Source organism: Watersipora subatra, chromosome 2 (genome assembly GCF_963576615.1).
Source record: "Watersipora subatra chromosome 2, tzWatSuba1.1, whole genome shotgun sequence".
NCBI lineage: Eukaryota > Metazoa > Bryozoa > Gymnolaemata > Cheilostomatida > Watersiporidae > Watersipora > Watersipora subatra.
The window spans coordinates 45,272,859-45,344,947 of record NC_088709.1 but is presented as its reverse complement, the minus strand read 5'-3'; the positions used below and the strand labels follow the sequence as shown (position 1 = coordinate 45,344,947).

At 37.3% G+C, this 72,089-nt stretch overlaps 1 long non-coding RNA gene across 1 annotated transcript; it reads right to left on the bottom strand.

Annotated features, from left to right (window-relative positions):
- Positions 1-17,531: 17,531 nt before the first annotated feature.
- On the bottom strand, positions 17,532-31,306 carry LOC137388812 (uncharacterized). Its single transcript, XR_010978032.1, has 5 exons — positions 31,172-31,306; positions 29,476-29,592; positions 26,970-27,064; positions 21,509-22,103; positions 17,532-17,778 (listed from the first exon to the last, which is right to left on the bottom strand). It is a non-coding gene; the product is annotated as an uncharacterized lncRNA (long non-coding RNA).
- Positions 31,307-72,089: the final 40,783 nt, after the last annotated feature.

The following is a 72,089-nucleotide window of genomic DNA, read 5'->3' as shown; positions in this document are numbered from 1 at the left end:
AGTATAGTCTACTTTGTGGAGTCGCTTCCCAATGGACCTTGTCAGGACCATCACTCATTTTACAGAGTTTGTAAGCTAGAATTTCTTTCTCAATTTTAAGGTTCACTACAATAGGAATCGATATAGACAGCTTCTTTTGTACAGTTCTGCATGACAACCACCCAGCAATAAAGTATCAAACACATATTTTACATAATGGTTTCTAGCATAATAATTGATGATTACAGAGTGCAAGACAAGTAACTAAGATAATAACGTTTTACCACTTAATGAAATCAGTTAAGATAGTGAGCTAGATTGGTTTACCAAAAGCAAAGAAATAATATCGTGATCGTACTTGCAACCCTTGAGTGTGTGTGTGTGTTTTATTTCTTCAACTAGTAAAAATAAAACATTTAGTAAATATATATGCCGTACTTTTCGGACTATAAACCGCACCTTTATATAAGCCGCATCTGCTTTATTTTCCAAAAAACGATAATAACGCAGAACCCATGACTGTGCTTCTTAACACGGCAGCAATTTTGCTATTTAAAACGGAACAGTGCAGAACGGCACAGTTTCGTATTATCCGACGCTTTTTAACTTAGTGCCTAACGGGACAGTATCGTGAGGCATTGTTTCGTATTTTCTTTCACCGCTAAAAGTGCACTAATTGGAGATTCCCGTTAGTGCGCCCTAGCGGTGAAAGAAAAAGTCACAGATTAGCCGCACCCTTATATAAGCCGCGTGGCTCAAATCATCAGAAAAAGGTAGCGGCTAACAGTCCAAAAAGTACGGTAGTTACAATATTGATTAAAAGAAAAAAATAAATGAAAGCGTGATTCGTACATATTAAGATATGATGAGGTCTACATGCCCAGTAGCAGGTGTTACATCATAATTCCAAAATAACACACAATTAGTTTAATTACATGCAGCTACAACAGTAAAAAACTATGCTGCGCGTTCGGGTTCTTCTTACACTACCTAGACCATAAGTCAACCATTTATAGGCTATGTATAGCAAATAGCCTACATTCTAACTGGGTCGGAAAATAGCTAATGGTTGCTAACAGAACTTTAACTTGTAATGACACACTGATTGACATTTTTGATAAGGAAGCATCTAAATTTGACAAAGCTAAAAAGCTTCTTATTCTCAGCAACAAGATCTTTAAACTGTTTGTTTTTCTTGTTGTAACAAGTTTATACACAATCCTACAAATTCCGTGTACTGCAATCATTATGTTTCTTTAGTTACCTCTATAACATCTCTTCTTTGAGACAGTCTAAAACATTTTACTCTTGATTTCTGTTTTTTCATTGAGTTGTGCGTGCTTAGAGTTTCAGTATGATATACAGTTCAAAAGGAATTGTGCTGTTTTAAACACTGCCACAGTCAATGGAAAGCTGTTAATATGGTCCAGGGTCATTTAACTCGCTTGTATATGCAAGGTTAAAAGGGTTGTCTCTATGAATGTGAACTCTTGTCGCTGGTTGCATGTCAGCTGATAGCAGTTGAATAGATTCACTGCTTCTGATGCCAACAGTTTATTGTTGTTACGAGGGTAAATTAGTACCATAAAGTCACATGTTTTTGTTTGGCGAACAGTTTTCAAGTCATTAAAAATAGAGAATGGTAAAGTTGGTAGAGGAAATAACTCATAGCACACCGTCAGTCAGTTGGGTATAAGCTGGTTTTATCCTTTTGCACTTCCAGTGACCTGCGTGAGATTCCAGATAATCAGGAAGTGTTTGCTCATACATGCACTGACCAGGGTGTCATTATTGAAGTGATGGAATATGAGGAATCGGAAGATGATAATCAGGCACTCAGGTTGGAGTCGTCTTTCCTCTTTTCTAAGTCGCTTTTTAATCCTCTCTCCCCACTCTCTTTCCCCCATGCCTCACCTCATTGTTTTTCCTCACCCTTTTATCTCTTTCTTCATCTTCTTTCTCTTTTTTCTCTCCTTGCCTTCTCTCTTCATTCTCTTTTTTTGATCTCTCTTTCTCCTCACTCTCTCATACCTTGCTCTCTGTCCTCGCTCTCTCCCTTCACTCCAGTCTCCCATCATTTCGTTTCCTTTTGTTCTATTTTCTCAATCTCTCCATTTTCAGTCTCTCCTATCTTTTTAAACATTCACGTATTTCTATCTCTTTTTTTTCTACATGGGTTTTCTTTTTAGTTAGTAGATATGCGCCCCTCATATTTGTAACGTTTTTTGTTGCACGTATCTTGCATCATAAATGGTCAATCCGAATTGATGTTGGCATTAGCCGAAATGATATTGATGTTTTGATTGTGTTTTTCCATACACCTTTTCAATTAACTAATTTTGAAATGCTAGCACGAACATACTATATTTAGGTTGCTATGACTCCAGCGACCCATTTCAAACATGTCCTTTAGTGTGTTTGTTAGACACTAATTTACTGGCTGAGAATTTACATTACTTACTATTTCTTTCACACTCCTTTAGGATATACTTCAAAGATTTAGTCGACACAAATAATGCAGATGTGGATGTCAATAGTCTCTGTAACCAGCCCCTGGAGTTGTCTTCTCTGTCTGCCTCTCAGTATGTAATGCAATTTATGCCTCCGCTTAACAAAGCTCTTTTTTTCTTCAAATGTCACAATGTTTAAAATCATTTGAAGTTGTTTGGCGTATCCAGCATCCTCAAGCTATTTATAACTGAACTTTGATATATTTACTGTTGGTGCACGAAGATGCTGTGGTCACCAATTAAAGATTGGAACCACATTAACCTTCAAAGACACGACAATTAGATAGGCTAATAATTTCCATGATAGGCTTGTTTATGTATAGCAAGAAGGGTGTTTTCGATCCATCTATGTATAATTAGGTGCATTAAAAATGGAAACCTCTGACAATATTTATTTAGTAAGCTCAAATCAGTAATCTGGGAAAAAGCAATGGAGATCAATTTTCGCAAGGTAATTTTTTAATTAGTTTAGTTGTTCGTCATCCACAATGTATATAATTAAAACAACTATCATTAGCACTTGTCAATTATCTAGGCTACTGCTTGCGCGCAACTGTGCCAAATAATTAAAAATTTGTCAAGGAACTTGTTTCCAATTAAAATTAAGCTATTTTTCCCTAACCATTTTCCCAAAATCTGTAAACTGCTACTATCATGTTTCCACCGTCAGTTCAAACCGCCGAAGAAGCCAAAATTCAGCATCTTCCATGATGTATATCCCATATTTTCTGTCCAAAACAATTGATAGACTGCTGATTAGGCTATGACTTCAGTGAGCATTCGGGATTGCTCTATGATTAACTCCATGTTGGGTAATAACATACTAATATACTATATTATGAAAATTTCTTAAGTATTTATATTTTATTTATTATCATAATATATAGTATATTATTTTATCGTAGTATTTTATATTTTGTTATCATTGTAAATTATAGTATATTATATTACCCTAGTATATTATTAGTATGTTATATTACGACATTACATTTGGAAAAGTTATCCAAATAAGGGTAGGTAGCCCATTCTTTCTGAAAAGCTTCTAATACGAGCTTGTCCATCTATTTGATGAAGTGCCTGGACTGAGCGCAAAGGAGTTACCGATCTTGTAGTTGTAAGAGTTGTCGGCTCATGAAAGGCATACAGTCAGTGGGCAAGTTCAAGGACACTGCCAGAAACACAGTAGAAGTTCATATGGCCCTTCTAAAGGGGTGGTCACACGAGCGCCGAACCGAACTAAATGACGCAAAACGACGTCGTTTTCAGCTCTAAAAAGTTCGGCTGAGGACATTTCTGGCCGAAACGAACTATTCCGGTACTGCTCGAAATTTCGTGCCGAACCCTTGCTCTTATTGGCTGGTTAAAATTCTAGAATTCCAGCGAGCACGCGTCACATTTCTTCTTATGTGCGTGTGAGTAAAGTTAAAAAAGAAATGGGACGATACTTTTATTTCATTAATTAAACAACATGAAGCAATTTACGACAAGGTTCGCCCGGACTTGTGATTGGATTGCATAAATGTAAGATGTTGCACTTAAGTTTTGCATAAATGTAAGGCAATGGTTGTGATTTTCTTTCGTGTAGAATATAAGTAATGTGTCATATTCATCCTGATGAACTATCGTTGACTGATTTATTTATGTAAAACCACAGTACTATGATAAAGACTGTTTTTGTTTGTTATGTACTCAGCATAGAAAAACATTCATATGCTAATAAAAAATATAATTATGTTGATGGTGTACTGGTTTTTGTATTGGTCTACCAGTGTACCTATGTGGTGACCTGACAGGTCGGCTTACATTAAGGTTGCCGTGCCTATAACTGTATGTGATTATAGAAGACCACGTCAACCCTAAGGTCCGTCATCTGATTAGCTTAGGTCGACCTCTCATCTATAATTAGGTCGACCCAGTCAGGGCAGCTTTAGCTGCTGACCCGTAGTCAACAAGCTGACCGATGATGCCTATACTGGTCGTCTATCCGGCATTAACTCTTTGGCTGACTGCTCAAGCAAGAAATGAAGAGAGAGCGTATGTGTGTATAATTGTATTGACTATATTACAAACAACTGCCCCCACTCCAGGCTGTGCATTCCTTTATATAGGTTGTGATGTCAAGCGTGCAGCTCGCCCGTGTAAGGGCATAATGACTATATACGGTAATAATGACCATATAAGGATTAATGACGCGTGGGTTGACTAAGAATATGAGTAAGCATGCACTGTAACCGAACTGTATAATATGGGTAGTAACAAATCTGCCACAATGGGAAGGGTTAGCAAAATATTTGTATCGAGTGATTTATTTTGAGCAGCCGAACGATCTTCTGATAAATCTGCTGTTTAATTATAATTTATAATTGTTCCTCAAAGTTTTTTTGTTTACAATAAAAATATTTAACTCAAATACATAACAACTACTAATGAAACCGTGTCCTGTCTCTATACGTATGGTACCTTGGAAGCAAAGTTACTTCGGTGGCCGTGTGACATGTGCCAAGAACCGAACCAGCCTCCGAACCGAACCGATCCTACGTCGGTTCGGTGCTCGTGTGACCACGCCTTTAGGCTCCCCCAGTTTACATCTGATATTCTCCTTACCTTCAATAATCCTCATCATATCAGGTATGTCTAGTTAGCCTTTGTTCTTAAATCTAGCCGTGCTCTTTAGGCCAAAACATGTAGAAGCCCTAGTCCCACCCCCAATCTAATTATCATGTCTTATATATGTTGTACACAATTAAATAGAATCACAAAGAGCAATTATTGAATCTGATCAATATGAAATTAGCTATGAAGCTTACATCAGACCTATTCGGCTAATTAAATTGTTCTCATTTGTAATCATATATTGCTGTCAGAAAACACCCAACTATTAACGGATTGCTACTACACTAAAACTACACTAATTGCTGTTCGCATATTCTTAAAACTGATATAAATTGTGGTTTTATTAGACAATGAAGCATTTGTCTCCATAGAGGCAGTCAGTATATCATTTATCTGTAAGTTTAACAATAATAAATTAATAATGATGATTCATATTATATAAATAAAGGGAATATATTAATAATTAATATTAATATACAATATATTATGTTGAATAAAGATGAATGTAAATGGACTGTTATGTGGTATAAATGTAATTTTTAAAATAGTATTTCAATGGTGTTACTTGCTAGTTGATTTTCATGTACTCATCGTATATATCTATCACCTTTGCAATCCATCTGTCTGTGTGTCTCCTGCTGTTTACAGTGCAGAGAGCAGCAGCAGCGGTGCCAATACTTCTACTAGTGAGTCTGACTGGACAGAGGATCACTTTCTACAGACTGTCAAATCCCTCACTATTGTAAATAATGGCTTGTTTGGTTGATTTTCATATACTGGATCTTTATTCTCTCTATTTAATTATTCTATCGGTGTTGTAAATAATACTTATGAAAATGCATGCGTATGAAAATGGATGTATGTATCTATGCTTATGTAATACCACACTGTTGCATTAATACACTAATGTAATAGCACACAAGTGCATCAATACACTAATGTATTAGCACACAAGTGCATTAATACACTAATGTATTAGCACACAAGTGCATTAACACACTGATGCAATAGCACACAGTCTATTAATACACTAATGTGCTAGCATACTGGTGCATTAATACACTAATGTAATAGCACACTGGTGCATCAATCCACTAATGTGATAGCATAGGAGTGCATTAATACAATAATGAAATAGCACATGGTTGCATTAACACACTAATGCAATAACACACAGTGCATTATTACACTAATGTAACAGCACACTGGTGCATTAATACACTAATGTAATAGCACACTGGTGCATTAATCCACTAATGTGATAGCACACAGTGCATTAATACAATAATGTAATAGCACATGGTTGCATTAACACACTAATGCAATAACACACAGTGCATTATTACACTAATGTAACAGCACACTGGTGCATTAATACACTAATGTAATAGCACACTGGTGCATTAATCCACTAATGTGATAGCACACAGTGCATTAATACAATAATGTAATAGCACATGGTTGCATTAACACACTAATGCAATAACACACAGTGCATTATTACACTAATGTAACAGCACACTGGTGCATTAATACACTAATGTAATAGCACACTGGTGCATTAATCCACTAATGTGATAGCACACAGTGCATTAATACAATAATGTAATAGCACATGGTTGCATTAACACACTAATGCAATAACACACAGTGCATTATTACACTAATGTAATAGCACTCTGTTGCCTTAATACACTAATGTAATAGCACACTGATGCATTAATCCACTAACAAAATAACACAAAAGTGTATTAATACACTAATAAAATAGCACAAAAGTGTATTAATATAACAATGCATTGCCTAATTAATGCATTAAAAACTGGAGAATAAATGCATTCGTACATTAGTATTTAGCTCACTAATGTAATAGCCATGTAATGCATCAGTTCAATAAAGCATTAATGCACTAACACACTAATATATTAGTGCATTAATTAGTTAGTTCACTAGCATGCTATACTTATCCAGTAAATGATAACCTAATAGCTGCAATATGTAGAACATAAACAGCGGTATTAGCCATATTAAGAACACAGCAATAAACTGTGTTGACTATTATTCATCATTTGCACAGTGATGTTCATGAAATACCCAGGCAGTTGTTCAGTCATTTAGAATATTAATTACTAAGGAATAAAGTATCAAGTAAACAGAAATAACACTCACTTTAAAATGAGAGTATCTGGTGAGGAAAAGAAATAGGGTTAGTATGTATCTACAACTTTTTATTACCATTCCTAATCGTCAACATAATGACTTGTCCCACGAACAAACGAGCTGATGCGAAGTTAGAGAGTTTTTATGATAAATGCATGTTCACACAACTTACGAAAATTATTCATCAACAATGAGACGAACCCTTGTTTGAAAATTTCATCAACTTATTTAACCATCGTTTTGTAGATTAGTTAAAGTATAATAACGATACAAAACACATATAGGCCTATTTAAATATATTACCAAGTCTTTTGGAATTATCGAAATTCTCTGAAAACTTACCCATCTGATCAGATTATACACAAATAGACAGATTTACTAGGACGAAAATCGTCACAAAACGCTTGAAAGGCTTGGTTTAATAAAAGTTGAGACCGGAAATTGAAACGGCGGTCGGCAGAGGATAGAACGATCAAGTTGGGGTATATCGCGAAAAAATAACGTGCACATTTCACCAGTCTATGGCATTGTTTACTTGTAATCGAATTTATTCGGAGGTTTCTGTAATAAACGTAGACCCTTTGAGGCGTTGACTGATTTATAAATACGAAATTGTGGTACACAGTTTATCAGCTTATGTTTTTTGTCTAATCACCGAAGGCTTTACCTCTTTACCTCCAAAATAAATTGTTAGTTGCACTTTTTAGAGTCGTGATCCCTCAAATTTATTTTATATCATCTCAAACAAGTCTCATTTACACTATACTCTGTCAATTCCTGCTGAGAACTACTTTTTCAAATACCAACAGTACCCTTTCTTTTTTCCATTATCACTTTAGTCGTGGGCTGTATGACAGTGGAATTTTTAGTTTTATTATATGCCAAAAATATAGTTAAATATTCATAATAATAAATATTAACTATTTAAAACATTAGCATTAAAGTTAATAAATGTTGTGTAAAATATTCAAATGTAAGTTAATGCAATTATCTGTAGTCATGGTACCACACAACAAAGTCAGTATAGCGGGAATTCCAACTGCGTAATGAGCTGCCATGGAGGCTATTTTACATGATAGGTGAAATGTAACATCCTCTGTTGTGCACTGCGTATCAACTCTTCTCACAGTCATGACCATAGATATAGTAAACCCTAGATTGGCCAATAGCTATCATTACAATTAGTTTACAATTACGTTACGTCGCAGTGATGTGCATAACAGCATCATAGCCTTCTATTGAGCAATGAGTTTAGTAGTAAAAGCATGCTTGTCATACTAGTTTTTAAGTCATAAACGTAACAGTAAGACCAAATTCTTAGTGAAATGTACCAGAAGGGACTACAACACCCCAGGTATATCCTGAATTGTCCATAACAAGACAGAACTTCAACTCAAAACAAGAAGTTCTCAACAACATCATAAGCTATCTATGCCAATTAAAGACACCAAGCGGAAAGCTGCTTGTGGAAAATGATAGGATTGGTTTTGAGTCAGCAGCCAAATATGTACATGACATTGATCAATATCTTTTTGGCAACCACCCTTACATCAACTACTTCCTAACCTTTAAGATCAACCAAGATCACATCGAGACTCTCTTTTCCACTATATGATCTATCGTGGAAAAGGTAGGGTGGCTATAACAATAACCTGGATGTGCAGTGCTTTAGATCTGCACTTCGAGCACTGCTCATAAAAACAGATATCACACCAATTCCCAATGCTAACTGTATTAATCTGGATGGGAGCAGGCCTGATAAAACTGGCCAACTCATGCTATATTCTCTGGCTAGAAAGAAGAAGGAAGACACAAAAGCTGAAGAAGGTGAAGATAAGGAGTTTGGCGATGAGGAATTTTTTAAAACTCAAATGTGATGACTGTATCAAGTTCTTGACCGATGTAGAAGTAGTAGGAAGTAGAAGTAGTGATGACGTAACCCTAACCACAGTTAAAAACAGAGGAGGATTTGTGACACCATTGATAGGCCAAATATGTATTGCTCCAGAAAAGTGCTTACGTTCACACATGGAGAGCTATGGTATCACACAGAGAGCTTTTAAACAAGTAACATCACTGACAATAACATTTATGTCTTATTACATAGCCTCAACTAGGGTTTTACATGCACAGTGCATGCCACCAATCTACTCAAAACTATAGAAAATTGTTATATTAAAATCAGAATACACTTTGCCGCTTCAAAGCAGGAACCTAGTTCAACCAACATTAGACAAAAGCTATCTCGTCCAGTTATTATCAGTCATGTCTAATGGGTGTTTAATACAGTGGTCCAGCTTAACTGATTCTAAATCTCATTTGATTCATTAGTTTGTTATTAGTTTAATTTCTATTTGGTCACTCTTTGTATTATCAATGATATAGAAGCTTCTAAATTATTGGTATTATTCATTACCACGTGTGTAAGATTCTTGCCTTTCTCATCCAAAGTCATATCCGTAAGTCCTCATGCTCAGGTCGCGTGGCTTGTGCTCAAAAACAGATGACTCACAAAAGAAAAAATATTCCTCCAACAAGCCGCACATGCCCAGAGACAGCGGCTAATGACGGAGGTTTTGTCGTTTTTGCCCCCTTCGGGAGCAAAAGTGTTGAGACGGGTTTCGCTATGCCCCCGTCCTTTTGAATAAAAAAACAGGCTACATCAGTACACATGAAAATAATTTTCTTTTACTTCTAAGTTCGACTTAAAATTCCTAAACCCTTGCATCAAGAACTTACTTGCCACGTAAGTTTTAAAAAGTTGGCTTTTGCCACGGCCTATGACCTTGAACCAGAAGCCGCGCCCAACGACAAGCCGCGCGGCTTGAGCATTAGGACTTAGGTATATAAGCTTTAATTATTCTCAATAAAATATGCAGTCTCACATGCACAAACTATGGAATAATTGTGCAGGTTTTAGTGCTAAGTCAATAGGGTTTCATAGATCAGTTGATTAACTCTACACATCACCACGACGTTGCATCATGCTAATTATAGGCCTCACTTATTTTGATTATTCGCATATCTAGGGTTTAATATATCTATGGTCATAATCTTCTTTTTAGACATGCAGAGGTTTGAATATCCGGGGAGACCAATCATATTCCTCAGCAGGTGTTACCTCATGGTCTTCATCAGTTATATAATTCCTCTTATTATTGTACACGAGGCTGTACCATAGGATCCAGCCTACCATAGCTACTAACAACATCGATGACCGACATGTCACAGGGAGGTCACGTTGGAAACCAACACATGACTAATCTATGAGGATTCGTTTTATGGCCACTTGACTGTATCTTCTGCTTGGTACTTCCTAATTTAGTTGCAGGCTTCATCAATATTTTCCAAATAATATATGCGATCCGGCAGAATGGTCATCCATGGACAGAAAAGTTAGAAAAGCTCAAGATGGGAATCAATATTTTTTCTGTATTGTTTTCTGTTCCTGCAATGACTATGATAGCGTGTCATTTATATGAGCAACACAACAGAGCCGAATGGGACAGAAACATTGCCCGTGTGACAGTTCAGGTACCAAACCAGGGTACTAATTTTATATGCTCAAATACTTCATTTGTTTATTTGTTGGTATTACTTTGGGCTTTTATGTATGGTCTAGAGAAACTTGCCTCTTGAAAAATCATTTGCCGAAATGTGCTTGCTGTCGATCAGCAGCTTACAAAGTAAGTACACGGCAGTTACTACTTACATGACAACAGCAATGCTAGCCCCTCCTTCTCTACCTACTAGCAACAAAGATAGTAGTTAAACTGTTCTGAGTCATACCCCTAGCAATGTATGACCAACACCCATTGTGGGAGTTACCTTTTCTTTGATAAAACAAACTGAAAACTCTTCCATTAACAACACTAATTTTTTATAGCAATTTTATTGTATTTCAAGCATTACTCAACTGTTTTCTTCAAGCTCCTATAAAAGAAATGTATTTTGAGGTTTAAATTTTAAAATATTCTTAACATATGACTTGCCAGTGTTTTTCACAATATATTTAATTTTATTCTTAGACTATTTTATATACGGTAGTAAGTTGAAACTTGCTCTTTACTGAAGAGCTGCCTAATCAACTGTTAATATATGTCAACAACTCAGGTATTCAATGCCACAACAATTGTGCAACAGAGTAGCAATAGTGGTTAAAGGTAGAAGTCATTTTTAATTAATTTTTAACATAACAATTTCTAAACTGTCAGGTCGACATCAACTTGGAACCCATTGATTTATGAAATAGACTTCAATTGTCTATTACAAAAACAAACATTTAAGGATCTAAGGTTACCTTCTACATTTCATGGTGTATTTGATAAGAAACCAACATTTTTGAATTGATGTAAGTACCAGAAACTCCAAGTCACCAAAAACAACAGTTTTTGGTGACTCTTGACTCAACAGACTTTTGGTTTGATCTCTTCTTTATTAGCGCATTTTATAAGGCAACATAACAACAAAGTAAAAAATAATTAGCAATCTATATTATTATCTAGATTTCAGTGTTTATTGCTTGTTTAGTGTTTGTTCTTAGCCTGTCATTTATCGTGTTCAGCTACAGCGATAGTTTTCGGAATAAAAAATCTGCTTTGCCCTGGATTTGAACTCAGAATCTTCATGTCTACAGCCACACGTGTTAAACTACTAGGCCAAGTGACTAAATTGCTATACAACAGCGTAATTGTGGCCATAATCATTAAATCGAGTAAAATATGCACTCTTGAAGCACTGGCGAAAATATTAATGACACACTAACTGTACTACTAGAGTTTGTTACATGTTAGACGCCCGACCGATACAAACACATGTTCTGGGTTAATTAATTATGCTTCAACAAATGTACTGTCGTTGATAAAGGTGGCTTTCGGACTAAATGTCATTCGCACTTTTGCAAGATCATGCAATGCTTGAAATTAATTAGTCTCAGTCGTCACCCTCAACATCACATTAAAAGTAAAGAGCTATTGCGTAATATCATCGGGAAAACATAGTATGGTTCTTGGAGTCTGAGGTACTTATCATTGAAATAATATGTACATGGAGAACTAATGACACTGATTCATTTGTCAACTTCATTCGTTCTCCTGAGTTGTCCTACCTTCGCCTGCCACTAGTGTCATTATCGTCGTTGATAAATAAGCGGTAAGAGCACACAACAACGAATATGAGAAATGTGATGTCACAATTTTCGAGACTATGCCAGTATACTTTTTTGCGGTAGAGCTTTGGGGAAATCCTATAAACACCAACCAATGTCTGTCTCACGATGGCAAACAATAGCTCATTTGAAAGCCAAGACTCTGATGTATGGAGTCTTCTCAATACATACGCTTTCTTCAGACATGGCTGTTGTTATAATAACTATTTAGACAAGCTTAAGTTACTGGCTCAAGTTACTTAAACCCACTGGATAATTATTTTATCACCTAATCATGGGGAATACAGCTTGTCTAACATTGCAAAATCTGTTTCTTGCAAAGTGAATTAGCACCTGTTGTAAATTAAAAGAACAAATGTATTTTGAGTAAACTAAGAATCTTCAGGTCAAACAAATCTCAGTTGACAGAATCTCCAACTAATGGATTGCTAAAAATTTAAATGAAAGCGGAGATAAAAATTTTAAGCTAAAAACACCTGCTAAAACTATCAAACACTTGCCAGGGGTGTTGAACACTTGCCACCGGGGTCGAACACCTGACAAAACTGTCAAGAACATGCCTATGCTGTCAGAACAATCCAGTTGAACAAGTATCTCAAACGCATTAGCGAATGCCTATAAATTGCTTCAGTCAATAACAACTGGGGCTATTTAGTATTTTGATTTTCAGTGTTTGGTAGTTCTCCAAAAAAAGGCTCTTGTTATTTCCATATTGAAATGACTGAGTATTTCCATAGTAGAAGGCTCTTGGTATTTTTATAGTGGAAGGTTTTTAGTACATGTATTTCCATTGTAAAATGCCACCTTGAATTTTGTTTCTCCACAAAAATATGAGAAACTAAACCGGTTTGAGACAAAAATAGAGAAAATCAAGAGCATAACTAAGGTGTTCCAAAAGGAGTTAGTGGTAATAGCATAGACATAGAGAACATGTAGAAATAAGCATCTAGCCCATTTCTATAGACACTCATGTCAAGAGCTTCTCTACCAATTGAAATATAGTTGTTTTAATACAGCTATACAGTAATAGAGTTATATTGGCTGTAGCAGTAAACCATGAAATTATATTGGCTGTGAATGGAGGGAAAAAAAATGCTCATAAAATGTTAGAGAACGTAGCTAGCTGTGACAAGCTGCTGCGATACAAAGAAAAAAACATTTAAGGATCCCGTCAGGTTGGTAAATTTTGTCCTCAACAATCTGTCTCTGTGACATTGCGTCGACATTCTCCAGATACAAATACTTCTTCTCTCTCAGTATACAAACGTTTTCTAAAAAGTACAAGTCTGCATGAGTTAGCTCTGACTCGAGAAAGCAAAAATAAATAAAGCATTAGAAATGTACATGTACATAAAAGCCCTTTTAGGTATATATATATATATATATATATATATAAATATATATACACATTTATACATGTATCTATATATATCCAAAAATATCTATAATATTATATTGAAATCTCCAAGTCTGTAGTTCAGTTTGTCCAGCTACAGTTACTAAAATATTGGAATGAGGAATCCATAATGCGCAAGATTTGATTTCAGAATCTCCCCTTCCCAAGGCAAATGCCTTGCATATTTAGCTACGTGAGAATGATGGATTCTTTAGACGATATATGTTGCTATGTTGGTGAAAACACGCTACCACTTTCCGTTGTTATATTATACGAGGTCTGATCCAAAAGTTCCCGGAATGGAGTGGTATACGCTAGAATGTTTGCACGATGGAAATTCTCACTGCGGCGTTTGCTGGGCAGCATCTCCGGAGTGTTGTCAAAAAATTTCAGGTTGCTATGACAACGTGTTCGCATGTTCGTGTATATATATATATATATATACGAGGTCTGATCCAAAAGTTCTCGGAATGGAGTTGTATACACTTGCATATTCACACCATGGAAAACCCCACTGCAGCGTTTGCTGGAAAACACCTCCGAAGTGTTGTCACGAAATTTCAGGTCCTATGGTTATATATATAGCTATATTTATATCCCTTTTATATGTATATACAAATATATCTATATATCTACTATATAAACGGCAATCGTTGTCTATCTATCTGTGTATCTGTCTGTCCGCCTTATAGAGTGGTCTTTTCTTTTATCATCGTACGAATTTTGGTCGTACGAAGCAAACTGAATTAATATATGTAGTAACGGTAAATAAATTATAGAGCGGTCTTTCTTTTTCCATTCGGTCGAACGAAGCCAACCGAATTAATATGAGTACTAATTATCGTAATTTCGTAATATGGACTATTAGCCGCTACTTTTCTCTGACGATTTGAGCCAAGCGGCTTATATAAAGGTGTGGCGATTCTGTTGTTTTTCTTTCACCGCTCGAGCGCAGTAACCGAAATCCCCGGTTAGCACCCTTTTTAAACGGCAAATTTTCTGTCGTGTTAAAAACATCTTTTCTGAGTTCTGCGGCCTATACAAAGGTGTCTATACAGCTATACAAATGTACTATTCATTAAATAAAATAAATTAACGAGTAGTTATTTACATGCAATTAATATTTACTGCCAACGTGTGCCGAGAAGGTCACGTAAACGTTTGTTTCTTGGAGCCACTGGAAAAACAAATTTTTCACCTACTGAATTTCCACATCAAAAAGGTAAGCGTTTCTTATACGACGCTGTATTGTCTATGAATTGCCACATCTCCACTACTTAATAACGTTGGATTTGCCGCTGTTCGTGATAGTGGGTCACGTTCATTTCCTTCAGCAGCCGAGTTACTAATTTTTTTCCAGCTACGAGTAGGCCTACTGTAACTTACTATTACAGAACTTTCACGAGTACTCCGAGGATTGCGATACGCTATTGTGAAAAGCAATAGAGCAGCTGCTATCGACTTACTGTCACCCTGCATCAGCCATGACCAGCTATACGTCGCCTGCTCAAAAGTAGGCACACGCCGAAAACTGTTTCTTCATACGCCCGACAGAAAAACCAAAAATGTTGTCTATCCGCATATGTTGCGCTGAACTAAGGGAGAGAGAGAGGGAGAGAAAGGGAGAGAGAGAGAGCGAGGAGGAGAGGGGGGAGAGAGAGAGGGAGAGAAGGGGGGAGAGAGAGGGAGAGGGGGGAGAGAGGGAGGGAGAGAGGGAGAAGAGGGAGGGAGGGGAAAGAGGGAGAGCGAGGAGGAGAGGGGGGGAGAGAGAGAGGGATAGAAAGGGAGAGAAAGAGGGAGAAGAGGGAGGGAGAGAAAGAGGGAGAAGAGGAAGGGAGAGAGAGAGGGGAGAGAGGGAGAGAGAGGAAAGAGGTAGAGATGAAGAGAGGGAGATGTAACTGCATATTTGGAGTTGTTTTACAGTATGAAAGCCAACTCTCAATAAACCTTATGCTGCCCGTGAATCTGCTCCTGTAGACGGGTAATGCAGCTAGTTTCTTATACATGTGGAGATATTTATATATAATATATATACATGTATGTATATATATATATATAAAACTATGTGTACTAAAAAAAACTACAAGTTTAATTAAAACATTTTATTACTTAAAGTTTCGTGCGGTAGGCTTGCACTCTTCAGATAAAATGTCAAAGAAAATATTCTACTAGCTACTAGCTATTAGCTAGTAATATTCTATAATACTTCTCCCATATACAGAGCTCTGTATATGGGAGAAGTATTATATAATATGCAAGCCTCAATTAGCCACCTTGAATAAGCGCAACGAAATTTTATCCAGTTGCCGTCATGCCAATAAGTTTCTGCTAAGAAACAGTGTCACTTAAGACTCTAGCTTTTAGCGCTTATACAGCTTTACTGCTAGTAGAATATTTTCTTTGACATTTTATCTGAAGAGTGCAAGCCTACCGCACGAAACTTTAAGTAATAAAATGTTTTAATTAAACTTGTAGTTTTTTTTAGTACACATAGTTTTATACCAGCTCTGTTTTTACTCTAAACATTGAGCACTCTTTTTACTAATGTGTATCAATATAACTTTTATATATATATATATATAAATATATATATATATATATATATATAGATAGGATATTCATCTATATATCCAATACCTATCTACTATAATTCAAATAAAATTCCCAGAACAAATTATTTATGTTGTGTAAGCCTCTACCATATATGCAACTTGACCATGAAATTATTTTATAAAGTGAATAAACACTCAAAGATCTTCAAATCAGGTTAAACTAAGAATAATGGAAGTTGTACAAAGACAGTTTTATGTGCTTCCTTCATTGTATGAGCTACTATAGCCTTAGCTCACAGATAAACTCACTAGGAACATGCCAGGTACAGCATTATGTCTGATTAGAAGTAATAGCTGGGTGTGGTTAGAGTCAAAGTAAGCCATCATCATATCATATCTAAAGAGACGGTAAGGGTCTGAACGTGACTGCATACATGTGTGAGTTCGGTTGGCATTGCGATCATTATGCAGTTTGTCTAGCATTTCATCTCCGATATTCTTGTCAGGAAACCTGTCAATAAAGATATCCAGCAAAACTTGAAATAGTTTCTGGCTCGTTACACCAATAAAATTGTCACCACTAAAGAATGTAAAATGTACGACATAAAGGATAAAATGGGAAAAAGAAGAGAAGAGATGTAAATGACAGAAATATAAGTGTTAGTAAAGAACAAGAATACAAGGTTTTTGCAGTTATAAATAAGTTTTAAATAGAAGCTGTTGTTTACTATGATCATCTAACTACAAAACCTATAGATGGGAGACAGGAGGCAAGATAAAAAGTGAAATCATAATATGGAAAACACTTTGAGAGACAACAACTTACGGAGAGGAGATAAGTTATGGGGAGATGACAATTTTTAAGGAGACAATTTTTAAAGAACAGGCATTTTATAACAAGAAAATAACATACAAAAGAAAGACAACTTATAGCAACAAGGCAACTTAGGGAGTGGATGTAGCATAAGAGAGAAGGCAGCTTTAGGTAGGAGACGCAGTACAAAATGAAAGCAAATCACAGTGAGGAGACAACTTACAGCGATAAAACAACTTGCAGTGATGAGACAGCTCACAGTGAGGAAACAATTTACAGCGGAAAAACAACTTGCATAGAGGAGACGACTTACAATGAGAAGATAATTGAAAGAATCATCAGCTGTTTTCTTGCCACTAATTTTGAATTGAATATTTCAATGTCAATGTCAAAGATCCTGAGCAATCCAGGAGCTGCTGTTGCAGAACAACCAGGCATCAATAGTGGTTAGCGACGGTCACTCTGACATGAGACCTTGAAGTTTGGGTCATCTGTAGAAAATGTTCTTGGCTCTTTTTGCAAAGTAAGATTGCAAAAGAAAATCTTTAGAAAGAGGCACTAAAATTGCCTCCATTATAGACCGGCACCTGTCAACATAACAATAAGACATTTTACTTTACACTGACTAGCTGTGACACTTGGAATTTCAAAGGGTGCCTCATATACCCTTTCTATAAAACTGAAAAGCGGAAAAGTGGCTAAATAGAGCACTATTATAAAAGGAGGTAGAGTCATAGTCTTCTACATGGCTTCATGTGGTCTCTATATGACATCCTTACTGCTGTAGATAGCTTATAATAGCCTGAGTTATCTAAGCTTCTATTATTCCTTTTTGTCAGAGAACTATGGCTAGTTTCTCTAACAGGACTTAATAACTACATGTAGTCGTTCAAACCCGTTCCCTTTTGTTAAACCATTATCAGTCCTTTATTCATTGTAGCCGTATTCAAGTTGGAGCCAGCAGTTCAACCTATTTTTATTTACAGTCAAACATGGATAGCTTGCCCTCGGATAGCTCGAACACATGGTTAACTCAAAGACTTTCTTTGGTTCATTCCCACGAAATGATAAATTGCTTTAGGTAACTCAACCTCAACTCTGTTAAATCGAACAGTTTTTTGCCCAATGGCTACTAAGACGGTTGTTATCGCTTTAGAAAATAACTTTATCACAAGTCATAGAGGTAAACCTCAACTTTTCATAATTCATAGGCATCGTTATTACCACCATCGGCAAAAAATTTTTGTCAACGACTTTTCTAAAAGTTTGGTGAAATTTGATTTTTACTAAACATCCGTTTACTGATCGCCTTTCGAAAGCATGGAAAAGTGAGGTGACCTTCGCATGAACTTCAAGAAAAATCGGCAAAATTGATCTTGGTTAAAACGCTAAAAAAAAAGATGTCGTTTCTTCTGAGCATTTCAACAACGATCAAGCTTTGCCAATTTTAATCTAACAAACGTCCTGGCAATAACATCACCTCAAGCAACAAACCAATCTCAAGTGATAGAAAAATCTCCTATACTATTTGATAAAAACGTTTTTAACTATACATTTCAAGCATTTAATTTGAAACAAGCCATTTATGCTTTTGATTTATATTATAGTTTGTGTATGTACATGTACATGGATGTTAGGAGCAGACATGTTTAGATGTTAGCAACTGACACGCATGAATATTAGCCACAGACATGCCTGAGTGTTAGCAGCAGACATGTTTGGATGTTAGCAACTGACATGCCTGGATTACCATACATACTTGAAAAGCACCTTTTATTGCCTGTTCATCATCAAAAGCTTTCTCAAGAATTATAATTACAATATATATATATATATATATACTATATATATTTATATATATCATATATATAACATCTCCTTCAACTAATCTCACATAGAAAATAATAAAAGAGATGCGTCATTCAGAAAATTATAACTATTTTTCTATTCTTGGTTCGATAACCTGATGTGGTACTGCAATACTATTCATAGGATAACCAGCATACAGTGCACCCTCGAGATACGATTACCTTGATATACGATTTTTTCACCTTACGAAGTCAAACATTGCGATACCTTCACCTCACTATACAAATATTATCTCACCATACTTATTTGAGAAAATAAATAAGTCGAAATAAAAAAGACACCGAAATATAGTTTGCCGAAAACATTCTTAGAACGTTTAGAGCAGACACGATGATCGACTTCTCTCATGTCCGCGTGAAAAATTTCGTGTAAAATACACAAGCGAGAGCAAATATTCATTCGTAGCGTTATTATAACTTTTACTATAAACTTTTAGGCCAGCACACGTATATAACTACAACTATCTACATTTAATTCGTTATCTATAGAATCTAAGACCGATACAAACGTTACAAAACGAAGGAAAAATGATTTCTATGTCAACAAAGTTGGATGTCGTAAGTAAGAAGAAGGGACCCGTATTATTAACATTGTCAAGGAATATGATCGCAACCAATCAGCATTTGCAATTATTATTAAAACAAGAACTCCATTAAAGCAAGCACAAGAAAGAGCTTCCGACTGAAGATTTGAATGAGCTAGGTCACGCACGCGATCAGCATTCAAAAGGAGCAACCATTTAGTAAAGGCGAGGATGTAGAAGATACTGAAAATCCCACATTCGCAGAAATATTTCAAGTGTTTAATTTACAGATGTGGACTGGTACATTAAAACAATGCATGTATAATATACATTATTTATCTCTTGTGTGGCATGTTTTTCATATTTTATTCATTTTATTTGTTTCTTTTTGATTTTATGTTATATTTTCTTGTTTAACCATGTCTTTGCATATAGGCTTGTTATCTTCTATGTGAATACAATTCATCGTATGTATGTATGCAACTCATATAACTAGCTACTCAAGATAGTTGACGCATCCACATTACTTTCAGAAACTGGGTAAAGCCCTGTCCCCCCATAGGGTATAAATACGTACAAACTTTGTATGTATGGTTACATTGATTCTTGTGCACAATTCATACACAACAAACTACTGTACCACATTCTCTGGATCCTTTTACAAGCGCTAGCTAGCAATTTTCTGCGTTGCACCATCAATGTTTTTGTAGAAAAAGTAGAAAAATTGAACAGGAAAGGACAACTTCTTTTTGCCTGTTAAAAAATTCCAATTCATTACGTTTTAAATATATTTTCAAATGTACATCACCATAATTAGCATGATACGTTTTTGCCTCCTCTCTGCTTTACCCACTACATGTACCAGCTAAAGCTACGTTACTCCAAAGGTATGTACGTCTAGTATAGAAAATATAATTTTATTTTTCTTTTCGGTAGCCATTAAATGGTCAAGTGCGCGAGAGGCCGCTTTCAATAACTGCATCGCTCGGCATTATTGATTTAGGTTAAAAAAGGTTTCAACCAGAGAGGCTAAAGTTTATAGTGAAAGTGAAGATAGGAACTGCAGAAGGATAAAATTTCGTAATAAAAAGTTGAAATTCAGTAAAATAGTTCAAAATACATACTAAAACTTAGTTTTAAGAGTAGGCTTAGCAAGCTAAACTTACTTGAAGTGAATTCAAAGTTTATGTTATGCGTACTTTTTGACGGCAAGAACTCCTTATCGTACGTAGTAAATTTACTACACACATCATAATTTTGCGTTTTATTGCAGATCATAACCATTAAAATACACTAAATACAATACAGTTACTGTAGGTAACTATAATTACTAAAGTTAACATACTATTTTGTTGCTAATTGTCAATATGTAACAATTTTTATAAAAAAAATTGACGATTCTGACCAAGGGATGTTTGCATTGTATAATTACAATGGTCTCTATTCCCCGATATACGATTTTTTCACCATACGATGCCAACCCTGGAACGAATTAACATCGTATCTCGAGGGTGCACTGTAAACTGTTATTCTTGCAAAAATCCGTGACAACAATTATTAAAAAGACCAGAGATGGCTTGTCAAATGCCACGCCTTCCACCCTTCATTGATTTATAAGTTTTGGGTTGTCAAAAGTCATTAAAAAGTCATCATATCATATGTCAGCAAATCATGCTTCCAAATCTTTGCATCTTCTTACCTTTGCTATGTGCAATGGGACAAATATTGAGCTGGCTTCTGACATGGTTATTATTATTAATTGTTAGGTAGTTATTTTATTACTAGTGCAACGCCAGACATTAATCGAGTGAAAACTAAATATCATCAAATATCAGCAAACTTTAAACTGTCAGTACTCAATCGCCATGGCTTGTCAAGAATCCTCTAACAAAGTTACATCTATCATAATGAAAATCTATACTCACTTCAACATTGGCTGAGGTATAGTGTTGTGGTGGTTGGTGGTGTTGTGGTGGATAGTGGATTACGAGAGGTAGGCTTTATTTGAGTGACAGTGGGTTGGAGGTTGAGTGGCAGCGGGTGGCGGGCTGGGCGGTAGCGAGTGGTGAGTTGACAAGTGTAATGTTGGTGAATGTTATTGGTGAGGAAATAATGTTGGTGGTAGAGGGGCGATTATGATGGAGAGGATGGGTTGATTGTGGTAGATATGAAGTTGTGGTGAAGATGAGTTGGTGATTGTGGCGGTGTTTGTGGTAGTTGCGGAAGTGGTAGTGTTAGAGGTGGTGAAGCGGAAGATGATGGTGATTGGGATAGTAGAGAGGTGGTGGTTGTGACAATTTATGTAGCTATAGTAATGAAGCGAACGATATGGCATTGATGATGGCGGTGATAGCGAAGATGATTTCAGTGGTGAGGCTCAGTATGATTGTGGTGATTGGATGGTGGTGTTGGTGGTGTTGGTGGTGTAAGAAACAGTAAGTGTAATTGATGGATGGAAAGGAGTGGCAATGACAGCATCCTCTGGTGGCAATGAAGTGGTGGTTTCATTGGCACCAGTGCCTACAAGTAATAAAATTATATTTGGTAACATGTAGATATTACTTAAATTCTCTAGTCAGCAATAGAACATGTACTATAATGATATAGGTTGCTTAGCGTTAGAACTTACTTGTATAGCTTGAAGGCTGCCACTGCCACTCCTACAGCGGCACAGCCAATTAAAATTCTTTTAGCAGTTACTGTTCGGGCTGGAGATGATGGTGATGATGGGGGGAGTGGTGCTTGTGAGTATGTTGATGATGGAGGTGATGATTTTGATTGTGAAGGTAGATGGGGTGATGGTTTCTTTGGTACTGATCGGGGTGTTGATGATGGAAAATGAGGTGAAGATTTGGAGTGTGAAGGTGGATAGGGTGCTGATTGCATTGGAAGAGGTTGGGATGAAGGAGTAGATGTCGAATCGGGCAGCTCTTCCTCCATCACTGGCCACGTAAGATTTTTTGGCTCTGCTGCCCTCAAAGTAGCTAGATGACCAGCATCTAGCATAAATTGAAGGGCAGCAGGCAGTGGCCAAGTGATTGCTGGCGCAGACTGTACGGAGGAGGAAGAGCTGCCCTCTTCTTGAGCAAAGAATTCAGGGAGTTCTAAAATGAAATAATACAATTTCAGTTTAAACGTCTTAGATTAGTTTAGTTTCATAACACTCTGACTCAATAGTGAAAGTTATGACAGTTCATAAAAGTTTGGTTGGAGCGGAATGTTAATAGTTGTGTCAACATGAGATGTTCACTTTTTCACTGATTGAATTTGTGGAGAAAGACACTTGCAAATAGTTAATGAATTTATCAAGTCTTATATTAAGGAAATCTTTTAGTTGAGTGTACTGGCCTAGCTATAGCGAGTTTTTAATAAGAATAACGACATCATGACCTTTCATGACTTATTATTACGTAGGTCCTGAGGCTACTCTTTCGAATAAATGTCACTACATTTTATAATTAAATTTGTTGCAGTCTTTTGACTGATTTACTAAGTTGATTGAAGCAGCTGATATCAGTTTAAAATATTTCATATCAACCTAACATAGGAGGTAGTATGGACTAGAATAAAGTAATCAAATATGAGTCAAAAGCAAGCATTCTTAAGCATTTTTATAATATATATTAAATGTTATGTTTTATTTTACAGACATGTCTTAGACAAACAAAAAATTGTTGAGAAAGGGTAGACATAACAGTCAGATTCTTAGCTCATATGTCAAATGTGTAACTGAATGATGTGACATTTTCATGTTTGTTGATTCGTTCCGCAAAATACAGTTTGAACGATGAAAGGAAATTAATGGGTATGACAACTTCTCATGCGCAATCTACTTTGGTTTGATTCCAACAAAATTTCATAAACTGCAGCGCTTGATACTAGATTAACATTTTTCTTAAAAGACACATAAATGGCTCCTCTACAGCTCACTGCTCTACTGTCTCTCATTGTAACAATATATCAGTTTAAATGAGGTCCTTGTTCCTTTCAGCAGTCGCTAAGTAGTCACTAGCTAAACATCCATTCTAATGTATTTATTTTCACAATAGTTTATGAGTTTCACATCCTTTTATAGTCAGATTATAAACTTATATTGCTTCAAGGAAGAGAAACATCACATCTTTTTTATAGACAGATTATAAACTTACAATGTTCCTTCAGTGAAAATGAACATGTATTTATACATTGCTTACCGAAACCATAAGAGGTGTTATCCAGCTCGGCCAGCGAGCTGGATGATGATAAATGGATCCCACCTCTCCCGCTGCCACTCTGCGGGGGACAGTTAGTAGGTTCAAAAAAGACATGTTGTTTGCTGTTCATTTTGAATAGGGAATTAGCTAAATGAATTGCGGAAGAAATGTGGTTTCACTGAGAAATACTGAGTGAGTGAGTGATGTCATCACATTCCGCTAGAAATCTTAGAATTCCTCAGACAAGCTTATACTGTTTAATTAATTACACTGATTGGCTGTATGACATGTGTGACATAACTCAAATACTGTTACATGAATATTATATACATTCATGTATATGCAAATATATATAAATACATATGAATTATATATCAATAAACCATATGATATATATGTATAATGAACATAAATAAAAATAATACTAAATTTTTCCTGTCAAACAGCCCACGACCAAAGTGATTTTGGAAAAAATAGAGAGTACTGCTGGTTGAGAAATGCAATATTAGCAGTCAAATGTCACTGCAGTGCAATAGGATAACTGCAATAGTAGCTGCAATGTACTGGGTGTGGGTGTTAATATATACAACAAACAGCAATAATGAATGGAAATGATTATATGTTTATATCTCTCCCCTGCAATAGGAGAAATGCAATAATAGAAGTAAAATGGCAAGCTGCTGTCTAATATACACAGTTTGAAAGTTGGTTGTGTTGAATGCAGAATGGTTTTGACAGCGATTTGTAACCAAAGTGAAAAATGAGTCATGATCACAGAAACCATGGTTAAGTCGGGTGTGTGAGATTTAAAGTTTACACTAGCATACGGAGAAGACTCTCAGTTATTTTGCAAAAAAATTATATTCTAGCTTAATTACAGCAGATTTTATGGTCAATAAACTGAATGTATGTTTACCATTAGTGCGAAAATATTGTTTTGAAAAAACTTGTGTTAAAGTTTGAGAAACGAAAACGAATGCACAATTTTTTTTACATTTCAAAATGTCATAGCAACCAATATTAAGAAGTTGTGATATTTATCTAGATTTTTGTATTTATATGCAAAAAATTATGCTGAATTTAAAATTTTAAACATATTTTATTTGGTTTTCATAGAAATAGCTGTATATCTATAAAAAGTGTAGGGCTATAACTTAATTTTGCAGACATTAAAAATGGCTTGGCAGTACCGCGATATTGGGCACAGCCGTAGCAATGTACTGTGTATCACTACAGGTACTAGGTAACACTGTGAAATACTTAATGAGTGATGTCATCACATTCTGCTAGAAATCTTAGAATTCCTCAGCCAAGTTTATACTGTTAAGTAACTACACTGATTGGCTGTATGACATGCGTATTTTTCTCCCTTTTACAACTTGAAGATACCATAAATACTTTCTCATGTACATACTTCAAATACATATACATGATTATTATATATATACATGTATATGTAAATATATATAAATCAATATGAATTATATATCAATAAAACCAGGCCCGTATTACCTGGGACGGCTGGCCGGCTGAGCCGCCCCAACTTCTTAGGAACTTTTCGCGGCTAAGTACAGTCAAACTCTGATATCTCGCCCTCAGATAAAATGTAACATTTCATCTCAAACACAAGGTTAACTCGAACGAATTTGTTTGGTTCGTTCCCACGCAATGATAAATTGCTTCAGATAGCTCGACCTCAACATCATTTATTCGAAAAGTTATTTGCCCAACGTCTATGGTTTTTATCGCTGTAGAATATTACTTTATTCCAAGCTATAAAGACAAACATCAACTTTTAGTAGTTCTTAGGCGTCATTATTTATCATCATCAGTGGCAAAATATTCTTGTTAATGACCTTTATAAAGGTTTGCAAAATATCAAGTTTTACCAAACATTTGCTTGGCCATGTCCCATCGAAAGCGTGGAAACCTCCGTGTGAACTTAAAATAAAATCGGCAAAATTGATCTTTGTTAAAACGCTCAAAAGAAAAAGATGTCTTTTTTCTGAGCGTTTCAACTGCGGTCAAGTTTTGCTCATTTTAATTTTAAAATGTCACGTGAGTCACATCACCTAAAAAAACCAATCTCAAAAAATAGAAAAATGTTGATACTTTCCGATAACATTTTTTAAAACTTCACACGAGAGGCCTGGCTGAGGCCCTACATAAGAGAAACCTGTTGGGGCTTACACCGCCCCCTCAACACCCCCAGGTGTTCATAACTAGTCGACTAACTAGTCGCCTAACAGCCGCCCCAACTTGCAACCAGTGAATACAGGCCTGAATAAACCATTTATATGCTATACATATGTATATTGCATATAAATATACAATAAATATATATTATATTATATGCACATTATATATGTGTATATATACAGGGTATATATATATATATATATATATATATATATATATATAGACAAAGTGGATGCCGTACAATTCGTTACAGAGTGCTCAATGATAAATCAGAGCTAAATTATAAAATATGTATAAGTGGAACTTCACTCTATAAGTTAAGCATTTTATTACTAATAGTTTCATGTGGTACAATTAAGTATCACACTCTTCAGATAAAATGTCTAAAAGTCTTAGACAATATAATAATACACATTTTAGGATACCTTGCTCTAGGCTAATGTATAAGCTCCCATCGTTTATGATATTCCCACAATTTTTAATACCTGTTTATTTAAACGGCTGCAAAACAACTTCCCTTATAGGATAACTGCTCCCATTTTAAATAATGAACTAATAAAGCATTTTGGGATAGAAAATAATTTTTTTAAATGTATTTTTTAAGTGGGGAAGTTGTATTACGGATCAATTATTGTCTGGGAAAAAATTACTAAGGGCAATTGTGCGGTTGTTACCCATCTAAAGTATATCAATCATTTTAGGATAGCTTTTAAACTTTAACCAAATTCCCCTGCACAGCATCCATAGTTGAGTTTGAAGTTACCAAACTCTTTCTATGTTTGGTAAATCTTATGCAAACCTAATATTTGCTCTACTATGTTTCACTGATCTATATGGCTCACACACTCCATATATTCCAGTTACTAAGGTTTACATATTTCTAGTTTATCTTCTGATAACTTCGATTAAAACTGAATATAAGTAAAGCAGGACAATTCAAAGATAATATAAAATGAAAACAAATTGCATTAAGCAATGATAAGGGGTGACTTACAGAGTATTAGAAGAGCTTTTATTCACAAGCTGACAACCTTGGAGTAGTAGACAACTCTTTGATTATCTCTGTCAAATGCATCTATGATCCAGAACCTGCAAACAATTTGGACACGCCTGAATCCCAGCCGAGCTATAAACATTACTAATAGCCATTGAGTACTACTGTTGATGTGATATAAAGCTGGTTTTCACTGTAATAAGCCTTAGTGCCATCATATTGGCCTTATGAGAGATAATAATCAATTATCTCCCTAACCTTTGCCATAGTACACAGTCTCTATTTAATTGATCACATCCTCTCAGTCTCACTTTGAGATTGCGGATAACATTTACTTTTGGGTCACACTGAAATAATCCAAAACAGGAGTGGTGACATTTATTACAGTAAATGTCTTCACTCCTCTGTGTGGTATTGTATATGCTACCATATCATCTCCCGTAGAGTAGTAAGTGTTCAAGTGAACAAACAAAAAGCTTATTTGGCACTAAACCAATCAGTTGTGTTTAGCATACAAACCTAGTGGTGTTAGAGTTTACCAACCTCTTTCTACTTAACCACCTTATTTCTGCTAAATCATTTCTTACTGATAACTATGGCTGATGCTTGATTTATTCCAGTTCATAAGCTCTACAAACTTTTTATTTTATTTTCGATAAAGTTCTTCTGATAAACTCTTAACTGCCGCAACAATGATCAAAAGTCGACAAGTCTAGACAAGGGAACATTTAAAAATCGAGGCAAGAGCAACGCCAATAGGGATGTCCTGCATGCAGACTATCACGCTGATCAATAGCAACAGTGACATGTCTAGCAGGTAGCAGTAAGTGGAAGCGGCAAGAACGGGCTGAACAGGACAAACACTCGCTGTTACCTTGAACTATACTAATAATTACTAACACCATATGAAATAGCCTATAAAGCTACAAGTAATCTAAGAAAAGGGAAAAGTACACACTAAAATACCGCTCTACAAGTATAGAGTAGAGTTTGGTTAGAGATAGCTTTATTATAAAATCCTGAATGTGTGATACCTTCATCAGTCTCTGTAATACAATATATACTGATGCTCACACTTTGATAACATAGTCTTTCTACAGTGAAATTGTAACAAAATACACGTAGTACTCAAACAGTGCATGTACAGTGACAATGTAGTACTCAAACAGTGCAAAGTGGCAACATAATAATCTCATAATCAATGAATATAGATAACATCACACTCTCTCCATGCTTGTACAATAGTAACACAGTACTTCCACAATGCAAGCACTGTGGTAAGTTGTTATTTCTACAACGCATACAAGTTACTTCTACAGTATATGCACTGTGGTAACATAACATTTCCACAGTGCATATACATAAGTAACATATTTTTCCCATACATATACATTAGTAACACAGCGTTCCCAGCATTCATTGTACAGTACTAACATAATTTTCTCACAACCATGCACAGTGATAACAATACTTCCACATCGCTTGCACAATGGTAACACAGTACTTCTACAGACATGCATTTGGGTAACAGAGTGCTTTTACGATGCGTACACAGGCCAACATAATACTGTTACATTGATAACATGCCATCCCTGCAGTGCACAGAAAGCAGTATGCCCATAGTATGGCAATATTGCTATGGCATCTATGGCTATATTAGCATCTGACATGACTGGATATTAGCAACTGATAAGACTGGATATTAGCAATTGACATGCCTGGATATTAGCAACTGACATGCATGGGTATCAGCAAGTGACATGCTTTAATATTAGCAACTGACATGTCTGGATATTAGCAACTGAAAGGCCTGGATAATAGCAACTGACATGCCTGGATAATAGCAACTGACATGCCTGGATAATAGCAACTGATATGCCCGGATATGAGCAATTGACATGTCTGGATATTAGCAACTGACATGCCTGGATAATAGCAACTGATATGCCCGGATATGAGCAATTGACATGTCTGGATATTAGCAAGTGACATGCTTTGATATTAGCAACTGACATGGCTGGATATTAGCAACTGACATGTTTGGATATTAGCAACTGACATGCATGGATATCAGCAAGTGACATGCTTTAATATTAGCAACTGACATGTCTGGATATTAGCAACTGAAAGGCCTGGATAATAGCAACTGACATGCCTGGATAATAGCAACTGAAATGCCTGGATAATAGCAACTGATATGCCCGGATATGAGCAATTGACATGTCTGGATATTAGCAACTGACATGCCTGGATAATAGCAACTGATATGCCTGGATACTAGCAACTGATATGCCTGGATATGAGCAATTGACATGTCTGGATATTAGCAAATGACATGCCTAGATGTGAAGCACCATTCAACTATATAAACTATTCAACTAAAAATCAAATATTGATACAGTAAAAATGATCATATTAACATACCGTATGCAATGTTTTGCCATAGGATCTAGAACAAGAGAATACAATGCGCCAGTACTTTCTAGAACACTAACATTGATCTTACCAAAACATCTATGCTCGGAGGTTGCGTGATTTTTAATTCCTCTGTAAGTCCAACTTGAGTCTTAATAAACTGATTTCCAAACTCGAATATGAGGGTGGTAGAGGAGAGTCCCACAATCTACAAATAGTCTAGAAAAATTCCACTTGCTAGGTGGTCCAGCAATAGGCAATAAAAAAGATTAAACTCTGTGAGGCTTCAGTTCAGCCAATCACGTGAGGGCTGATAAAAGTAGTCTCATGCTAGCTAATTGGCTAATGTGTTGAATGTTTTGCTAATACCAGAAAATTGATCCAACTAACAAGTTGCAGATTTGATAAAAGCTCTTATAGGTGCATTTACACCGGGTTAATTTATAGGAGTTGCTTTCACACCCACCAAGTCGGTTTGGTGTTAAACGAAAAATTGTTGTAAAAATGCCTTTGTACCAGTCGCCGACACTAGATCAGCAAAGTTCTGCATACTATGTTTGTCTATTTTGAACAGCCATCATTGACAAAGTACAACATAGAAATGAACAATCACATATCGCAATGTTAACAGCGACACAAACACAAGCAAATGGAATGGATATCGATGTTGTATTTGATTGGCTAAAATGTGACTTTTTTATTTTTATTTTGAATAGTCTAAGTTTAAATTGGGTTTGGTTTGCAAACTACATTTCAAATTGTGAACAGACTGGATGTCATTCCAACTCCAACTCTTGGCCGACATGCCTGGATATTAGCAACTGACATGCCTGGATAGTAGCAACTGACATTCTTTGGATATTAGCAACTGACATGCCTGGATAGTAGCAACTGACATGCCTGGATATTGGCAACAGACATGACTGGATATTAGCAACTAACATGTCTGGATATTAGCAACAGACATGACTGGATATTAGCAACTGACATGTCTGGATATTAGCAACAGAAATGCCTGGATATTAGCAAATGACATGCCTGAGTATTAGTTGTGAAAACACAACTCCAATAAATCGCCCCAAATGTGATAAATTAAATGTGTGAATGCACATTTAATGTTGAAAACAAAAAATGTGTAATCATAGACATTGAGACACATGAACCTCAAACAGGTTTAGCAATTAACTTGTTACTAGCCAGAAGAACAGATCTAATGTTCCCAATTACATTTCCAAAATTTTTGAAGTGTTTGTGTTAAAGTTTTCCAGTATAAAACTAAAAAAAAGTCAGGTGATATCTATTCTTCTGTTAACTGCAACCACTTAATGGCACAAAAGGAAAAATGGAAATGTATTGACTGAGAACTGGTACAGCCCGCCTTGATTAAAATCTGTTTGCTCAGTGTAACACTTATAAGATAGCTGAGTTTAGTTTGAGTTCCTGATGAACATGTCCACTCTTCCACATCATCTTCTTGGTTGGTATAAAGCCACCCGATGATGTTACTAATAGCCTAGGGTGGACATTGGAAGAATGCAGTTGGCTGTACAATACCACATGACCCATTTTGTCTACATAACTAAAAAGGATGCAGTTTATATAGAAAATAGATGAGAGACTCGTGACTCAAATACAGAAGCAGGTACTTAGTTTGAAAAAGATGCATCTAATGCAGAAAGTTACTGCTGTCATAAATACTTATGTACAGTTCATGGTTCTAAATATGGAGGAATTTGAGTGTACATGGCAGTTTATATGGATTGTGGTACATATTCCTTGGTACTTACAGAGGAGTGTTGCGGGTGGTATAGCAGCAGCCCATGTCGAGTGGGGTAAAACTAGCAAGCATGCGTTTATCTTTGTCGTATGCTATTGTGTAGAAGCCCTAGTCAGCACCACGGCTAGTTACGGTTGCCCGCTCTCCACCCTCATAGCTGATACAACTTTTCAGGAAACTTAGACTAAATCAGTGTAGGTAACTACATATGTCATAAGAGATGATTCACATGGTCGATAGAGATGATTGAGTTCATACCTTATAAAGCTTAAATGGAGTTGTGCTCTTTTGATGAAAAAGCTTTTGTCGCCATACTCAGTGTTTTTATAGTATACACTATTGGACGCATGCCAAATGTCAACAAAAAATTCTTATTTTATAAATGTCCTAAAATTGAGCCACTTTAGTAGGTAAAGCTTAACAACTTCTTGGAACAAGAAATAGAAAGACAAACGCACAAAGTTTTCCAAATGCCTTATATTTCTAACTTGATAGAGCCAGGAAAAATACATGTAGATAATTTTCAGTGAATTCACTTGGCTATAACCAGTGTTTCAGGTTTGCATGGTAAAACAGTGCAAAAACACATGAATTTGGTTTGCTTGGTTTGCTATTTCACCCAATTATGCCTGAGCAAACTAGAGCTGCTCTTGGAGAACAACAATAACAGTAAATGTCCATAAAAGTAAACTAAAGCAACTTAAAGTAGCTAATAGTAGCTCATTTCCAACTGTTAATTGCTTATTGCCAACTGTTTATTGCTTATTTCCAACTGTTGATTGCTTATTTCCAACTGCTGATTGCTTATTTCCAACTGCTAACTGCTTATTTCCAACTGCTAACTGCTTATTGTCAACTGTTGATTACTTATTGCCAGCTGTTGGTTGCTTATTGTCAACTGTTGATTGCTTATTACCAACTGTTGATTACTTATTGCTAACTGTTGATTGCTTATTGCCAACTGCTAATTGCTTACTGTCAACTGTTGATTACTTATTGCCAGCTGTTGGTTGCTTATTGTCAACTGTTGATTGCTTATTACCAACTGTTGATTACTTATTGCTAACTGTTGATTGCTTATTGCCAACTGCTGATTGCTTATTGCCAACTGTTGATTGCTTATTGTCAACTGTTGATTGCTTATTGCCAACTGTTGATTGCTTATTGTCAACTGTTGATTGCTTATTGTCAACTGTTGATTGCTTATTACCAACTGTTGATTACTTATTGCTAACTGTTGATTGTTTATTGCCAACTGCTGATTGCTTATTGCCAACTGTTGATTGCTTATAGCCAACTGTTGATTGCTTATTGCCAACTGTTGATTGCTTATTGTCAACTGTTGATTGCTTATTACCAACTGTTGATTACTTATTGCTAACTTTTGATTGCTTATTGCCAACTGCTGATTGCTTATTGCCAACTGTTGATTGCTTATTGCCAACTGGTGAGTGCTTATTTCCATCTGTTGATTGCTTATTACCATCTTTTGATTGCTTATTACCAACTGTTGGTTGCTTATTTTCGACTGTTGATTGCTTATTGCCAGTTGTTGATTGCTTATTACCAACTGTTGATTACTTATTGCTAACTCTTGATTGCTTATTGCCAACTGCTGATTGCTTATTACCAACTGTTGATTGCTTTTTGCCAACTGTTGATTGCTTATTGCCAACTGTTGATTGCTTATTGCCAACTGTTGATTGCTTATAGACAACTGTTGATTGCTTATTGCCAACTGTTGATTGCTTATTGCCAACTGTTGATTGCTTATTGCCAACTGTTGATTGATTATTGCAAACTGTTCTTTGATTATTGCCAGCTGCTGATGTCTTATTGTCAATAATTGATTGCTTATTGCCAACTGTTGATTGCTTATTGCTAACACTTGCTCAAACTTGCTTAGTCAGTTTTAGAATATAAGGATTGTTAACAAAAACCAACTTGTCTTCCTAAGCCTGTGGCTTTTGAGAATTCTATAAAAATTCTAGAGCTGGGTGGTCCAGTAAAGAGCCATCAAACAACACCGACTAATCACATGTGGGCTTTACGTTAGCCTATTGCATATGTGACAACTAATTTGTGACAACGAATTTGTTGAAAGGATACTATATGGTTCTGGAGTCGCCAGTAATCTGCATGCACAAGATTTGACCTTTGAATGGTTTAGTTTTTAAACTTGGTACTTTTGGTTTCCTTCTTTTTATAACCGTATTGAAGATTCCAAGTCTATCACCAGCACTTTTAGCCAAAGACTTTTCTGGCACATTGTCCATATATAGTACCTAGTAAATGGAAGCTTTTGGCATCGTAACCTTGCCGCCTCTTCTTGCTCAACTTTACTGCCAAAACACCAAGAGATATGTCAGATCTTTTACATCTACTAGAAAGGCAAATTACATCTGCTAGAAAAGTAAATAATTGTAATAATATGGTAGCCTACAAGTGACACAAATTGAATGTTTCTCACAAAACATCTATTCTTGTATGAAGCAGGTTTAAAGATTATACTGGTTTAAATTAGAAGAACATGTCTGTTCCCAGCTGAGTTGGCACCAGACTCATTTCACCGGTCTATGGCATTGTTTACTTGTCTATGGCATTGTTTATTGTATATATATATATAGATATATATATATATATATATATTGTACAAAGCGCAGACACACCCACACTTGCGCACAATAGGCACACACACACACACATGCATGCCAACAATACGTAGATACACACCCATACCCACAATGTGAAGACACACCCGCACACACACACAAATGCATATACACCAACAGATATATAACAACAGTTACGCAATTGTTCCGTTCATCTATCGCAAACTGCTCAAACAATAGCCCACAGTAGCAGCTAGATAGCGGTCATACATAGTAGAAATTTAATAGTAGTTTATGTATCTGTAACTTGTGGGGTGAAAACATGTCTTTGACGCTTTTGGTAACTTCTTCACAGACTTGAAAGTCTTGTTACGGTTGAAGAAAGAATAACGTTGAATATCACGGGTCTGCCAAAATTTGAAAAATGCTTAAAGAAGGATGACGATAATTATAATAGTAATCGCACAAACACAGACACAGACATTCATATACCACACTCAACAGCACAAACACATACATTAACAAAGACACACAGGGAGATGCACAAACATGCACAGACCCACACACGCATTAACACACCCACACGCACTGCGCACACACACACTGCGTGCACACACATACACAGATACGTCAACAGATATATTGCAATAAGTGCAATGTGTTTGATCCATTAATTTATCGCAACATGTTCTATCAAAAGTTCACAGTAGAAGCTTGGTAATGATCGTACATAGAAGCAATTTGATGGTCTTAAATTTACCCTCATTTTTCGGATTAAAAACTTGTTCTTGAAGATTATGGTAGGCTCTTGACAGACTTGAAAATCCTGTTGTGATTGAGCAAAGTTCACACCCCAATACACAAACGCAAATATGCCAACAGACACGTAACAATAACATCAATATTTTTGATTAAACCATCAATGGAAAACGGTTCTATTAAGGTTTGCAGTAGCAGCTTGATAGCGGTCCTACATAGTAGCAGTTTGATAGTCTTAAATTTAGTAGCACCAACAAAGTTCACCCCATTGAATCTTGCGTAATTTTAACAGCAAGGTATTTGATCCGTTCATCTATCACAAACAATTCTATCAGCGTGTGCAATGGTGGCTTGAATGTGGGCCTACATAGTATCAGTTCGATAGTTTCAAATGTGCCTTCAACTGTCAAGTAAAAAACTTCTCGTTGAAGAGCACGGTAACCTCTTGACGGATTTGAATATCTTGTTGCGATTGAATAAAGTTCACCCTATTGAATTTTGAGTATCTGAAGTATTTGGAAGCTTGTTTGGAGAGCGATGACGGTAATTCTAACAATAGTCATGCACAGAGACGGCCACACATCATATACTTGCTCACAACCAAACCATAATACACACATAAACAAATACACACACATAAACACAGACACACCAACAGATGAACAAACATGCACACACACACACACACACACACACATGCACACGCACACCCACACGCACATGCACACACACACATGCACACACACACACACATGCATTCACGCACACACATATATACATGAGCGAATGCACACAAATGCACACACACGCTCACAAACACACGCTCGCAAACACGCTTGCAAACACACGCTCGCAAACACACGCTCGCCAACACATGCTCACAAACACACGCTCACCAACACACGCTCGCAAACACACGCTCGCAAACACACGCTCGCAAACACACGCTCGCGAACACATGCTCGCAAACACACGCACACACATTTAATAGTTTTAAATGTACCTTTTACTTTCAGGTATAAAACTTGTTTTTTAATGTGCAGGGTAGCCTCTTGATGAATTAAAACAGCTTTGTGTGATTGAACAAAGTTCCCCCCATTAAATCTCGTGACCTTGCGCCATTTGGAAATACACAAACTCACACACAATGACACACACAGAAACACACTCAGGCGATTAAACAGACACACACTTGCATGCACACATAGTCACACACACATACAGTCATGCACACGCAGTCATGCACAAGCACATGCTTGCACAGAGTCACACAAACTCCCACCAACATGCATCCACATACACACACACTTATGTAACGAGATACATGTATGTACAGTAAATGCGATGAATTTGATTTGGTCAGCAATCGCCAAATGTTCTAATGAGAGTTCACAGTAGCAGCTTGATAGCGGCCCCAAATAGTGACAGCTTGATAGTTTCAAATGTACCTTCAACTGTCGGGTTAAAAAGCCGTCCTTGAAGATTATGGTAACCTATTGACCGACTTGACAACCTTGTTGTTATTGGACAAAATTCACCTTGGCGTACCTGCAACATTTGGAACAAAATTTAAGACAAATGATGAAAATTCCAATGATATTCACACAGATACAGACAGATACACATTGATAAACATGCTAACAACTGCGAAGACACAGAAAAATAGCACAGGGACAGATACACAGACCTGCATAGACACACACAAGCATGCCCACACATACAAACAAAACGCATACACATACAGGCGCGCGAACACACACACATACACACATGCATACACACGCGCACACACTTACACAAACACCCACCATCATGCATGCACACACACCCACACACACCCACAAACCAACACACAAAAATACACGCAGATACACATACAGATATGAACAAACACAAACGCACATACATGCAGAGACTCAGTCAGACAAACGCATACCTGCTTGTCTTGTAGACACACACAAAATGACCCCATGCAGACATACAGGCACCCAAGCACAAACAGAGTTAAAAACAGTGAAACCAGAATGACACACACACAAGCACACACACAAACACGCATGTAAATGCAATCGTGCATGCATGTTTCTGTGTGCTAACACGCGCAAGCAAGCACACCTAAGCAAATCAAAAAACACCAGTACTAAGCGGCTCCCAAACAATCACACACATTTACACAAACTCACACAAAACCCCAATAGATGACACAAACCAACACACCGGAGTACACAAAAGTAAACAGTGAGACACATGTGAACAGACACTCAGCACACACACACAAAGAAACACGCTTGCGCACACGCATTGCACCATGCACTCATACATACATGAAGATCGCTAGATCAATCTATTCAACAAAAGTCATGATTACGAAACCTATACTTTAAACAAAGGTCTAACGCACAAACACGCGCATGGACAGATACCTGTACACCAACCCAAATACACAAATGCATAGATATACAAACACACCCAGATGCACAGACACAAACGTGCGCAAAAATACACAAACTCACACACAGAGACACACACAAAAGCACACTCAGGCGATTAAAAAGACAGACACTTGCACGCACGCATAGTCGCACACACATACAATCACGCACACACATACAATCACGCACACGCAGTCATGCGCAAACACACGCTTGCACACACACAAACACACACACCAACCAACATATTTCACATACACATACACCCCCGCAGACACACACACACGCACGCGCGCACGCACACACACACGCACACACACCCACAAACACACACACATTTAATAGTTTTAAATTTACCTTTTACTTCCATGTAACCTCTTGACGGATTAAAACAGCTTAGTATCATTGAACCAACATTCCCCCATAGTCTCGCCATATTGCACCATTTGGAAAAATGTTTGCAGAGCATTGATGGTAATTCTAACAACAGTCATGCAGACACAGACAAAAAATACGTTCAAATACTTGCTCACAAGATACATGTAACAGACACAGACATACACGCACACACGGATATACACGCACACATGGACAGCGACATACACACGAACAGCACCACACACACACGGAGAGCGACACACACATGGACAGCGACACACACGGACAGCGACAGACACACGGACAGCAACACACTCACGGACAGCGACACACACACGGACAGCGACGCACACACGGACAGCAACACACACACACACATGGACAGCGACACAAACACAGACAGACACACAGACAGACAAACGGACAGACACACAGAAACATTTGAAAAAAAGTTTGTTGAGCGATAACTGTAATTCTAATAGTAGTCACGCAGACAGAGAGACAAACAAAAACACATTCATGAATTTGCTAACAACCCCGCAAACATACACACACATAAACACAGATAGATGCCCAGACCTGCACACATACACATACATTGGTGTTGTAATAATAACCAGGAAATTATCCTTTCGGGTTATGTGGCCACACTAATACTGCACATCGTGGTGTAGAGTGACTGGTTAGGTAAATCTAGCTGATAGGGTAAATAAATTATGATGGCATTATAAAATTATAGCCCACAAGTTTTATCGAAGGTGTTAATACGAAAATATTAAGAAGAATCTTTCACACTCACTTAGCTCGGCACACTCAAGCTGAAATCAACAACAACACAAGCTACACGATATTGAGCTATCCTCTTGGTCCTTCAACTGACCTTTGCATTTCTCACAATAATATTTTACTTGATGATGAGGCTTATTACACAATGGTGACATGACAGTCTGTAAAGGTGTATGTGATTTCAGCCTTCCCTGTTTACCACCAACACTGCCAGAGCAAGAACTACCATCATTGCTCTTGCTATTTGGTTACAAAATAAATAAGTTGTCAGATACTTCTGAGCAACTCAAAGCAAAAATCCCAAAAACTAAATTAACCACTGACCTCCAATGCAAAAATAAAATGAAAATACAGTCGTGGCGAAAAGTATTAACACCCCCTTCATTTTTTCATATTATCTTAGTTATTGCACTATTACAAGGGCCCTGGCCCACATAAATCATTTAATCTATATATCAAAATTTTCAGCAGAAAATTTCTCATCTCTCTAGAGCATGTTATAAAAATAGTTTTTCTTAGATGAGTACACAGGCCTTTAAACATGACCGAGTCAAATCACAACCATTTAGGACTTTATTTTATTTGTGGAATACTATTGGTATATGTGATTAAACACTCTCAATTGGTCCCAGAAGTCTCATAAAACTTTATGTAACGAGTTGGCCCTGTTAAAAAACTTTGGAGTTAATACTGCCATCAAAATTTTGTTGGCCATCTTTTACTGTCTATCACCGCCCTGTATCGCCTTGTCATGCTGTTGACCAAGTTCTCCAGCCTCTCTGTAGTGACGAGTCCGTACCATGCCTTGAAAATTGCCTCTGTCAATGTGACCTTTCTGGTTGGTTTATTTTTGGTAACCAGTAGCTTTTTCTGGTGCCATAAATTCTCTATGGGATTGAGATCAAGGGACTGAGCAGGCCAGCTCTAACACCTTCACATCGTTGGTGTCGAACCACTCTTTACACCGCTTGGCAGTGTGACATGGGGCATTGTACTGCTGAAAAATCCACTCCTCATCTTTCTATGTGTCCCTGGCAGATGTCAACAGCTTGTCCTCCATCACTTTGACGTACTTTTCAATGTTCATTTTTCTTTCACGCGTGTGAATTCTTCCTGCACCACAAGCCGAAAAGCATTCCCAGATCATCACTGTCAGAGGGTGTTTCACTGTTGGCAACACACAATGTGGTTTGTAGGCTTCTCCAATAGATCTCATGACATTTTGACATATTCCAGCAATATTTTGAAAGTCAAAGTTAGACTCATCACTAAATATAACCTTGCTCCATTGCTCTAGACTCCAAGATTTGTGCTCCTTGGTCCACTCCAAACTGGTGAGCATCGATTTTCTCCTTGCTGTCCTTGCTGTCAATCCATATTTCTGTAAGACTCTTCTTGAAGTTCTTGGTGCAATAGATGTACCATTTGACTCTTTGAGATCCTTTACCAGAGCTCAATTTTCTTTGAACCGGTCTTGGCGGCTCTTTCTGACCAACATGCGTTCATCTCGGGCGGTTGCAGCCCGTGGTCTCCCTGGCTTGCTGCGATCTGTTAGAGTTCCATCCTCCTTATATGCTTTATGGTGCACTTCACAGTTGCAATGTTTCTCTCAGTCTGTTTTGCTATAGCTTTGTAGCTTAGTCCTCACTTATGGAGGTGAATAACCACAGCTCGATCAGTCTCCTAAAGGTTTTTAGACATTTTCGCATTTGAAAATTTGTATGAAAATACCCAAAATGCACACTGGATCTTATACTATTCAAAACCTCTCAAATTTTTCAAAAATTCACTCAGTGATTACACTATGTCTAGGAATTTATGTAATGCTTTGCTTTATTGCTTTGTGTAAAGCATAGTGCACTTGTCTGGGAATTGAACTTGGAGAAAAAAGCCAATTTAAATTAAAATCTAGGGTCCGTCTCCAAAAGTTTGAACAGGGTGAATCTTTACCCAATTAAAAATATTTTAAATTCATCAGAAAGAGTAGACCTTAAGCTTTAATTTGATATATACTTTTGATGTTTTAAGATCATAATATGATAAGTAATAACTAATTGAAGTTGAGAAAATTTGGCATTTCACAGCTAAAGGACGAAAAGAGAGGTTTTAATACTTTTGGACACGACTGAATGTTCCACTCACTCTGTAAAATTGTTCACAGCAAAATTAAAATGTATTTTAATTTTGCTAATAAGTATACTTATTTCAAAAGCAAAGTAAGAAAGTGCAGAGACTTTCAATAAAAATAAACAACTACCAAACAACTACCACTCGGTGTAGCTACATGTACAAAAACATACACAGCAGCGCTTGATGCGGCCGAGCTGCCTAGAGCCAATAACGCAGGTCAGTATATTATGTTAGTATAAAACAATGTAGTAAGAACAAAAATATGATAGGTATATAAATAGTGTTTCATTTAAAACTGAAAATTAAAATAACGCAAGCAGGATATACAAATGGACATCATATGCATGGATGCGTGCATCAATATAATTATTTCAAATGAGATTCAGTCTGGTCTAGAATTATGAACGATGTCAATTTGCTGAATATAAATAATTAACATGGCAAATTCTGCTATCTCCGCAATAGTATGAATAAAATAGATGAAAATCTATAGCTCCAACCACTAAAACTTGTGTTCAAGTGTCAAGAAATTTCCCTACGGTCGTGTACCACCAATAGCTTGGGAAACGCCAAGTCAAGGTATTATTCTTCAAGTATTAATTAGGGTGATGATAATGCTTTGGAAACAGGTAAACCCATTTCAATTAAAATCAAAAAGAAAAGTACAAAAGGGTTAGACACAAACTTTTAATAGTTGACTCAACAGAAAATGAAGTGTTGACCGAAAAATGCAAAAAAACACGCAAATTAAAATTCAAATTACCAGCAAAAATAGCTCAGGCTCTTTGTAATACAATTTTTAAACAACCCAATCTAAAGACTCAAATTGCTTCCGTTCTAATCCAAGGTTACGTAAAATTAGAAAAAAAATAATTACAGTCGCTAATTAGAGAGAAGACAACTTCTGTTTGTAAAAATTGCAAGTCGTAGTAAGTTTTCATTAGCCTAAAACTAAAACGTGTTGATTTATAGTACAGGTTTGCTATGTTACTATGTTATGCTAATTGCAAAACAGAAACTTTATGAAAGAGAACTCATAAAAGTGTTAATTAACAAAAATATAGCAAAAACACTAACATGATAATAGGAAAAATGAAAGTAAAAAAGAGTCTTTTAACGCTAACTGTTTTAGCTATCTAAAGCTCAACAGAAATGCTGTTATGGCCTGTTATTTTACAAACTAAGAATAATGGAAGCTGTACAGAGACAGTTTCATGTACTTCCTTTATTGTATGAACAACTATAGCCTCAGCTCACAGAAAAACTCACTAGGAACATGCCAGGTACAACATTATGTCTGGTGAGAAGTAATGGCTGGGTGTGGTTAGAGTCAAAGTAAGCCGTCATCATATCGTATCTAAAGACACGGTAAGAATCTGAACGTGACTGCATACACGTGTGAGCTCGGTTGGCATAGCGGGCAGTATGCAGTTTGTGTACCATTTCATCTCCCGTGTTTTTGTCAGGAAACCTGTCAATAAAAATATCCAGCAAGGCTTCAAATAGTTTCTGCTTCTTTGCACACAGATAAAATTATTTCCACTAAAAATGTAAAATGTACGACATAAAGGATAAAATGGGAGAAGGAAAAAAGAGAGGTAAATAACAGAAGTATAAGTGTTAGTAAAAAACAAGAATATAATGATTTTGTATTTATAGATAAATTTTAAATAGAGACTGTCTTTTATTATGATCATCTAACTGGAAAACTCAAAAATGGAAGCCAGGAGGCAAGATAAAACGTAAAATCATAATATCGAAAACTTTTTGAGAAACAACAACTTATGGAGAGGAGTTAAGTTATGGGGAGATGACAATTTGTAAGGTGACAATTTTTAAAGAACAGGCATTTTTTAGCGAGAAAATAACATACAAGGTAAAGACAACTTATAACAATAAGTCAACTTAGAGAGTGGAGGTACCATAAGAGATAAGAAAGCTTTAGGTAAGAGATGCAGTACAAAATGAAAACAAATCAAAGTGAGGAGACAGCTTACAGCGATAAGACAACTTACAGTAATGAGACAACTCACAGTGAGGAAACAATTTACAGCGAGAAACCAATTTTCATAGAGGAGACAACTTAGAGTGAGAAGATAACGGAAATAACTGTCAGGTGTTTTCTAGCCACTGATTTTGAATTGAAAATTTCAAGGTCGATGTTAAGGATCCAGAGCAATCCAGGAGCTGCTGTTGCAGAACAACCAGGCATCGATATTGATTAGCGACGGTTTATCTGACATGAGATCCTGAAGTATGGGTCATCTGCAGAAAATGCTCGTGGTTCTTTTGCATAGTAAGATTGCAGAAGAAGATCTTTAGGAAAAGGCACTAAAAGTGCCTCTAACTTTAAACCAACGCCTGTCAATATAAAAATAAGACATTTTACTTTACGCTGACTAGCTTTGACAATTATAATCACAAAGGGTGCACCACATACCCTCCTTATAAAACTAAAAAAGTGGAAAAGTGGCTAAATAGAACACTATTATAAAAGGAAGTAGAGTCATAGTCTTCTACATGGCTTCAGGGGGTCTCTATATAACATCCTTACTGCTGTAGATAGCTTATAATAGCTTGAGTCATCTAAACTTCTAGTTTTTCCTTTAGTCGAAGAACTATGGCTAGTTTTTCTAACAGGACTTAACAATTACTTGTAGATGTCCAAACCATTTCCCTTTTGTTAAACCATTATCAATCTTTCATTCATTGTAGCCGTATTCAAGTTAGAGCCAGGTATCCAACCTATTTCTATTTATATATAATAATTATATTTAGCAGACTTTGCTCTAGGCTAATATATAAGCACCTGTCCTTTGCAATCTGCAACCATTATTTTTAATACCAGGATATTTAAACCAATCATTTTTGGCTTAGTATCTAGACTTCACCAATTGCCCACCCCTGCACAGCATCCATAGTTGTGTTTGGAGGTACCCAACTATTTCTATGGTTGGTAAATCTTGGGAAATTATTTTTTGCTCAATTACCTTTCACTGATCTTTACAGCCTACATACTGCATATATTCCAGCTGCTAAGGTCTGCCCATTTCTATTTTATCATCTGATAACTTTGATTAAAACCAAAGAGAATTGAAACAAGGCAATTCAAACAGAATATAAAATGAAAACTACTTGCTTTTGGAAATGACAAGAGGTGACCAAGGGAGTACTGGAAGAACAACCCTGGATCACCTTGGAATAGCGGACAACTCCTTGACTATATCTATCAAATGCATCCATGGTCCAAAACCTGCAAAAGATTTGAACGTTCCTGAATCTCAACCAAACCATAAGTATTTCTGATAGCTACTGAGTGCATCCCTTAAAGTCATATAAAACTGGTGTTCCAAAGATAAGCCTTAGTAATGTAATATTGGTTTCAGGAGAGAGAAGAATCAACTACCTCCGTGATCTTTGCCATGGTAAACAAGCTACATTTAGTTGATCACAGCCTCTCATTCCCACTTTAGGATTACAAATAACATTTCATTTTCGAACACATGGGAGAAAATTATGAGACAAGGATGACTCATTTATTACAGAAAATGCCTAAACTCAACTGTGTGCCTTTACGTATGCTACTGTATCATCTGCAGCAAATTAAAAAGGGTTTAAGCGAACAAACAAAAAGCTTATTCATTGACAAGCCAGTCATGGGCGACTTTCTAGCCCTTCCGTAGTTGTGTTAAAGTATACCAACCACTTTATATGTAATCTGTTAAATAATAAATCCTCAAGTGTCTCAACAGCGATTAAGAGTTGGGAAGTCTAAACAAGTGAACATCTCAAAAGCAAGGCAATGACAACTCTAATAAGAATGTTCTGCATGCAGACTATCACGGTGATCAGTAGCAAAAGTGGCAGGTCTAGCAGGTACTACCAAAAGTGACAAGTCTAGCAGGTACTAGCAGAAGTGACAGGTCTAGCAAGTACCAGCAAGCAAAAGCAGCAAAAAAATGTCACAACAAGACACACACTCATTGTAACCTTGAACTATACTAATAATTACTGATACAGTATAAAATAACATGTAGACGTACAGGTAGTGTTAGAGAAGGGGAGGGTAGACACTATAATACAGCTCTATGAATATTCATTAGAGCTAGGTAATAAATAGCTTCATTATAAAAACTTCATTATACATTTTTAATAAGCTGTAGCTGGAACTATATACAAACTTTAGGAAAAAATATATAGATTACATATCATAGTGCTACATATGTGTAGTTTTATTGAAGAGACAAGGATTGAGTTATCTGGGGCAGATCCATACACTCTTACCACGACTTCAATGATGGATATAGATTTTTATACCTGAGACACAGGCTTGCTGCATAAAGATGTTATTATGCTACAGTATGGTTGGTTTGCTACATAAGCAAGTTTTGTAAGCAAATGTTCTATTTTTTTGTCACCCGAAACTCACAGAGGTGTGAGTTAAACTAAATTTATTGGCGGAAAAGTTCAATGACAAAACAATACTGCATTTTCCCACGACCAAACAAGAGTGAAGCGATTGATAAGGAGATTCATGATAAATGCACATGTGCACACAACTCTCGAAAAATTATCCGTTAACGGCCATCACCAAACCCTTGTTACGAAATCCTATCAATAAATTTAACTATTTTTCAGTGAAGTCATTTAAGTATAATAATGATACCAAACGCATATAAACTTATTTAAATATGTTACTAAGCCTTTGAAAGGTTACCACAAATTCCTAAATCTAACCCATCTGATCAGATTATACATAAATAAACATATTATTTCTGCGAAAAAAACGCCACAAAACGCTTGAACAGCTTGGTTTATTAATAGTTTTGACTGACCTACGAAATGCCAATAAAGCCGTGCGACAGATAGTAGAACTATTTAGCAGTGCGCAATTCAGCATGAGAAAAACGTGCTCATTTCACCAGTCTATGGCGTTGTTTAATTGCCAAGAAGATTTGTGTATTGTTTGAGACTGTTTGAGGCGTAGACCGATTTACAGGTACAAAAATGTGATACACAGTTTATCAGCCTACGTTTTTGTCCAATTACCAAAGGTTTTTTAAATTATCTAGAACATCAGCCAGATTTCTTTACATCTTATCTACAAGGTAGGGCGTTACTACAACGCCCTTTTATGACAAAAATATTTCTTTATTTCACTCCAGTTTGCATAAAACTTTCAGACGTGTAAATGCCAACACTTGCTTTCTGTTACATATCGCTGTCAAAACCATTCTACATTCACAACACAACAAACTTTCAAACTGTATATTACACATCAGTTTGCCGTTTAACTTTTAATATTGCATTTCAGAGATATAATAAACATATTTCTTTATTGTTGTTGTTAGTTAAATTACGCACAGTAGGTTAGGTCTACAGCTTGAATTAATGTCTATTTTATCATTGTAACACATAGTTTTGAGATAGTTAAATATTTATTTTATTAATATTTATTTCTGTTACATATAGTTGTCAAAATCGTTCTGCATTCAACACAACCAACTTTCAAACTGTATATTACAATATATTTTACTTTTAATATTGCATTTCAGTGATATAATAAACATATTTCATTATTGCTGTTGTTAGTTAAATTACGTACAGTAGTTTAGGTGTACTGGAAACCTAGTAATGAATATGACCACTTCCGATGCCGGCAGCATATATATAGTCACTGGGTTTAATAATCAATATAGATAGAAAATTTAGGGCGTGTTTGTAAAGTGAAAAGCCACAGATATTAATTATATGGAACATGATATGCACATACGTCTGCATATATAAATCTCAAAGTTTGTCATCTATCATCTGGTATCTGTCCAGCTCTAGCCCCTCACGATATAGGAAGGTCTGTCCAGCTCTAGCACTCACAATATAGGAAGGAAAAGTGCACTATGTACTAAATTTTAACTCATGAAAATAGCAACAAGTTTGTAGACAAGCGCACCTAACCACAAAGCTACCAGACTTTTACCATACTTGCACCCTTTTTCATATAACCTTTAGGCAACTGCTCATACTACATTATTAATTATTAATACAGTGCGCCGACGGGTTACAATAGTCCTGTTGTAAATTTTTTTCACTTTAGTCTATGCTTTTCCGTCCTAGGGAGAACTTGTTTGGTGCCATACAATATCAGTGAAAACTTTTTTCGAAATTGAAAGTTGGCAGTTAGCCTACGGATTACGACAAATAATGCAACTGTCAATATGCTATTCACCGAAATCCCTCTGACAACCACTGAAAGGAATATACGTTGCTCGCTATCTCAGTTCACCGTTATCCGTTATACTGTAAGCTACAGTTACAACAAACCCGAAAACAGATAAATGCTAACATTTTAATTGAGGGTAGAAAAATAGTTCAGTGAAATACATAGGAAAACTTAATTCATTTAAGCTAAATTCAATGTTCATGTTATGCGTCTGTATCAAAGACAAGTACTCCCCACAGCACATACTGCACATAGCACATTGTAATGCAACATGGTCTTGCAGATCATAATCAGCAAATATACTAAAGTTAATGTAGGTAGCTTTATAATTACCTGCGCAATGCAAGGCTTTGACTTAGTAGAAATTAAATATCATCAGCAAATTATCAGTTACAACTACAGTTGCCAAAACTTTTAAATAATCCTCTAGCAAGGTTACATTTATCATAATGACAATCAATACTCACACTGTGGCTGAAGTATAGTGTGGAGGTAGATGAAGGGTTAAGGGATATGAGCTTTGCATAAGTGGCTGCGGTTGGAAGGTTGAGTGGCAGAAGTTGGAAGGTTGAGTGGAAGCGGTTGGAAGATTGATTTGCAGCGGTTGAAAGGTTGAGTGGCAGCGGTTGGAAGGTTGAGTGGCAGCGGTTGGAAGGTTGAGTAGCTGCGGTTGGAAGGTTGAGTGGCAGCGGTTGGATGGTTGAGTGGCAGCGGTTGGAAGGTTGAGTGGCAGCGGTTGTAAGGTTGAGTGACAGCAATTGGAAAGTTGAGTGGCAGCAGTTGGAAGGTTGAGTGGAAGTGGTTGAAAGGTAGATTAGCAGCGGTTGGAAGGTTGAGTGGCAGCGGTTGGAAGGTTGAGTGGCAGCGGTTGGAAGGTTGAGTAGCTGCGGTTGGAAGGTTGAGTGGCAGCGGTTGGAAGGTTGAGTGGCAGCGGTTGGAAGGTTGAGTGGCAGCGGTTGTAAGGTTGAGTGACAGCAATTGGAAAGTTGAGTGGCAGCAGTTGGAAGGTTGAGTGGAAGCGGTTGAAAGGTAGATTAGCAGCGGTTGGAAGGTTGAGTGGCAGCGGTTGGAAGGTTGAGTGGTAGCGATTGGAAGGTTAAGTGGCAGCAGTTGGAAGGTTGAGTGGCAGCGGTTGGAAGGTTGAGTGGCAGCGGTTGGAAGGTTAAGTGGCAGCGGTTGGAAGGTTGAGTGGAAGTAGTTGGAAGGTTGAGTGGCAGCGATTGGAAGGTTGAGTGGCAGCGGTTGGAAGGTTGAGTGGCAGCGATTGGAAGGTTGAGTGGCAGCGGTTGGAAGGTTGAGTGGCAGCAATTGGAAGGTTGAGTGGCAGCAGTTGGAAGGTTGAGTAGAAGCGGTTGAAAGGTAGCTTGGCAACGATTGGAAGGTTGAGTGGCAGCGATTGGAAGGTTGAGTGGTAGCGATTGGAAGGTTAAGTGGCAGCGGTTGGAAGGTTGAGTGGAAGTAGTTGGAAGGTTGAGTGGCAGCGATTGGAAGGTTGAGTGGCAGCGGTTGGAAGGTTGAGTGGCAGCGGTTGGAAGGTTGAGTGGCAGCGATTGGAAGGTTGAGTGGCAGCGGTTGGAAGGTTGAGTGGCAGCAATTGGAAGGTTGAGTGGCAGCAGTTGGAAGGTTGAGTAGAAGCGGTTGAAAGGTAGCTTGGCAACGATTGGAAGGTTGAGTGGCAGCGGTTGGAAGGTTGAGTGGCAGCGATTGGAAGGTTTAGTGGCAGCAGTTGGAAGGTTGAAAGGCAGCGGTTGGAAGATTGAGTGGCAGCGGTTGGAAGGTTGAGTGGAAGCGGTTGGAAGGTTGAGTGGCAGCGGTTAGAAGGTTGAGTGGCAGCGGTTGGAAGGTTGAGTGGCAGCGGTTGGAAGGATGAGTGGGAACGGTTGGAAGGCTGAGTGGCAGCGATTGGAAGGTTGAGTGGCAGCATTTGGAAGGTTGAGTGGAAGCGGTTGGAAGGTTGATTTGCAGCGGTTGAAAGGTTGAGTGGTAGCGATTGGAAGGTTAAGTGGCAGCGGTTGGAAGGTTGAGTGGAAGTAGTGGGAAGGTTGAGTGGCAGCGATTGGAAGGTTGAGTGGCAGCGGTTGGAAGGTTGAGTGGCAGCGATTGGAAGGTTTAGTGGCAGCAGTTGGAAGGTTGAAAGGCAGCGGTTGGAAGATTGAGTGGCAGCGGTTGGAAGGTTGAGTGGAAGCGGTTGGAAGGTTGAGTGGCAGCGGTTAGAAGGTTGAGTGGCAGCGGTTGGAAGGTTGAGTGGCAGCGGTTGGAAGGATGAGTGGGAACGGTTGGAAGGCTGAGTGGCAGCGATTGGAAGGTTGAGTGGCAGCATTTGGAAGGTTGAGTGGAAGCGGTTGGAAGGTTGATTTGCAGCGGTTGAAAGGTTGAGTGGCAGCGGTTGGAAGGTTGAGTGGCAGCGGTTGGAAGGTTGAGTAGCTGCGGTTGGAAGGTTGAGTGGCAGCGGTTGGAAGGTTGAGTGGCAGCGGTTGGAAGGTTGAGTGGCAGCGGTTGTAAGGTTGAGTGACAGCAATTGGAAAGTTGAGTGGCAGCAGTTGGAAGGTTGAGTAGAAGCGGTTGAAAGGTAGATTAGCAGCGGTTGGAAGGTTGAGTGGCAGCGGTTGGAAGGTTGAGTGGTAGCGATTGGAAGGTTAAGTGGCAGCAGTTGGAAGGTTGAGTGGCAGCGGTTGGAAGGTTGAGTGGCAGCGGTTGGAAGGTTAAGTGGCAGCGGTTGGAAGGTTGAGTGGAAGTAGTTGGAAGGTTGAGTGGCAGCGATTGGAAGGTTGAGTGGCAGCGGTTGGAAGGTTGAGTGGCAGCGATTGGAAGGTTGAGTGGCAGCGGTTGGAAGGTTGAGTGGCAGCAATTGGAAGGTTGAGTGGCAGCAGTTGGAAGGTTGAGTAGAAGCGGTTGAAAGGTAGCTTGGCAACGATTGGAAGGTTGAGTGGCAGCGGTTGGAAGGTTGAGTGGTAGCGATTGGAAGGTTAAGTGGCAGCGGTTGGAAGGTTGAGTGGAAGTAGTTGGAAGGTTGAGTGGCAGCGATTGGAAGGTTGAGTGGCAGCGGTTGGAAGGTTGAGTGGCAGCGATTGGAAGGTTGAGTGGCAGCGGTTGGAAGGTTGAGTGGCAGCGGTTGGAAGGTTAAGTGGCAGCGGTTGGAAGGTTGAGTGGTAGCGATTGGAAGGTTAAGTGGCAGCAGTTGGAAAGTTGAGTGGCAGCGGTTGGAAGGTTGAGTGGCAGCGGTTGGAAGGTTAAGTGGCAGCGGTTGGAAGGTTGAGTGGAAGTAGTTAGAAGGTTGAGTGGCAGCGGTTGGAAGGTTGAGTGGCAGCGGTTGAAAGGTAGCTTGGCAACGGTTGGAAGGTTGAGTGGCAGCAGTTGGAAGGTTGAGTAGAAGCGGTTGAAAGGTAGCTTGGCAACGATTGGAAGGTTGAGTGGCAGCGGTTGGAAGGTTGAGTGGTAGCGATTGGAAGGTTAAGTGGCAGCGGTTGGAAGGTTGAGTGGAAGTAGTTGGAAGGTTGAGTGGCAGCGATTGGAAGGTTGAGTGGCAGCGGTTGGAAGGTTGAGTGGCAGCGATTGGAAGGTTGAGTGGCAGCGGTTGGAAGGTTGAGTGGCAGCGGTTGGAAGGTTAAGTGGCAGCGGTTGGAAGGTTGAGTGGTAGCGATTGGAAGGTTAAGTGGCAGCAGTTGGAAGGTTGAGTGGCAGCGGTTGGAAGGTTGAGTGGCAGCGGTTGGAAGGTTAAGTGGCAGCGGTTGGAAGGTTGAGTGGAAGTAGTTAGAAGGTTGAGTGGCAGCGGTTGGAAGGTTGAGTGGCAGCGGTTGAAAGGTAGCTTGGCAACGGTTGGAAGGTTGAGTGGCAGCAGTTGGAAGGTTGAGTGGCAGCGATTGGAAGCTTGAGTGGCAGCGGTTGAAAGGTTGAGTGGCAGCGGTTGGAAAGTTGAGTGGCAGCGGTTGGAAGGTTGAGTGGAAGCGATTGGAAGGTTGAGTGGCAGCGGTTGGAAGGTTGAGTGGCAGCGGGTAGCAGACTGAGTCGTAGCAGGTGTAGTGATAAAATTGCAGGGAGAATGGGTTGGTTGTGGCAGATTTAGTCGTGGTTTCAGTTATGGTGAACTCAGTGGTGAGGCTCAGTGTGATTGTAGTGATCGGGTGGTGGTGTGGCAAGAAATAGTGATAGTAGGTGGTGGGTAAAAAATAGTGGTTATGGCAGCATAGTCTGCTGGCAATGAAGTGGTGGTTTCATTGGAACTAGTGCCTAAAAGTAATAAAATTATATTTGGTAACCTGTAGATATTAGTTAAATTCTTAAGTCAGCAATAAAACATGTACTATAATGATATAGCTTGCTTAGCATTGGAACTTGCCTGTACAGCTTGATTGCTGCTACTGCTATTACTACAGCAGCACAAATAATTGTATGGTATGTGTTTATTGACGATTGTTATGATGTTGCTGTAGCTGGCGATGCTGGGGTGTGGCTAATGTTAATGGTTAGGGTGATAATTGCCAGAGCGATACTGATGATGATGATAGTATTGATGATGGCACTGGCGAAGAAAGGACTGATGATGATTGTTGTGATGAAGATGGTTGTGATGGTTGCACTGAGATTGGTGACAATAGCGGAATTTATGGTGGTTGCTGAGGGGCAGACACAGACAGCTGCACACACTAACACACACACAACAAAAAAACACACAAATTAAAAACACAAAGCAGACCAAAAGCTGTCAAAAAAAACACACAGAAGCAAACACAAAGCAAATGAAGACACAATAATACAAACGAACACATAAATAAACAGCGAAAGACATATGTACACCATTCTAGCACAAATGCACAAAGGAACTCGCACGCACACAAGCATACATACAGGCACCCACACACGCATGTACAGATCTGCACAAGCATGTACACACGCATGCACACATGGCGAAAACAGACAAACAAAAATACAAAGCAATACCAATGCAGTGCGAAAAAAAACCTAAACACACAAATATATAAATAAACAATAGAACAGAAGTACACACAAATCAGTAACAAATACACACAGGAGCGCACACACACACGCACACACCCACACACACACACACACCTGCACGCACACACGCACACACACACACCTGCACGCACACCCATTTTCCCTACTAATGGACAAATCTTTTCAACAAGACTTATGGTTACAAAGCCGATGCTTTCAAGAGGTATGTATAAGTAACTGCAAAATGTTTGGTACATTTATTTGCAACTGGTTTAGCTATAAAAAAGCATACACAATACTGTGTTAATAGTTTGACTATACCTTCAACTTTATAGTTAAGTTATTGTCTATGATAGTGATAGTAACCTCTTGACAGATAAGAACAACCTGTTGCAATTGATAAAGGTTCTCTTCATTGATACTCGCTTATGTAGCAAACAAACGACCACACAAACGACCACACAAACGAACACACAAATACACACACAGACACATGCAAATGAGCACACAGGTTAACGCGCATGGGAACAAACCCACATGCAAATGAACGTGCATGCAAAGAAACGCACACACAAACCAGCGCACAAAAACAAACGCAAACGCAAACGAATGCAAACACAAACGAACACACACAGACAAACCCCCACAGACAAACAGACACACACAGACAAATACACACACACACATACAAACACACACATACAAACATACACATACAAACACACACAAATGCACGTACACACACGCAAACACACAGCCAAACACCCACACACAGTACCCACCACACAAAACACACAATAAACTCACAGAAAGAAAATTTAGAACACAAACAGTCAAAAAACACACACAGGCAAGAACAAACAAAGCAAGCGAACACACTGGTGTATGCACAAACACAGAGATGAACAGTGAAAAACATGTGTACACAAATCAGGCATAAATATAAACAGGAACACAAGTGCACATATACTTGCATACAATCACAGATACACACACATACATACACAAAAATCACCTACATGCCAAAAACGAAGGAAAGAACAAACACAAATAAAAACACTAAGCGAAACACAAACTCTCAAAAAGCACACACAAACGAACACAAACAAAGGAAGCAAACACACTAGGCTACACTCGAACACAGAAATAAACAGCAAAGAACATGAGTACACATACCCAGCACAAATACACACAGAAACATGCACACAGAGAGATGCATGTACATAAACTTTCATGAAAATTGCTGGACAAATCTTTTCAACAAGACTCATCGTTACAAAACCCATGCTTTCACAAAGTATGTAGAGGTAACTGCTAAATGTTTGGTACAATCAATTCATTTTTGCTATAAAAAAGCCTACACAATGCTTTGAGGATAGTTTGACAGTACTTTCAATTTTCTGTTTACTTTTGTTCCTGGTTATCATAGTAGCCTTTTGATAGATAAAAACAACCTGTTGCATAAGAGCAAAGGTTTTTCATTGCCACTTGCTTATCTAGAAACCTGAAAAAAACTTTGTCACAAGAAATTAGTCTACTGATATTCAATGAAGCTTGTAGCATACTAAATTTACTCATGAACGAGCGTACGCGAACACATACACGCACACACATACTCGCACACACATACACGCACACGCATACACGCACACACATACACGCACACACATACACGCACACACATCAACATACACACACATATACACACACACGCATGCATTTTCATACGTACCTGCAAACGTACATATGTACGTACATACATACATACATATGTACATGCGTACGTACATATGTACATTTTTACATATGTATGTACATACATACGTACATACATACTTACATACATACGTACGTACATGTATGTATGTATGTACATACAGATGTACATACGTACATACATACATATGTACGTACATACATATGTACATACATACATACACACATACACATTCATACATACATAAATACACACATACAAATACATACATACATAAATACACACATACACATACATACATACATAAATACACACATACACATACATACACATACATACACACATGTACGTACGTACATACATACATACATACATACATACATACATACATACATACATACATACATAAATACACACATACACATACATACACAAACACACAGATACACACACATACACACATACATAAACACACATACACACACATACACACACATAAACGCACATACACACGCATAGACGCACATACGTACATACGCGCATTTGCACATACACACACACGCACACGCACACACACACACCTGCACGCACACCCATTTTCCCTACTAATGGACAAATCTTTTCAACAAGACTTATGGTTACAAAGCCGATGTTTTCAAGAAGTATGTATAAGTAACTGCAAAATGTTTGGTGCACTTATCTGCAACTGGTTTAGCTATAATAAATCATACACAATACCGTGTTAATAGTTTGACTATACCTTCAACTTTATAGTTAAGTTCTTATCTATGATAGTGATAGTAACCTCTTGACAGATAAGAACAACCTGTTGCAAATGATAAAGGTTCTCTTCATTGATACTCGCTTATGTAGAAAACAAACGACCACACAAACGACCACCCAAACGGACACACAAATGCACACGCAGACACATGCGAATGAGCACACAGATTAACGCGCAAGGGAACAAACCCACATGCAAATGAACGCGCATGCAAAGAAACGCACACAAAAAGAAAGGTCACAAAAATCACATACAGACAAATCTTTTCAACAAGACCCATCATTACAAAACCCATGCTTTCACAAAGTAAGTAGAGGTAAATGCTGTGTTTGGTACAATCAATCAATCAAAACCTGAAAAAAACTTTGACACAAGAACTTAGTCTACTAATATTCAATGAAGCTTGCAGCATACTAAATCTATTCATGAACAAGCGTACGCGAACACATACACACACGCACATACACTCACACAGATACACGCACGCACATACACGCACACACATACACACACGCACTTTCGTACGTTCGTACAAACATACATATGTATGTACATATGTATGTACATACATACGTACATACGTACATACATACATATGTACATATGTACGTACATACGTACATACATATGTACATATTTCTGTACATACATCCGTACATCTGTACATACATACATACGTACGTAAGTACGTACATACGTTCATACGTACATACGTATATATATACGTACGTACCTACGTATGTACGTATATATATACGTATGTACGTACTTACGTACGTATGTATGTATGTACAAATGTACGTATGTATGTACATAAATACGTATGTACATGTACGTAACGTACATAACGTATGTACATACTTACGAACTTATGTATGCATGTATGTACGTATGTACGTACCTACATATGTATGTACATATGTACATACATACATACATACATAAGTTCGTAAGTACGTACATACATTCGTACATACATACATACATACATACGTACATATATACGTACGTACCTATGTATGTACGTACATATGTACATACATACATACATACAAACATATGTACATACGTACATACGTGCATATGTACATACGCACATATGTAAATACGTACATACGCACATACGTACATACATACATATGTACATATGTACGTACGTACATTTGCACATACACACATACGCACATACGCACATACACACCTACACACACACATATACATACATACACGCATACACGCATACACACATACACGCACGGACGCACACACACGAGAAACAGAAAACACAAGAGAAACAGAAAACACAAGAGAAACAGAAAACACAAGAGAAACAGAAAACACAAGAGAAACAGAAAACACAAGAGAAGCCCAAACGCTCACACACACACACAGCCGCCCACACACACAGTCGCCTACACACACAGTCGCCCACACACACAGTCGCCTACACATACTGCAGTAGCCCATACATTGAGTCACCCACACACATAGTCACCCACACACCGTCACCCACAAACTCAGTTGCACGCGTGCACACACTGCCATGTAATTACATACAGAGACAAATTTACACACCCAGTCAAATGCACTCAATAACACACTCACACAGTCAAATGCACAGCGATTCCCACAAACCAACAAATTTCCATGCACATACACCGCACAGACCCACAGCCAGGCAAACACACAGACACAAATGCACACAAACAGACACACAAGTATGTCTTACACACACAGACACACACAATCTTTTCACCGATATTCATGACTATGAAATGAACCTCAACTTTTAAGGAGCACCTAATCTAAATTGCACAGACAGAGAAGCGCACAAAGACACACACATATACACAAACACACAGATGCGCATAGCTACAACCACAAAGGTGTACAGACACACAGACAGACTCATGCATGCTCTCTCACATGCAGACAGACACACATGGAAGCACACACACAAAAACACACACGGGCACACACAAGCACTCGCAGACACACGTACACACAAACGCCTGAAGACACAATATTTTTAACGAGATAAGTGATTAGGAAACTTAAACTTTTAAGGAGTATTTAATCCAAACTAAAAACTATGCACAATCAAACACAGGCACAGTCAGAGACACACATACTTGCTAACAAGCAGACATGCACACACAAACATGCACATGCAAACAAGCACACACAAGCATACACAGACACACAGGCACATGCAGACATACACACATACAAGCACACAAACAAAGACACAACCAAAAACACAAAGACAGAGCAACAGACAAACAATCACACACAATCACACAAACACACGCAACAACAAATAATGACACAAAGCAACACACCAGTGCACACAAATACACAAAAATAAACAGTGAAACACATCTGAACCCCGACCCAACCCGCATACACAAAGGATCACACTTGGGCGCACACATAACACCATGCAGCGACACACTTACATAAAGATCACTAGATCATGATATATTTAGAAATTTTAATGTAACTGTGTATGGGTGAATGTGCATGCCTAAACATGCATCTGTCAATTTTTTCAACTATATTCATGCTTACAAACCTACACTTTTAAGAAGTACCTAACACACAAACACACACATAAACAGATACAAACACACAGATACACAAACACACACAGACGTACCTACGAACTCACACACAGAAACACACTCAGACATTTAAACAAACAAACATGTGTGAATACACTTGCAAACACACACATGCACGGACACCGTCGCACACACACACTTGCATGCACAAAACAGTTGCAAACAGATTCACGCAAACTCGCACAAACGCACACGCATTTTTGTAATCAGATATGTAACAGTAAGTGCAATGTGTTTGATCTGTTCATCCGTTGCAAATTGTCCTATCAAAATCTTCAATAGCAGCTCGATTGTGGTCCTATATGGTAAAAGTTTGATAGTTTTTAATATACCTTCAAATTAACCTTCAATTCAACCTACAACTTTGATAGTCTTAAATGTAGTAGAAACTTTCAAACAAAACACTTGTCCTTGAAGTAACGGTAATCTATTGACAGACTTGAAAATCGTGTTGCGCTTAAACAATGTTCAGCACATTGTAGCTCACCTGCCTGTTAGTAACATTTGATAAAAGGTTTGCAACACTATGACAGTAAAACTTTGCACACACACACAGCAAATGCACATGCTAAACATATGCGTGCAAACACATAAAAATTAAACAACGAAACAGTTAAAAATTCCAGACCCATTAATAAACAAACACACAAACAACTAAAACCACATAGACAAAGTGCTTACACAAAAACAAGGCCAAACTCATACACAAAGAGATACACCATGCACACACACACACTGCATTCGAATGACACACATGCATGCACACACATACATGTTGACACGCATATCACCACACATGTACCACACTTATTTTTTATGCATAAAATAATAGATATTTTTACAATATACATGCACCCTTTTTTGAGTATGCGTGGATTTCTAAGATATATTTGTACTTCTGAAAACTACAGGTAACTCATATTAAATTACTTTGAACTTATATTGCATTTTAACTGTGTAGTCTATTGGGGTGTGAAATGTGACTTACAGGAAAGAAAGGGTAGAGGACGGAAAATGACTGAAAACGCTGGAAGTTCACTTTTATAGCAAGTTAGCAACTTCAAAGACAAATTATTCTGTGGTGCAAAAGGTAACGACATGAGGATTGTTTCACACAACGTCTTTGATCTGAGTAGCATCACTGTTTTAAGTTTGAACATAAATAAAATAGAGGTTTAATTTTATTCAAAATGAGTGAAAATGCCAAAAATAATTGCTAACTTTGACTCTCTGTAAAACTTATCTAACATTGTTGTTTTAAGCTATAATTAGTTTCATCAAGTTCTACTCATTCTACGCTTTCTTTTGATGTATACTATGTATAGGTTCTACTCAATAACAAGAGCTTAATGAGGGATTTAACCACCTTGAGTGCTGAGCGCTAGCAATGATCAAGTTTTATAAGGTGGTCCATTTATTTTTCACACTACTGTATTTATCAGTAGATACATATACAAACTACATGTATATATAAAACTAAAGTATAGATTGTTTGTTGTAAGTTAAAGGGCATCTGATGTAGAGTTTTAAAGTATTTAGCAGAAGGTATAGATATTTTTATACACTTGAGATTTGTGTGTTGTTTTAGGTGATGTGACTGCCAGAATTTTTTCAGACCAAATTGGCAAAACATAATCGCGGTTAAAATGCTCAAAAGACATTTTTTCTTCTTAGTGTTTTACTCAAGATCAATTTTTCCAATTTTAATCTTAAAACGTCTTGTCAGTCACATCACCTAAAACTGCAAACAAATCTCAGCCCAATAAAAAAATATCTATTCTTTCTGATAATTTTTAAAACTGGACATAAGTAAACATTTATGACCAATGCAGATAAGCATGCTTTACATCTAATCAGTTGTTTTATTTAGAAAACTTATCGAGTGTAGTCTGTGACCAGGTATTTTTTTGACAAAGTTCAACAGTGTCACTTATTGTAGAAATAGATTTTAAACAGTTATTATAGTCCTTAAAAAATTGTTAGCCTTTTCTAACAAAATTGGCCCATCAATAGGTACGCCTTCACTACGCACTTGTCTAAACCAAGTCAATAATACATCTTCCAAATCATCGTGCGACAATGAACGATCTCTTAGCCTTGATGAATTTTGGTCACATAACGATCTTAATCTTTCTTTTTGTTTAATCCATATTGACACTGTGCTTCTTGGAAGATTTTCTCTCTTTGATAATGCTGATAGCTTTTGTCCTGCTTCGATTTCCTCGAGTACTTTAAGTTTGTCAGTAGGTTTTCACGCATTTCTTTGCTTGTTTGATGCCATCGTAAAACGGATGTCTGTTGTAGCGAACGCCAAGCCACGAGCCTATTTGTGAGATTTTATCTTTATGTATCTGCATATAGTCACTGTCACAATTTATACCGCTAATACCTTCTAACGTTTATAGCTTGGCTGTAACTAAGCGAACGTCTCAGCGACGCTAATAATCATTTTTATACAGTTTCTTTTTCAGTTCCATTATACGATATGAGGGAAATTATATGTACACTATACGCATATAAAATGCGCTTTCGTTAAGAAAGCAGAGTAGTCTCAGCTCCGCAATTAGCCGAAACTCCTTTGAATTAAATTGAATGGAAACCACGTTGGTGAATTCGGCAAAAAACTGTTCGAGCTAACGGTGCCGAGGTCGAGTTATATAAAGCCATTTTTCATTGCGTGGGAACGAACCAAGCAAATCCGTTTGAGTTAACCATGTGTTCGATATATCAGAGGGCGAGTTATCCATGTTTCACTGAATATCTATAAATATATAAATATATATATATTTCAATTTTGTAATCTATTATATATATTTACATATACATTAAATTATATTTATATATAAGTCTTGGGTCAAAGTCCAAGTGCATGTCTTCTTCAACCCTTGAGTCAACACATGATCGTGTATCGTGACAGTGTGTGTTGATATGCACTCTTCATTGGTTGAGGGTACTTGGGTGAACTGTTCCCTAATTTCATCTACCTCAAGTTCCGATATGAGGTGCCGCTTGATTATGTTACTCCTCTGAGCTACAAGTTGCTTAGCGGTTAGTAGCAATTAAGGCCACATGTTTATCCACAGTTGCCTCATCCTTCCCAAGAGTGAACCACTTTCGAGGTTCACTCAAAAAGTAGCACTGCATGAGGTCCGTGTTATCAGTCCGAGTCCATTTCATCCATTTTGAACCAGTAGCGCAATTTTCACTGCCTTGTCCTGGTTCAGCTACAGGCAGCGCGGACCTTGTTTGACCGGGCGATGTCCGAGCCGGCATGGCTTTGGTTATAGCACTCATCATAGAGGTTGTAAACGTTATACAAGCAAGGGTCTTGTCTAAGGTCCACCAGAAAAGTGCAGCTGTTGGGGTTTGAACTGAGGACCTAATGATCACGGTCTCGATACCTTACCAACTGCGCTATCTGTCCCAACAAGGCAACTCCAAACGAAAATCTATCACACTAGAGACGATCCTAGCAGCAGACTGTGCAAAGATGCACCTGAGACCCTCCAACACATCATCTGTGGATGCAGGCAGCTAGCAGGGAACGCATACACTGAGCGGCATAATCATGTCGCAGGTATTGTGTATAGAAGTCTATGTGATGAGTATGCCTTAATAAACCACAATACTGGTGGGAAGCTTCTGGTAAAGTGAATGAAAATGACCGCGCTAAGATCCTCTGGGACTTCTACATCCAAACTGACAAGCGTGTCCTAGCAAACCAACCAGATATAGTGGTGGTAGACAAGGAGAACAAGAGGGCTACTATAATAGATATAGCAGTACCCAATGACTACAATATAGCCAGCAAAGAAAAAGAAAAAGTAGAGAAATATCTCTCTTTTGGAGAAGAAATTGAAAAATGCTGGAATGTAAGAACAACTGTAATCCCAGTAGTCATTGGGGCACTGGGTGCAATAACACTGGCACATAAAATGTGGCTTGCCCAAATACTAACAACAATCAACTCAGGTGAGTTGCAGAAAAGTGGGCTATTGGGAACAGCTAAGATCTTGAGGCGAGTGCTCAAACTCCCAGGTCTCTGGTAGAAGACCCGACTTAAAGCAGAATTTATCACCCATACGGGGTATTCGGGGTGAGGAAACAATTTCTATATATATATATATATATATATAGAGAGAGAGAGAGAGAGTCTCTTAAAGTCTGTGAGACAACTTAGTTGCCTCGTGGCAGGAAGTCAACTCTCATTGGTAAAGGGATTTGTGTCCTTTGCCTAAGCTTTGAGCTGCACTGATGAGCCTTCTATAGCCAAAACAGTACTTTCTGTAGCATGAGTATACGCTCCCTTACTTTGGTTTGTTTGAGCACTCTGTGACAAGTGGGGCACTATTGGCCTTTGTGCAAAGCTCATCACCTTTGTGATTTGAGCACTATGGTGTCAGCACATTGACTTTCTTAAAGTCTGTGAGACAACTTAGTTGCTTCGTGGCAGGAAGTCAACTCTCATTGGTAAAGGGATTTGTGTCATTTGCCTAAGCTTTGAGCTGCACTGATGAGGCTTCAATAGCCGAAACAATACTGTCTATAGCATGAGTATATGCTCCCTCACTTTGGTTTGGTTGAGCAGTCTTTGAGAGGTGCGGCACTATTAGCCTTTGTGCAAAGGTCATCACTTTTGTGATTTGAACACTCTCGTGTCAGCACATTGACTTTCTTAAAGTCTGTGAGGTAACTTAGTTGGTTCGTGGCAGGAAGTCAACTCGCATTGGTAATGGGATTTGTGTCCCTAGCCTAAGCTCTGAGCTGCACTGATGAGGTTCAATAACTTGAACAGTACTGTCTGTAGCATGAACGCTACAGACAGGACTGTTTGTTGGCATTCAGCTTCATATTTCAAGAAGATGACAAGTTTTTTTAAATTACAATGAAAATGAATAAACTCTATTGAACCATATAATGTCCTAAAATGTTTAAATGATTAAAACAAAAACAAAATAAAAAAATTACGAGTTTTATCTGTTGTTAAAGAGAACATGGAAATTACATAGTTTCTGGAAAGGTCACACATCAACTATGCAACAAATATATATAAACATAGCAAAGATCACACATCATAAAAAAAGGTCAACTAAAGTGGATGTTCGTACAAAGCAAATAATCTGTTCCAGGAACATTTACGCTATATGGATTTTATGTGATATGAACAGTAAAATACATCTGAATTGCCTGAGACCTCATAAATGTACCAGATTCCTTGTGCGTAGTTATTTAAAGTCTGTGACAAGGTAGAGGTAAGTTAACAAATTTATTGCACCCAAAAGGGTTAATATCACATCAGCGAATCGGAAGCGTAAAATATAGGCAGCATTTGATTCATCAGTTAAAGGGTTAAGTATATTTCCCAACAATTTGATGAGATGTTTGGAAAATACAGTACCACCCTTTATTTGAACGTCACCTCTAATAAAGCACCACTTTAAAAGAGATGTTAAATTATAGAGCCCAATGGCGTTCAAATAATGGTTTTACAGTGCATGTAATTTACTGTTTGTATAACGTAAAGTCTCTATAGCGTAAACGTTTTCGGAATTGATTATTTATGTTGTAGGACCATCTGATGTACTTTTTTTTAATTATTTGCTCAAATTCCTATTAGAGACAAACTTTGCTAATTGCAACAGTGTTCCTCTTTGTATGAGACCAACACAATGAAATCTGAAATTTCATGTTCATATACAATTTATAGAAAGAATGGACATACATCATAACGTAAGCAAATGCAAAAATGTAAAGATGTTTTGAAGCCAAAGAGTAACATTAGCAGTTTTTTACTGACTGCAACTATCAAAATTGAAACAACCATTATTGTATAACCAGAAGTATCAGAACCTATCCTACATTGACGTCTGTGAATTTATAAGTTATAGTCAGCTTTCGAATTTTGATGGAGTTATTTGTTTTCAAAGCAAGCAAGGCCGTCTGTAGTTCTTTAGGCTGCGCAATAACCCAAATAGGCAAGTTCAATAGTTGCGTATTTATAAAACACAAGGAATATTTCTTTGATGTATGAATTTCTCTCAACTGAAACCAAAGCAGAATGACATTGCTCCTTCCAATCTGTAGAAGGAGTCACAAGTTTGATTGCTCAGTTCTTTACGTCTAGCCTTATTGATTTTCTAGCCACTTTAAGACTATTTCAAATTTACTGACTGAAATAGAACAAAAACTGGACGATGTGAAATTGGCCAATCAGCACTAAATACAAACTCTCACAAGTTTTTGCCAATATTTGTACCACGGAAAAAAACATTGAGTGAAGTTCTCGAATTGGGAATGTTCTGAATCCAAAACGGTAAATTATTAACCTTCTAATTATTTTTTAACTTTTAAAATTTCAAAATTGAAGATCAGAAACGATTAGTTAGTTTAAATAAATTGACCTAAACCCAACCCTTATACAAGGCATTCTAAATACTAAAAGTGACTATACATTTTGGGGTGCAAATAGACTTACAGTTGCCTTTTAATTTAAAGAGGAAACTACTTGCAAAGAAGTCTTCCAAGTAATACCAAATATGTCTCATTTTCTAAGAAACTTTCCGAAATGAAATCCTACCTGAAATTTATCAGTTTCTTTTACAAAAATATATGTTTTACATACATACTGTCTGTCAGAGCAGTAAAATGGTCGTTCTAATACTTAATAGACAAAAATAAACTTCTGACGACTCTAGTATTGATTTGAAAGAGAATTTTCTAAGAAAAGTATTACTGTGAGCTGATCAAAGTCTTTTCTATACTGACTTTGAATCACTTTAAGCTAACTGCAGTTGTAGAAAATTGATCAATTGACTGACTGACAAAGAGCTGGGCAATTGGTTGCCTCAATAAATCAATATTTGTTTCAAAATGGAACAAAGAAAGGAACATCAAAGGCTGCAATAACCATACGGACCACGCAATGTTTTGTTATCATCACTCGCTGCTCACGTCTATCAAGCACTAGTCTACCTAAACAACTTCTGCCTTCTTGGATAGAAATGAGGCGCTTCTGTGTTTTCCGTAAGTCAATCTGAAAACCATGAGGTATCTTTTTTAACAGAATTTGCTTTAGGTTTTGTTTTAGGTAAACTTCTCATGAAAAAAATAAAGTTTATATTATACTCACCGCTTAGATGTCACTGTAATAACATTTACGATGTACTTTAATAACAATACACCACTTAAAGTGACAAAAAGTTTGAACAGGGTTCTTCAAAATATGTGCCAAATTCTAGTATGCACCAGCCTGCATATAAAGCACCATAAATTGAAATGTTTCAAGTTATTTTGTACAAATGCTTTTAGAAATAATTGAACTATGTATGTTAGTGTGATATTGTGAAATTTTAATAATTTTAGTCACTTATTGAGATTAATAGGACATTTAGGTAATTGTGTAAGAAAATCTACATAATTTTATTAATTCTATCAATTGATGTGTTGCCTTATATTGTTTTGTATTTTTTTCTAGACATGACCTACTTGATGTTTCTGATAAATGAAGGATGTTGCACAGTGATGTCTTTTAGCCAGACAACTACAACATTTGTCCCTTCAAGCACCTTATCTAATGCCACAATCAAGTCAAGCAAGTTAAAATGTGCTGGTACATGTGCTACTCAGTCCAACTGCTTTGGCTTTGTATACAACTACACTGCAAAGTCTTGTAATCTACTTGGCTGCTTCAATCCCGAACAAAAAAACAAGTCTGACATAGAAAAAATGTCTCAAGCCTTCACCATGAACGTTGATCATCTTCTTGCTCAAGGTAAATGTGGAACTCAATGGTAAATGTAAACTAGCCGCAAGAAGGAATATTTGTGATGCTTCTTTTTTAATGTATTTCAACCTAACACCATTTGCTGAAATATTACTTGGCTCAATTGTCTACTGAGGCAAAATGGTTACTAAGAAAACTTTCAGATTGGTGTTGATAGATGGTTTTTCTAAATTTGTTGAAGTTGCTGGCAAACTTATTCAAACTCATTTAAAATATGTAACCATTACCAAGTGTCTCAGTTTTTTAAAATACAAAACATTTCTATATGTAGTAACTCAAGTTGCTACTTTACTGAAAATAATTTCATACAAAAGTTGTTAGGGTGGAAGGCACAACGACCGACCAATCGGGCTTAGAATGCGAGACGTGTTTGACCGACCAAAACTAGTAGAGAAATAGAGATGAGAGAACGATTTGACTTTCACCTCAGCCAAAAACACAAGCGGCTGGCCACCAGTTGTTAAGATATAGCCTTGTAACACCGAGTTAAAATGGATATAATTTATGAATACCGAATGAAGAAACCTGGTGACTACTGAGCAAAACCAAAGATAAAGGCTGTAATAATACGTATCGAAGGCAAACTACCTGTGTACCGGTATTGTAGCAAAAGTCTTAGCTTATTAGGAAAACACGAACAGGGACTGGTCAGTCAGGATAAGGGATGCTAACTGCCAAAGCATGATAAGAATCTCAATCCAGTTCGTGTTTGTAGTCTACTTGTATATAGCGTGCGCTTCGACTGCAGCTGCCTTTGCCGGTCTGACAAGATCACAATTACGAGCATTAAAATGTCATGTGCACTTTATTAGTACCATTACATCTTCCTTCTTGAGCATGATTGACAGAATGAGTAATTTTTTTAAATGAGTTTTAATAGTTCAACTGTAACCTTGGGGCATATTTATAAGTATAGGTCAAAAAGATAACAAATTATTAGTAACTAACGACTATTTACAGGGGTAAGTAGTGGCCAAAACCGGCTCCCTTTGAGTGAGCTAAATGCCTACTTCATGTGAAAGCCCTTGTACCTAAATTGAAGGACTCCACAATTAGCTCGGGGGACTTCTAAGGAATGTCGGGGGTTGAGACAGCATTTCAGGTGTGGTTTGGCGAGTGGCTGCAATATCACTGTTATCTGTGAGAAAATACTAGGCCTCAGCATTCTTGGCAAGAACTGTAGTCATCCGTGCATGATCAGATTTTAAAGGATCACGGTTTCTCCGGACTATGGAGTGGCCATTATCTAAAATATAAGACCTGGGAAAGTCATGATGATTTACAATTACACCCGCGGACCTTTCTTTCTCAGCATCAGTCTTTATGAGAGCAGAAGCACCAGGTTGAATTTCAGATAGAGTCTATGCCTGGCGATCATAATATGCTTTTCACATATCTTGGTTAGCAGCCAAAGCCTTGATTGATTCAACAAGTACGGATTGAGTAGTTAAGTTGTGATTGGTAGGTCACTTCTTTTTGATCTGTTGAACAACCTTTCTGTCGGATTGTCGCTTGGCGATATTCACACTGGCGATTGTCACACTGGCGATTGTCCATATTTTAATAGTGACTGGTATACATCCTTCCCCTCTTCTTCACACTTCTTTAAAAAGTTTTTCATTGTCTGCACCTAACGCTCAGCCATCACATTGAACTTCGGATTGTGAGGACTTGAGGTCGCAATGGTGAAGGACCATTCGGGTGAAAACTTTTGCATGATTCAACTGTTGAAAAGCATGTTGTCAGCCAATATTGATACGGGTACACCATACATGGCAAACACAGACTTTAGCGCCAGTACCACATCCTCGGCAGTCTTCCTCTGAAGTAGTCTCACCTCAAGGAAGTGAGAGTAGCAGTCAAAAAGGAATTACAAAAATATCTTATAGTACAAAACTGGCTCAAAAAAGTTTCAATAAAATTACAAGCACCAAAATTACAGTAATATAAAACAATAACAAAAAAGTGCACAGTTAGAGTGCACAATTGCGAAAAGTAAATGGGTATATGGCAAAACCAATAGGAGTGATAAAAATGGATTGTTGGTAGAATAGTCATTACGCTGATGCAAGTTCAAATCTAGTACAAAGGAGCTTTTCATTGGTAAAACCTCATCGCATTAACTCGAGGGACGAACAATAGACAAACACTGAGCTATATATACATATATAGCTCAGTGTTTGACAAATATATATATATACATATATATATATTGTAGGTTATATATATTAAATATATAGATTAAATATATTTAAATATATATATTATATATCTATATATAATATATATAACCTAAGTATAATTATATATATAGGTTATATATATAGATATAATACATATAACCTGTATCTATATGTATATACATATATAACCTATATATATATCACTAGAAATTCCACTGTCATACAGCCCACGACCAAAGAGATGGCCAGAGATATTGGCAAAAAAATAAAGGGAACTGATGGTTGAGAAATGCAATATTAGCAATCAAATGGCTCTGCAGTGCAATAGGATAACTGCAATGGTAGCTGTAATGTACTGGGTGTAGTTGTTATTATATACAACAATAAGCAATAATGAATGGAAAATATGTTTATCTTTTCCCTCTGCAATAGGAGAAATGCAATATTGGCCAATATTAGAAGTAAAATGCACTGATATTCTTAGAATAATCAATTTTATTAATATAGTAATAATAAAAAACCAATACACAATTTTGTTTGCAATTCAAAATGTCATAGGTAGCAATATCGAGAAGTTGTGGTATTTATATAGGTTTTTAGAAAATTTATTTAAAAAGTGTTTGGTCATGACAAACAACAACAATGAAAGGAAAATATTATACGTTTATGTCTCTCCCTTGCAATAGGAGAAATGCAATGTTGGCCAATATTATAAGTAGAATGCACTGATATTATTAAAGTAACCAATATTGTTAATATAGTAAGACAGCAATAATAGAAAACCTATGAGCGTTCAGGCGTCTCGAAGATTTCTGCAAACTGCAGCAAAATAAAAGCTGTTACAAAAGTGTTATAAAGCTGTAGGCCTAATTTACTGTAATGTGTGTAATTCAACAACAATAAAGAAATATGTTTATTATAACTCTGAAATGCAAAATTAGAAGTAAAATGGCAAGCTATACACAGTTTGAAAGTTTGTTGCGTTGAATGTAGAATGGTTTTGATAAGCGATCCTTAACAAAAAGCAGTAGGAGCATTAACGCGTATAAAACTGTAGCAAAATAAAAAATGTTTTCGTCATGAAGGGGCGTTGTAGTTCGGCCCTAGCTTGTACATAAGTTGTAAAGAATTTCGGCTAACGTTTCAAATAATGAAACCTTCGGTGATTGGACAAAAAACAAAGGCTGATAAACGGTGTACCACAATTTCGTACCTGTAAATCGGTCTACGCCTCAAACTGTCTACGTTTATTACAAAAACCTTCGAATAAATTCGATTACAAGTAAACAGCACCATATACTGGTGAAATAAACATGGTTTTCTCGTGAAATACGCACTACTAAATAGTTCTACAATCGGTCGCACGGCTTTATTGGCGTTTCAATTTTCGGTCTTAACTTTTATTAAAGATGTAGTTGCATCAAAAATGAAATTAGGACCCATAAAAGACTAAAACATCAGCTAAAATTTGATGCCATTTTTGTCTTTGTAGACCAACCCTGTCCAGAGATATATGCGTTTGAATGAGGCCCTCTGTTAAAAAGCTCATGTTCCAGCGGGTGCCTATTTCGTGACGTCACAAGCAAGGTATCTGAAACGAAACCACGAGCGATAAATATGAGGTCGATTCGTTAGCCAATCATGCGTGCGAAATTTTTATATAGGCCGTAATAAATGTTATCACTCGTAAAACGCGTTGTCTGTGATCTCGAAGATTCTCCTCATTAGAGAATTCATTCTCGTTACTTATTCAACGCGTTTCAACAATTACTAATTTATACATCGTTTTAAAATGGCTTCAAGTTCGAGCGACCGCTACTCAGAGTTATCTGAGGAACTTTTAGTAAAAGATTAGAGTAGACAGCCTATGGCCAAAGCTGACAGGCGTCAGCAGCGTTTTGTTGCAGAAGAAGACAGAATGGAGGTAAATTACCTTAGAGTCTTCTATACTTGAGTAAATGTAATATTTTTTATAGTCATAAATACATATACTAATTAATAAAATGATAATTCTTTGCTATCTCCAATCATCGTTTCATAGCTTATCTGCCGTTTTATCTAGCTATAATATTTTTTTAGAATTTTCTTTGGTAAATTAGAGTCATGATTACAAATTATTTTCACTCGTAGGAAGTGGGTAAAATCGATTGATCATTGCAAATCTTTAATTTCCAGAACCAAAGCTTCGAATCGTTGGCTTGGCATGCTTGTGCCTTTATTAAATGTTTATTCGTTTTTAAAATTCCACTCCCAATCTATTTAACTCCCAGTTTGGAAGCTGTCAATAGATACGCTTTAGAATGACATATCTACATGTATGAATGACATATTTATTGCATCTATACTTTGTTTACGTTTACTTGTTTTACTGATTACAGAATGTTTATGTCGTCCCACCAGCCGAAGAAGCTTTGTCAGTGTGGAAACTGCCATAAAGGAGAAAGCGAGACTTGAATGCGTACTGGATGATGTTTTGTTTGAGTTTGTTGCAGTAGATGAATTTGTCTTATTGTATCAGCTAATACTATGTGAGTGGCCACGACTTGATGAATATTTTTAATAAAAGCTTTATGCCGAGATGAAAATATTTTTGCTTGTAAAAATTATATAATAAAATAATATTGTTGAAGATAATGCAAAACATGATTTGCAGGATATTGTAGTGAATCGGATATGGTATATGGGTGTCCGCAGAACTGGAGAATGTGAGTTCAAATCCAGTTTGCCGCAGACTTCTCATCTTTAAAACTCTATCCCTGTCTATACTCTTTTCAAAGAGGTGGCTTGCTTATTTCACTTATTTAGTATTCGGTAAGAATACTACTAGCAATGATATACAACAATGTATACAGCTGTATATCATTGCTACTAGTAAGAAACTAGTACGTAGGCAATAGGTAATAGGCGACATAATGTGGGCGGGGCTTATGGGAAGCTGTATATCCTTTGGTATGGATAGCTGCAGAACTGCTGATACAAAGACCGCGTTCTACATAAAGTGACTTGACAGAATTACCGTAGACCGGTAGAATTGGTAGTCGGTACCCAAATGTTTACACAACATTTGGAGAAAGTGAGTAGAACAAATTTTCAATTTTCGTTATTTGAGGCCTTTGAAACATTCATAATAATGCATCTGTAGCAGGATTTAAAATTTTATTCTAGCCAACATGAGCAAATACAAAATAAGATATATGCCAATAGAGCCGCGTAAGACTAGACTTTTATTGCGAATAACCGATGTGAATACGAGAGATAGAGACAGGTTGCCAAACGCGTGACATCATTTTGGGCAAGTCTGGTCACGTTTTGGTGGCTTGAGCGTTTTTACGGCAATCAGATTTTTTCGGTTTTAATCTTCAAATATCTTGGCAATGCGATCGCGTAACACAACATACAACTTATCAACTGATAGAGAAAAAAATGCTTTCTTTTAAGATCAACTTAAATTTGACGCAGCTACATCTTTAAACCGAACTTTTCCAGCTTTTTTGTGGCAATTTGTGTTCAAATAAATCTGTCCATTTGTGTATAATCCGATTAGATGGGTAAGTTTAAAGATAATACCGACGGTTTACAAAGACTTGGTAACATATTTAAATAGGTTTAAATGTGTTTTGTATCGTTATTATACTTTACCGACTTTACATTCCGATGCTTAAATTTCTTGATGAAATTTCTAGCCAAGGGTTCGTCTCATTGTTGATGAATAATTTTCGTATGTTGTGTGCACATAAATTTATCATAAAAACTCCCACACATCGCTCCGCTCGTTTGCTCGTTGGATTAGATATATGAATATATAAAAAATATTTTTCTCACCCCGGATACCCCGTATGGATGGTATTTTCTGCTCTAGCTCGGGTCTCTTACCAGAGACCTGGGAGTTTGAGCCAACACGTCAAGATCTTAGCTGTTCCGAGTAGCGCTCTTTTCTGCAACTCACCTGAGTTGATTGCTGTTGGTAACTTGGCAAGCCACATTTATTGCAACGGTGTTATTGCGCCCAGTGCCCCAATGACTACTGGAATTACAGTTGTCCTCACATGCCAGAATTTTCCAATCTTTTCTCGAAGAGGAAGATATTTCTCTACCTTTTCTTTTTCTTTGCTGGCTATATTGTAGTCATTGGATACTGTTATATCTTTTATAGTAGCCCTCTTGTTCTCCTTGTCTACTATCACTATATCTAGTTGGTTTACTAGGACATGCTTTTCAGTTCGGATGTAGAAGTCCCAGAGGATCTTAGCGCGGTCATTTTCATTTGCTTTACCAGGAGCTTCCCACCAGTGTTGTGGTTTATTAAGGCCATACTCATCACATAAACTTCTATACACAACACCTGTGACATGATTATGTCACTCAGTTTATGCGTTTTCTGCTAGCTGCTTGCATCCCCTGATGATGTGTTGGATGGTCTCAGGTGCATCTTTACACAGTCCAAATCTAGGATCGTCTTTAGTGTGATAGATTTTCAATTGGAGTTGCCTTGTTGGGAGCACTTGCTCCTGGGCTGCCATTATCAGCGACTCTGTATTGGCCATTAGGTTTCCTTTGTTCAGACACATATATGTCTGGTGAAGATCGCCAATCTGAGATATTTGTTGGTGGTAAGCAACATGAAAAGGTTTCGTGTGCCAGACAATTTCCTCATCATTAGGGCATAGGTCCGTTGTAAGAGCAACCGATTGAAATTCAGCTAGCAACTTATCGGAAATGGCCAAATATATAGAAAGATATAGAAGGAAGGTACAAGTACTTGGGGATTACGCAAAGCAACATCATCCACAAAGCCGAGGTACGTCACAAAGCCATTACTTAATACAAGAAACGTTTTCGGCAGGTCTTACGGAGCCAGCTCAATGCCAAGAACCAAGTCATGGCAATAAATACCTACGCGCTGCCAGTAATAAGATATCCAGCAGGTATAAGAGAATAGACTGAGGAAACCATCAAAGAAACAGATATAGCAACTCGTAAACTGCTGATCATGCATGGAGCACTCCACCCAAAATCTGATACTACTAGATTGTATCTTGATAGGAAAGATGGCGGTAGAAGACTCAAAAGTGTGCAGAAGACAGTGAAAGAAATATATATAGATATATATATATATATTTCATAAAATATATATATATAGATATATATATATATATACAGTCAAACATGGATAACTCGAACTTCACGGGACCGAGCAAAAGTGTTCGAATTATCAGAGCGTTCAAGTTATCAGAGCACTGTCACAAGTCCATGTATTTACTTAATTATTAGTAGATACATGTACATATGCAAACTATAATATAAATCAAAAGCACAAATGGCTTGTTTCAAATTAAATGCTTCTAATGTAAAGTTTAAAACGTTTTTATCAAAAAGTATAGAGTTTTTCTATCACTTGAGATTGGTTTGTTGTTTGAGGTAATGTTATTGCCAGGACGTTTTTTTAGATTGACATTGGCAAAACTTGATCGTTGTTGAAATGCTCAAAAGAAAAAAACATCTTTTTCTTTTGAGCGTTTTACCCACGATCAATTTTGCCAATTTTTCTTGAAGTTTATGCAACT